Source organism: Platichthys flesus, chromosome 9 (genome assembly GCF_949316205.1).
Source record: "Platichthys flesus chromosome 9, fPlaFle2.1, whole genome shotgun sequence".
In the NCBI taxonomy this organism is placed as follows: domain Eukaryota; kingdom Metazoa; phylum Chordata; class Actinopteri; order Pleuronectiformes; family Pleuronectidae; genus Platichthys; species Platichthys flesus.
Window position 1 is genome coordinate 17396522 of NC_084953.1, and position 72089 is coordinate 17468610.

Sequence of the window (72089 nt, forward strand, 5' to 3'; positions counted from 1 at the left end):
ATATCAATCTTCTCATGTTCCTTTAACCAAAGAAACTAGTCTGTGAGTAAAACCTACAATTTGAGTGTAACTTTGCTGCTGGAAATATATTACATAGTTTGTCATTGTCTGTAACAAGTGATTCAGTTGATAGAATCACGCTGACCAACACCCTGTTGTATCAAAGTGTTAGCATACCAAGAAATGAGAAATGGCTTCTTATTACACACAAAGTACATGTCCTGAACTCGGCCTGCCACCTGGGACTGTGGTGACTAAGGACATAATGAGTACAATGTCCTAATGTGAAACAAAAGATGGACAGTACATTTTGAATCATCGCTGGGAACACACACAGTACACACTCAGCCATATGATGCATTCGTCATCCGTAGAGAATGAATACAGCTTGATTGTGAAATGTTTGGACTGTATCCAGTTTGCCTTTGAGCGTTCCTCAGTCTATAGTGTTTGTTGTGATGAGTCATCACTCACTCACTCTCTCACAGATGACATGCATGTGCATGCACTGTGTACCCTGTACAACACTCCGCTCCATATACTGGAACACTTACTCCACATCATATGTGATATATGTTAATATAAACCATATTGATACTATATATAATTTTATACAATAATACTTTCTTTTGAACACTGTCTACATATTCTTACACTCATAGTATGTTATATTATCTACTGTATAGTCAAATACTTATATTTATACCTCTACTTTAACTCATAACATATTATATCAAACTCTTTGTATATTCTTTGTATATATAAGTCTATATACACATATTTATACATGTGTAAATGTTATTATTATTAGTATATTTACTTTTATTATTATATATACTGTTGCTGCCCTTACTACTATATACTGCTATTATATTGGTATAATTACTATCATATATAAATATATATATTATGTTATATTATATTCTATACTATATATATATACTGTACTATTTGTATATACTGTCTAACAATAACATTACCATCATATCATCAGTACTATTACCATCATCTTGCCACTGCATCTTATCTACCTATTTATCTTGTGTTTCTGTTTTTATTCTTTCTACCTACCTCAATATTTTTTAAATTTTTTACAAATTTTTATTTTATTCTGTTCTATTGTATTGTATTTCATTGTTTTCAAATATACCGGCTGCTATGACGACTTAATTTCCCTTTGGGGATGAATAAAGTAATCTATCTATCTATCTATCTATGTACTTTACACAATGTACCCGGGAGGATGTTGCTGTAATTCACAGGCCGCTCGTTAAAACTACGCTTGGAATGTGCAACACGAACAGTCGGCTTCATGAAAACTTTTCCAGCAAAACTTTTCTGGATTGTAGTCCAGGGAATGTCGTGACTCACGAAACTAGAAATTGTTGGGGGGGGGGGGGGGGGGGGTCTGGTCGAAATGTTCCTGGCTTGGATGATCAGAAGTTACTGTAAGCTGTGACTGTGACTGAATAATAGTCTGAAGTGACACTTTCTTTTCTTGTCCCGACTTTGCACGTTTGGCACATTTTCTCTCTGAAGCCGGGGCTCAGACACTCTCCGCGGCACGTTCTCTGCTTTAGTGTGTAAAGCCGTAGAGCTGGAGATGAGTCAGCCGTCATCTGTGCTGTGAGGCCGAGTGGTCGAGCGGTCGAGCACTTCAAACGGAGGATCCTTCAGAGGACATGTCCAAACTGGAATCCATCCCACTACCATTCAACTCATCACCTCTCTACTATCTGACTCTTTTTACCTCATTTGGTGTTTGGTGCATTTGAACTCCATCCAAACATTTTACAATTATCCCACACCACATTTCCGGCTACTATGACCAGATTTCTTCAAGCATGGCGGTACATCATGTACGTTCAGAGCAAAATCACACAGAACTGCGTAATCCTGGGAAATGTGAATCCTGGAGTGTTTTTTCACTGTCTTTAATATGACAAAACATTTTCACCAATTTCCCAGGCAATAGTTAGAAATTGGATCTTGATGAAAAATCTTAAACTGGTTACTGGTTGATATGTATAGTGGCTGATGTGTATTATGTCAGCATAAATAAACATCTTAGCCAACAGCAGCTTCAAGGTTTCATCACTTCTGAACAGTATTTGTGCTTGGATTTGTATGTCTCCGCCCCAGGAAAGAAAATAAAAAGTTCACTTGGACTCAAAGAAGAATTTATTAGATTTTAATGGTTGAAGGTCAAACGTCAAGGTCACTGTGACCTTGTGTTCTTGTGGACATGATGAATCAAGAACACCCATGAGGGAGTTTAATGACATTTAGCACTTGGCCTGAAGGATGAGCTGACTAGAATCTGGAACCCACAAAACTTATGTTCTTTCAAATCTGGCACAAATTTCCATTTGGACTCAAAACTTAATTGATTCGATTTTCAAATGGTCAATGTCAAAGTGACCTCATGTTTGTGGATTGAAACTGCCCTGTTGGCAGAGACATACAACTGCTGTGTGGTAATGTGTGGTAATGTGTGTTTGTCAGATTGCACACAGGCATATGGGCAGATCTCATACACGTCTTCATGTGTTTCGTTGAATACATTAAATTCATGTAACTGACTGATGTTCGCCACATATCAAACCCCGAAATGTGTCATCACGTGTCAACGTATGAACGATCACATAATACGTGTATCTGTGTCATCCAGGCCGAAGTGACAGCCAAATACTGAACTGCCTCTGCCCTGATTGACAAATGCAAAACATTGTTGTGAAATATACACAGGCTTTAGAAAAGTAAAATTTAATATGTAGGATCAGCAATAAAGTGTCATTGGGAAATTCTGTGCTGAGTTTTCACAGTTTTTCATTTACACTTTTAGTCTGGATTAATTTAATTGTTTTATTTATTTTTGACATTGAACCCTTTTGCTCATAGTCTCATGTGTTTCTTATGTTCTCTAAATCTAGATTTTTTTAATGTGAACATGAGTCTATAGTCACAAGTCATACTCAGCTACCAATCAGATTAGAACACACAAATCTTTTAGGACCACATCAGTAACAACATGTTTGCATCGTTTTTTGTTTTATTTTACACCAAAATGTCAATGTGTGTAGGTTGTATTTTCCCATTTTATGTGATTTCCCCCCCAGGGCAACTGTATTTAGCAACAACTGACCCTCACACACTTTAAATGTATCTGCTGTATGTTTGTATGACTGAGTCCGGTGAGAACCTCCCTCACATCTCCCAGAGACCTGAAGACGTCCCAGGTATGACTCGTCTTCCCAGCGTTATTTCATATGCTTTGTATCATCATGTGAGGCATGCAGGTATTTTCATGTGTCAGCTTCCGGTGGTAACAGTTGTGGAGTGTGGCATTGCGATGGCGAGGCGTGTCTGGCCACTCTGGTGTGAATCAGGAGGAAACGGCGGCAGGGAGAACAACAGCCGCGGGATGAGCTGCGTCGGGCATGGTTCATTTTTCTCCTGAGGCAGAGGGCGGCCTGCTGGTGACTTTGATGGATAGGAATGCTGCTCACCCACCCACCCACCCACCCACACACACACGCCCACACATGTCCCCACACCCACTCAGGCTTCTCACACAGCAACACACGCGTCATTGCTTGTGCACGGACACACACATACCGAAAAGTTGTTGACACACACACAGGCTGCTCTGTCCCACCAAATCTGATATCCAGCGTGAACTGTTTACGACCCGCCCACACGGCCTTCCTCCCCTGTCAATAAACTCTTCCCAGAAGTGTGTGTGATGCATGATCATGTAGATGGCTGCGTACGGGGGTCGCTCTCATATCCTCCATCACAGGCTTATCCATGTGCATCCTACTGCACCGTGCAGCACATAGTGAAGAACATTTTACCGCTTTTAGAGCTTGATGATAAATTTGTGCATTAACACGATTCTTACACTTAATCACAATGTGATATGCCACATTAGCTGAGATAGAATGAGGGAACACACTGTTCCAGCTACTGGGGATTAATATAAATGACATCCTGAAAGAAGGTCTCAACCCCAAGTACTGAAAAAAAGAAACTGCCCATTACCAGACAATGTTAAGATCAAGACTTCATGTCCCTAGGGTCGCACTTGTGTCGCAAAACACAAGGATTTGTCGGCTCACTACAAAGTCTAATTCAGGCAAACAAGGTCAGAGTGTTCTGCGTGACCTGGACTGAGTTCACAGCCAAACCTGCTGACGAGCACAGCCAAGCCGTCTCGTGGCTGAAAGACGAACTTGACTCTCTGGCAGCTGCAGTGACGAACACCAATGCACATTAGCTTCCCCTCTGAACCAACGTGTTTCTCTCTCTCTCACACACACACACACACACATACACACACACACAGATCCCGTAATGTGCCCCTGCCAATCTTACAAGCCTCAAAACAGGCCATAGAGCGAGCTAATTCAAAAGCGTAGCGTTCCAGTGGAACAAAGGGCCGTGGTTGAAGGGGAGGAGGGAGTTTAACCAACTCCTTTCACTTTGTTCCGCTGAGTCAGCAAAGCTCCCAGAGAGAAGTGAAGAGATGGGGACAGATAAAGAGCCAGAGGGAGCTGTTTGGGCTGGGCAAAGACAGGCACCTTTGTCTGATCGTTGACTCTCACAAAGATAACGCCAGTGTTTCTTTTTGAACATACACTCTACTCTCTACCTCTGGCTCTCTCTCTATCTCTCTCTCTCACAAACACACACACACACACACAGACACACACACACAAACACACAAACACACACACAAGGATGATTCATTTCGCAGACAGTATGATAATATGCTGGTGGGGCACAACGTCCGCTGCACACCAGGGAGGAATGTGTGTCTGTAATCAGACTGTGCTGTTCCAGGCTGGGAGGAAGGACAGTTTTTGACTGGTGAATGTGAGCTGACTCCGAGGCAGCGTCAGGCCGATCTCTCGCCCTCTGAATCATTGCACAACATCTCTCTTTGTCCTTAGGCTTAACCTTATTGTGATGATTTTTGTCATGAATGTGTGCCTCATGGATTTAAATACAATAGCCTGCCCTAACTTAGCTGGTTTACATTCAGTGGTGCAGAGTAAATTTATTCAAGTACTATAGTTAAGTACAGTACATATTCAGGTTTTTGTCTTTGAACATAATTATTCCTAAGAGGCGGTGGTCTAGTGGCAGAAACTTGGACTATGGGCAGAGAAGGTCACTGGTTCGTCTCTGGTTCGACTCCACGGAGAGACAACAAAAGACGAACCTGGATTGATCGGTCCAAAAATCAAAGAGTCTCCCTACCCTGTCTAGTGCCCCTGAGCAAGGCACCTTACTCCCCCAACATCTGCTCCCCGAGCGCCGTACATGGCTGCTCAATGCTCTGTGTGTCCTGCACCAGATGGGTCAAAAGCAGAGGTTACATTTCCCTACCTGCATGAGTGTGCCTTTACATGTGTTTGGGACTAATACATGCATCTTAATCTTAATCTATATAACACCACAACATTTGCAGATAAGAATGTCACAATGTGATCAACTTTAATAAAGTTAAAATATGGTGCACTATATGTTTACATGTTACTGTTATAATAATGTTATTGCTAATGTTAGGATTATATTATATGATAATATATTTTATGATTAGTTGTTTTACCTTAATTCTCAGTAAATATTTGGATGCACACTTCAGGCATTAGCTACTTCTATATTATATATATTGTTATATTTCGTTAGTACTTAGTTTTAAGATTCTACATTTTACTGTCCACATTTAACCACTACAAAAATGTCTGTTGATATTTCATATACAGGTAAAGTGACTTTATTTATCTATTTGTTTAACAAATGTCCTTGTCATTCCCGGGCGCCTGTGCATTTCCTCGAAACGTGCCAGTGAAGTTTTTGTTTATCGCTGTGCGCGCCCTCGTATCCAGGCAGCATGTTTACCTGCTCTGTTGCCCGGTGACATTTTTCTCTACGTCGTCAAAAGGCTGTTAACACCCCTCATATCACCAAACCACGCGTTTCCCTGTTATCTTAAGGTGGTATGGAACTGGCTTACTGTTCTTTGTTTCTATTGAGGAGTTTGTCTCTATTAAAGTAAATGTTCCTTTGGCTCATAATGCCCCGGCAGTGACTCAGGTGTATTTATGTTCCGTCGCTTTACGCAGGCACATTCTGTCCCACAGGACCAGATCGCCGCGAGGACACTGGAGCAGGAACCACCTTAAATCACATGCTGACATAACGAGTGCACTACTCTCCACCCATATCCGAGGCGAGTCAGTAAAGAGGTGTCTCACCTTCCCGGCTCAGTATCAAGCCAGACACCGGTGAGCGCACATCTCACAGCGCGCAGGCACCTCCGGAAAGAACAGCAGCTTCTTATTGGTCAGAACAAGACTCGAGCTGTGGTGCGTAACGACGCACGGTGGACGCGCACGGCCCCTGGCAGAGAATACACTGAGAAACCTCCCGTGGACTTTTCAAGTGATTGGATTTACACGAGTTTTTTTTTGTATCACTGACTTGTTTTTACTTTATATGCCAAAGCTGGGGGAACACACTGGAAGACAACGCAGTCCAGCGCGAGCCTTCACAGTTTTCGCCACGATAATTGGTGAGTACACATCAACATCACAAACCCGGCTGAAAGTATTCATCACGAGATGCTCGGGAAAAAGTTTGACGTTCTCCATATTGTGTTGGTGCGTGAGAAAATTGATTTGGGACGAGTCGTCCATCGGGATCGATCAAAGCATGTCGTGGAGTGATTGGATGAGGCACCTTTCATGTAAACTCTGCAGCCATGATTAACTTAATGAGGCCAGTATTGACGACAGGAGTAATGGCCTTGTTACTGTAAATTATATTTATCTGAGGCTGATGCTGTCTGTTTAACAAACTCAATAACAGCATCATAATGTGATACGGGAGTGAAGTGACAGTCATGCTAATATAATTATAAACTTCTTTGTGAATCGTCCCAACGGATAAACGAGTGGATTAATATTTTCTGACCGTTACATGATCGTTAAGAACTGAAATATCTTACTACACGATGCAAGAATCCCATTGTAATTTTTGATTGGGAGAGTGTTACGCTTTACCCACTAGGTGGCGACCGAGTATCTTATTTTCAGAGTTTAAAGGCCCTGCTGGTGTTGGGAGAATCTCTTTCTTTGGTTAAAATGTTAGGAGCGTTTTGATCATCACCCTTTTCCTTATTTCCTCAAACTGGAAACTTGAGCAGCAACTTTTGCATGCAGGGAAAACCACCATGTCAAATACAAGAGTTTATCATCAGATACTGCGTCGTCTCTGTCTGTCACTGTCGCGTGTGTGTACTGTACACACTGTGATTTCTCAGGACAACCTAATCCCAGGGCATTTATTTGCATTTATTCTATTACTATAATGGTGAGTGCATTTTGCTGATGTCAGGGGTTGGAGGTGGAGGATGGCGTCAGCTCTAATAATGCCAGAGAAACCATCTGATAACTTGGATATGAGCATTGACGAGTGTAACCCCTGCTCTGTGTGCCAAGTCTTTAAAATAGCTGTGTCCACACCGGCGTGCTGTAACACAAGAGGCAGTGACGCCTGATCAAAACATGGAAACTCTCATTGATTTACAGTATCACATGAGTCAGATCAAAAAAAATACATCAGTCATAGATTCATTCAAGATTGAATCACATCGTTACTCCTGTATTTATTTATTTGTTAATTATAATGGATGTTAGTTTGGCCCTTAAAATACATTAGATTAAGACCTGGCACAGATGGAAACTGTTTGTGTGAGTCAGAAGATATCAACCTTGGCTCAAATGAAATAAACATGCGACATAGACATTTGGTTTTCTTCAAATCAAATCAAATAAATGTAATCAAATATCTTATTAACATACTTGGTAAATATATGCAATTACTGGCTAATAATAGGTGAGTTAGTTGCAGCGAAACTGGTAAACAGTGGGTTCTAATCGTGTCCTCCTCAACCCGTGCAGAGACCCTCTGTGCCATAAGGACACGTATTTTGTTCTATGCTGTAATTTATTATGAATGGCTTAAACTCTCCTGCCCTCCACGTGGGTGTTGCGCCGGCGCTCCCATTGGACGAGCGCAGCAGCGTCCTGATAGAGGCCTCCCGTGATTCGCCTTGCCGCTTCGGGGGCTGTGGGCGTGTCTTTATGGATGCTGGAAGTGGGGGGGGTACTTTGTGACAATGTTCATTGTCGATATTTCCAGCGGAGCCACCGTGCGTACTAGCGCGCAGCACAGGAGAGCCTTTCACCACCACAGCCGAGTGAGGCTCTGCTGAGAACGGAGCGCGTGTTCAATCCTCTGAAGCCGGTCGACAGAACACCGAGGAACTTCTGTAGTTTAGTATTTTTCCCGGCACGGGTTTAGTTTTTTTAAAGATAATCGCGTGCGTAACTGTGCGTACTCGGCGCTTTTAGCTGACGCGTTCCTGCCTGGCGTTTGCGCATCTATGTAGCATTCAGGAGGACTCTTGGCTTGGTGCGCTGGGGCAAAGGCAACAAAGAGAGAGAGAGAGAGAGATCAGACGAAGAGAAAAGCGAGTCCGTGCGTAGTTGACTTTCCTGAGGGGGATGTTCTCATGATATATCGACCGCAGAGGAGACGGAGCGGCTTGTATTCTGACTCTCGGAGAGCGAGAGGAAGACGGCACCGAGACCCACAGAGCCAGTCTCTCTGACCGCTGCCAGACAAGGGACCGAAGCCGAAGCGCCGGACCTTGCTCCACCACTACCCCCCACATCTGACTTCACACTCTTCCTCCCCGGCTCTGCTCGTCCCCCCCTACCCTCCTCTCTGACCACAGGTTATCGGATGGACCAGCATCCTAGCGCCCGGAGCTGCACCAGTCGCGGGGCTTCGTCCTGCGAGGCCGTCCCGACCGAGCCCTCCATGAATCTCTACATCCAGTCCACCACCGGCACACGCTTCGAGCTCTCCCTGCCCCTGGAGGAGACCGTGGATGGACTGAAGAGGAGGCTGTCGCAGAGGCTCAAAGTACCGAAAGAGAGACTCGCGCTGCTGCACAAAGAAACGTGAGTAAACCCCATAGCAGCATGACGGGGAGTGAGTAAACTGGAAGTGCGGTATCCGGTCTATTTATGGGAAATACTCGGCGGACTGTCCGGGTTATTACGCAGCCCCCCAAAAACGAGAAAAATCCCGAGTTAAGGTAACATATGTTCGAATCCCTACTTTGTATTTATGTATTCGTGCCCGAGCGCACGGCGGCTGCAGACACAACCTTGGCTGCGGTGGCCATCAATACATTCAAGGAAACCACTGACCACTGTATTGGAATTACGCATAGGGGACGCAGCGGTCACTGGAACAGTATTGACCAGGCGATCTGCAGACTCGCATCGATCCGGTCCCTCCTCTAATATAAATACCGAAGCCTGACTGATTTGCTAATGCTGTGCCAATCATACAACGTTAAACATTGATGAGGAAAGTAGCACGCAGACTTGGTACTGTAATTTATTTACTTTGATGCTGCAGGCATATGGCTCACCCCCGGCATGATACTGGAGTGTGGAAGCAGATATAACTCCTGACTGGTTTCTGGGTGGTGTGAGGTATTCGCTGACCTGTTTCCTTTAAGCACTCGGGGAAACGCTTCTGTAATGGCACAGAGATGCATGGGCAAGGGATGAGTTAAGACCCTTTTTATTATTTAAAACTACACCAAAACCTGCAGCATTCAGCGATTTCCCCCAATGAATAAGGCTCAGGTTAAATGGGCCAACAATGGTGCAGGTGGTGTTATGCAGGAGAGTGAAGGAGGGGTTCGTATATGCAAAGGGTCAGCATTGTTTTTCAGCTCCCCTCCCCTCCCACCCATCCACCCACTGTAATCACCCAATAAATCACATCATCCTTTAAAACCCGAAACCCCCTATTTAATCCCCCCCCCCCCCCCCCCCCCCCCCTATGCGCCTCAAACTGTAGACCTGCAGCACGTCGCGGCTCAAGGCCTTTGTTCATCCGCGTTCAGATTTGGGTCATGCCCGTGCAGCAGGCCGGCCCTAACACTCTCCAGTGACGCCGTCGGGGGTTGAAGAGTCGCCACACCTGGATGTGAGTGGTTTAAGTGCATCTTGACCTGCAATATTAAAGCGTTTCCTTGCTGCGGAACAGATACTCTGATGCTCTGCAGCAGACATTAACTAGTGAAGCCCTGTCAAGGTATAGCATATCACTTTCTTTAGAATAGAATTGTAGAAACAGCTGTCATAATGTTCCAAATGTCTATGGGCATCAGTGCGCCTGCGATGTCAGTAACAGCTCATTGCTGCGCAGCTTTATTACAACTAGTAAAAGGACGGTGGTCTGGGTTTCGGCATGGAGATTTTTGTGCAGCTCAAAGAAAACTCTTACCTCCACTTAGGCAAGTGGCAGCGGTGCCAACTATCCACTGCGAGCAATTGTCAAGCTCCACTATACTCGAAATTGAAATATGACAGCCAAATCAATACGTCTCTTTCATGGAGCTTTTCACCCACGGCCCTTTTTCAAACTAGTTTGGAAGTGTGTCTGCCCCCCCCCCTCCCCTCCCCCCGGCTGAAGGCTGTTTGTGTGTCTGAGGAGAGAAGATATTGTCAGCACAGTCTTATTATCTTGTTCTCTTGTTGAACCCTGCAGGCGCCTAAGTTCAGGCAAACTCCAGGATCTTGGCATATCTGATGGGAGCAAGTTAACGCTTGTACCAACTGTTGAAGCAGGATTAATGGTAAGGGCCTCCTGAGTGTGATCTCATTTGAGTCTATGTGGAATATTAAATAAAAACACTGATTATAAGCATTGCTAATCCTTTTTCTTTTGCATTCAAATTGCTTTTAATAATCGGTGTGTGCTCCATGGAGTCCATTAAAACTAATCATTCCAAATTGTCTTCTTCTTTCTGTGCAGTCGCAAGCATCAAGACCAGAACAGTCCGTAATGCAAGCCTTGGAGAGCTTAACAGAAACTCAGGTAAGAGTCTGAGGCCGTTTCTCTGTGTTGACCCTGAAATTATTGGATGCCACAAAGTCAGTATCCTGCCACAGCTGCAGTCCGAGCAGAGCCGTGGACTCTTTTCTCTGTGTTTGCATGTGGGGATATGGGAGGTTTCAGCTTTGGTCAAGTGCAGAGCAACAGCCAGCGATGACAGAGTGGGATGAGATGAGCCGGCTGCACAAGCACAAGCCTCTTTGCTTGTTTAATCTCGGCCTCTTAAACAAGCCAAGCCAAGCTCGACATCCAGTGTGAGCTGTTGGGGTATAATAAGCAGCAACACCCTCCCGTATCCTAGTAACATCTGTGATAGTGTGTTTGTGGGGGTGGGGGGGTGCACAACGCTTGCAGGAAGCCAGGGTGAACACCAGGGCTTATTCGTGAGAGGCTGAGAGGATGAGCACATAACACTCACTTCCACCTTTCTGTTTATATCTTTACCTGTAATCTCTCTGCACTCCTGTGTTTCAACATCTAATAGACATACACATATATGCACACACACACACACACACACACACGGACAGTCAAGTTTCCAGGAAGTGTGCTGTGGTTACATGGAGACTTGAGTGTGGTCTCACTAACTCATAAACAGAGTGCTGGATCATCAGATGACAGCCCTCTCGCTCTGTGCTAGCACTGGGTTCCTGGAAGCCTTGCGTGCACAGGCTGAGAAAGGCGTACACCCTGATTTACAGTGAAACAGCTCTTTAGGCCGAGTGAAACGCGGTATGCATTTGAGTCAATGTGACGTGACTCACCAAAATGATTAATAGTGAGAGTAAAGGCGAAAAAAGGCAGATCGCTCGTGCTGGGAGATTGGCCGCAGAGGAGAGAGACGATAAGGCTGGATGCACACAGACTAGAGAGTGACGTATGAACCACTGTGCAGCTGACTGAGTCAGATCCACTTCCTTTTGTAGTGTTTGGTAACACGGCCATGTACGTAACTGACTGATGTCAAAACAGTGTGTCAGCGGTCATTTTTGGTCTTTATCAGAGGAAGTTTTCTGTTTTGAGATAGTGGAGCGTGGTTTGGTACGGCTTCATTCCCTGCTGATAATCTAATGGTGGATATCCTGGCCTTCAGTGTGTCTGTGTGAGTGTGTGTGTGTGTGTGTGTGTGAACTCAGCATGCATCTTGTCGCACTGACAGCAGATGACTGCGTGTGTAGGTGGTGTGTGTGTGTGTGTATGTATGTCAGAGTGGTGGTGGGCTTGAAGGAAGCTGTGCCCATCATGTGGTACGCCTTTGCCGGGCAGCCATGAGTGACCATCATTTCACCCAGAGGTGGACTATAATTCAAGAGGAGATTTCTCACTCTGTCTTTCTTCCCATGTCTCCTCTTAGCCCCCCCCCCCCCCCAAAAAAAACTCCACATCTTTCTGGCTAGTGTTTGAGTTATACGCCTGCGTTTTTTCTCATGAATTGCCCAACCTACTTCACTGTGGCCTGCGTGTTTATTGTGATGTTAATGTTGAATGTTAAAGTCATGCAGCAGGGATGGAAAGAGTAAAGTGCACATGCATGGACTGATATCAGAGTATAAAAGGTTAAAATAAAGGCATAAATCTGCTTTAGTGTGTTTTTATCCAGCGAAATTGATTCCTCTTTATAATTCATGAAGTGGAATTGAAAGATATAGATTGTGGGGAGATTACGGATCTGAGTAAGATTAGAAAATAGGAACACAAAAGCTTTCCCTCATTTCCTCTCTACCCCACTCCTAACTCTGGGGCTATCAAGAATCAATCAATGCACTTAGCTCTTAAAAGTGTCTGACATGAAAACGGATATGCCCATACACCCCAAAATAGCCTCGGGGAGATTTGGGGTGGCTGTTAGTTGTGGTAGCCTGAGAAGAAGTGCATACAAGCAAGTGGAGCTTGTCTAACTCCCGGAGTCTCTGCATATTTCGGTCATGCGAGGTCTGAGTTCCAGATCGGGTGTACTCCCAGGAAGTGAGTTCTTGGAAGGCTGAGGAGGGGAGGGGGGGGGGGGTCGCCTCGTGTCTCCCTCTCCTTAACAGGGCTCTGGAGGAGTCTGCAGCTAGAGCAGCTTGCTAGCCAAGCAGCCAGGCAGCACACGACAGCTCCCAGTGACGTTTCAGACTTTAGTGGAACAAGTTAGAAAGAGAACGTTTTATGGAAATTGACGGTGCAACTCCTCTGCTCCGTCTCCCCCTTTTCCTCCGTCTCACCCTCTTGTTTCTGCTTAGCAGCTCTCCCAAGGCCCTATAATTTAAATGTGCTGCGGTTTGCAAAGTCCGGCTTTCTGCTTCCCCTTTTGCCATGATGGCTGGCTTCTTTAGCAAGGACAATCCTGACTTGCCTTAATTCTGCCTCTAGAATCTCACTTGACTCTTTTTATTCATGACATCTAAGCTGTATTAAGCCACTGCCTCCTGACAGCCCTTCAAAATACAGTTGCCTGCAATCTTCTCATTCTGTCTGCTAAATAGAGGTTGTGTGTACAGCTTACTCGTGCAGTCATGTGCGCGCACACACACAAACACACACCAGAATTGAAAGGATTTCTGATCCTGCTCAGAGAATGAGAAAATGTCTGATCCTAATAGTAAAATGAATGTACACTTACAAGACAAGCAGTGAAAGGGAAATTAAAGCAATATTCACAGTTTCTGGGCATATGTAGGCTGTGACATCAGCCCTTCATGTATTGATCTTGGCATTTGACTGAAAGAGAAGGATTATATTTCCCTCTCAGCACACAGGGACTATTTGCTCATTGATGCACATTGATGTTACAATAAAAGCCAACCAGGCAGGCAGGCATCACCCTCACCATCCCCCTCCATTGCCCTTCCCCCATGCAGCCACCTCTTTGTTCCTGTCTTAAAGCAAACCTGCCCAGCTGACAAACCCTCAAACACACAACAATGATGGAGGGTCACTCTTTAAGTTTTGCTCTCCCCCTACAATCCCCCTTTCATCTGCCATACGTCCATAGGCGTCACTATACCCGATTGAGTGCAGCTACAGCGGTGCACGCAGGGTTTTAAAATCAATGCACGGCCCAGCTGGAGCGAGGCTCAGTGAGCTGCAGATTGACAAATTTCGCCTTGAACACTAACACAGATTGCTTCGGGAGGAGCATGCATGTTGCCATTCCATATGTCCCTGCGGAATACGCCGCTACATATCTGCTCTACTTTTCTCGCTCCTGCCGACGAGCACCTCCTGTCCTCACCCACTCCACTCCTCCTCCTCCTCCTCCTCCTCATCTTCCTGGATCAAATATGCCAGTTTTGTCATTGTGTCTAGAAGCAGACAGATGCAAAGTAGTAGGATCTAACAATATGTGTGGGGAGTCACCCCTACTACCTGTCTGGCCAATAGCACCCTCACCTCGCTTCTTCTGCTTTGCCTCCCTCGGGGGGGGGGGGGGGGGGCTATTGGCCAGACAGGTAGTAGGGGGGAAAAGAAAGGGCAAAGCTTTGCACAAGTCATTCTGTAGCATGTCAGGGGGGAATGTGGAGGATGAGTGCAGATGCTTGGGTAACTCACGACTGCAGAAATACAGGGGGGGAATCTAATGGAAGACAAAAGAGGACCAAGTGTGCTGCTCATGACTAGAAAGGGACGATTTTGTGTAATTCTGTGCACATGGACCAAGCCCATGGTCATAAACAATGTACATCACACTGTCTAGATGATAATTACTCAGCAGGATTGGCGCTACACTGGAAATCACTGGAGAGTAATGTAACTGAGGATTGGGTAGTACGCAGAATTAAGAAATGACTGAGATACCTTGTAGGTCCCTGTCCTTCCCACTGCCATTGAGATTAAGTTTATTTTGTATGCATACAGCTTAAATGACGGAGACCTTGTTTTTAGTTTTTTAGAGTGCTCTTTTTAGATGCAGACCCTCCTATAATGCTGTGAAGGAGACCCTCTCATTATGGCAGGTTTGTTTCTTTACACTGAACCAAACAAGCCGGCTCACTGCTGCTCCAGCGTGTGATTTTTATATCACACACGCCGTCGTTCTGCAATCAGAAGTGTGACGTGTAACACAACCGCGTCTGCGTCTCTGTCCTGCCATGCCAGCTCTCCCTCTTGCACAGATCCAGCTCTGAGACTATACCCCTGCTGCCGGCATAATGGTAGAACAACAACAATACCACCCCCAATCACTCAGAACGGCGAGATGGAATAAGGCTGCACCCTTCCTGTCTTGAACAGGCTGGGGCTAATTCTGATCCAAATGTCTATTCAGCCCCCCCCCCTCCACACACTCATGCAAATACTGGCCTTGAAAATTGCATTAATAAGCTGATCAGGCGGTATTTTTGCACCTGTGTAATCCCCTTTGTGATGCTTAAACGCACAGTGGGATGGGGAGGTTGGGAATCAAGGTGTGTTCTGCAGCAATTAAGGGAGAGCTGGATTTTGCAGGGGATTTCATTGTCCTATTGTGCATATGCATCTGCTCGTATATGTGTGTCTTTGTGTGTTTCCCCCGTTCACCATGGCAGTCCTGTATCTCCACATTTGAGTCGTGACCGTCATTGTCTTCCATTCCCTGGTGACACTAAGCTTTTGTGATTTCAAGAAGCAGACATTGTGACTAGTGGGGCTTCTGTGTGGGAGGATGGAGGCCAGGATTATCGCGTGTGACAGCCACCACCAAGTATAATGAAAGTTCAATTAGGCATATGCTACTGTTGAAACGGAGAGACGGGGTCAAAATAGCCAGGTCGATCCACTAAGCCAATGGAAGGACACAGAGAATCAAGAGGAAGTTTTCTCAAGAAAAGCCAGCACTCTCTGTGCCTTCGCTGCAGCCAGGACTAACCGCCACTCTCCTTATCGTCTTTCCTGCGTCAGTCAAACTAGAGAACGACTCCTCTTTCACTCACTTTATCTCCAACCGATGCGGCGCCTTTTCCTCTGCCTTCTTTTTGCCGCTGCAGATAATATTTCCACACATTTTTACAGAAACTGTTCATTGCCAATTGACGCCTTCCTCAACCAACACACTGATTAAATAGTATTAATCAGCATTCAGTGGAGTGGGGGACGAGTAAAGAGTGAGGATTTCTTTGCTGTTGTACGCCTTGAATTAGATCTATTGCATTAAGGGCTGGTGGGGGGTGGGTGGGCTTGTATGTGCATGTGAACTGGATCAATGTAGCTGACCAGTTGTTGGCACAGTGGCGAGTGTGTTGAGCCGTTTTAGCAGGAACCTGATCATCCTGAACTTTGCCATTTGGATCTCTCATTTTACTCAGCCGATCAAATTTAGGGATGGCCAGCTGGTCCACACTGAACAGCCCCCTCTGTTTCCTGTCAGGCAGTATTACAGACGCCTATCTTTCGAATTGGTTCTTTGAAGAGCCCCCTGACTGCTTTTAGGATTTGGGCCATGATGCAAGTCATTGATTTTTTCCCCCGTCTCTTTTGAGGGCCTGTTATTGCATCTTTAGCTGGTGCGTGTTTGCACAGAGACTATCAATAGTGTCCTGGTGCGATCAAACATTTAGGTCGATAGGCGGGTTAATAAGCAGCTTTTTTAACCGTACCTTTCACCTATAGCTCTTGGACATTTGAGCAGCACTGGAACCAAAACATGGCCAGGGAAGATGTCTTCTTCATCTCATGGCCTCCCTCTCTCCACCCTCCTGTCCTGCCCTCCAGTCCTCTCCTCTCTCGACTGTCCTGCCCTCCAATCCTCTGACCTCCTTTCTCCGGCACAAAGCTGCTCAGTTGTTCATGAATGTCAGCTCAGTGCTGCCAGTGCCGCTCTATCTCTCCCCTCTCCGTCCCTCTCAACCCTCCCTCAGCCTCTCTCCTGCCTCCTCACTCCTTATCTCTCTCCTTTAGTTTGCTTAGTGTGCAAAGGAAGAATGACTGCAAATGAGTTCCTTGAACCACAGGGACCCCAATAAATAAAACTGTCAGCCAGAGATGTCGAGAGAGAAAAAAAGAAAAAAAAAAGAATGAAGGAGCCAGAGGCACACTCTCACTGAATATTTCATCACCCACCATCAGCACCACCAGTCTGACACCCTACCCCCATCGCCCGCATCCCCCATCACCCAACCCCCCCCTTACGATCCTTGCTCTCTCCCTTTCTCATGCCATCCGCCCCCCGTTTTCCTCCATATTTTTCAACTCCTCCGTATCATATTCTCTCCACTCACTGCATAGCAACCAAAGCCTTCTGCCGAACAAAATACCACATCCTGGACCTTGAGAACTAAAACAAAATGGTTGATGGCACTGACTGTGGACGTCAGTTGTTAAAGAAGAGTAATGTCTTCATCAACACCTGTGTGCCCCTGTGTAGACTGTGTTTTGACATCATGCCTGCATGGTTTCTGTTGAGAATATGTCGTTATAAGCAGACACACACCTTATTCTTCAGGCATGAGCTCCTCTTCTCTTTGCATACCACTGCTGCTGCATCAGAAAGAGAACAATGACGGGCTGGTTTCTCTCTGTCTGCCGTAACAGAACAAAAGTTGGGCCCTCCACTCTCCCCATCACCTCGTAGAAAAGCACTACAGACGACCGTACGTTTTATGAAGGACTGGAATTTGTGGAGGGCCTTTGCAAGGAACGAGGTGGAAACTCAGGAGGAAGAGGAAGGTGGCAGACTTAAAGACAAGCCTAGAAGCTATCCTTTGTTTGCCTCTGATGTTCCAGAAGGCTCTATCTGCTGTCTCCTGACGTCAGTGGTAGCCAGCCACATTGGCTGTCTTGGCTGTGCTCCTTAGAGCAGACAGACATGTTTGGACTGGAGCGGAGCTGCTAGCCGAGACCTCTGGGAATCATTTGCTTGCCAGCTCTCCAGCACTAGAGAACCCCTTCCCCCCCCTGCACACACATACGTACACACCCGTCTCTAACACACTCAGTTGCCTTGTTTCTCTCACAGTCTCTGTCCGTCTGGAAGAGGCTTGTTGTTACCTGATCACTCTCACCAATCTAGCCTCTGGCAGGCAGGCGGGTCGCGCTGTATCACCCTCCGCCTCCTCCCCTCCCTCAGGAAACAGGCCCTATTTCAGGTGTTCCACTCCACAGCTCACGGCTCCCAGCTACACAAGCTGTTCGCTCTCCTTTTCTCTGTGCCCAGGAGAATCAGGGAATGAGTTCGTCTGACGATAAAAATGAGGCAACTTCTATCTTGGAGGAGTGGACTTCCACACTCTTGTTTATGTTCTGAGGGAAGGGAAAGTGACCAATCAGATTATAGAAGTTGAGTGGTCCCCCTATAATTTTCCCTGCAAATTAGATGCCTGTGTTTATGTGGGTTTGCGGCCTTTTAATTTCTTGCCTAAAGATGAGGTTGCTTTGTGGGGTGTGTGAGTAAGTGTGGAGACCCCGAATGACTCATGTGCATACATTACAGAGGAGAAGATTTCCTCGAAATTTTTGCTCCCATTTATGTGAGAGCGAGGGCGGCCTGTGTGAGCAACCTCTAAATTGACTCATGAGTCAACGGTCGGGACTCCAGGAGGGACAAAGTTGACGATAGGAAAGAAAAGAAGAAGTGTGAGGCAGAAAGCTTTCCTCTGGTGCAGGCTAATTTAAAGCCTGCCTAGTGGTATTGGAAGCTCAGTAGGAGTCCATGAGTTTCATCTCGGTGGTTTTGAATAATCCACACTAGTCATTATAAGGATAATCAAGCCTCCCCTGTTTCTCCTGCTGTCACTCACTGTCGGCCTGTTTCTCTCACTTTCTCTCGCACGCTAAAGCAAAGGCCCTGCTCAGACTTTAAATGGTATTTCTGATGATCCCTTCACAGACAGGAGGTATAAACAGATCTTTCACTGCTGTCATCATCCCAAACTCAAACATAGGACGTGTCCCTCATGGCCACATTTAGAGATATCGATGTGCATCTATCAATCGACGATGACACAGTGGTTTCTTTGCAGATAAATGTGAGCAGAGAGAAGCTAATTCTGAATACAAGCAGCGACTCGAGTCAGATTCCGACTCCAGGTGTGAACTGCGAGTGGTCACAGCTTAATGACAAAGTCTGGGTATTTGTGGATGCAGGATAGAAGGTTTGAACTCTACCACAGACAAAAGAATACCCAGTTGGCTGATTTACCTCCCTCCCTCTAACCAAACACTGGGTCAATGATCTCCCTCGGGTACTCTGACTTTTGAATGCGTCGGTTTGTATGCGTGTGTTCACTGTGTTGTGGGTAATCAAACCGTCGACTCATTCTCTTGACAGCTGTCAGTCACAGGCTTAGTCAACGTGTCCTCCCCCTTCTTTTCTCTTATCTTTCTCTCTCCCTCTCTCACCCATCCACCCACCCACCCACCCACCCATCACCTCCCCAAAGCCTCACACACAGACACACAAACACACACACACACACACGCACACACATACATCTTGTCTATTGGGTGACCTTTTATACGTGGTGTTTCCTCCAGCAATTCCACTTCACACCCTGCCCAGTGCTTAGTTTATTGTCTTACCACTATGGAGTAATCGTGGCGGCTGTGTACTGTATCAACAAGCCATTAGTGACTGAGTTCACACTCTGAAAAGGCTGAGTTTCTGTTTATCCTGCAGCCCCCTGTATGCTAATCTCTCCTTTTTTGTGCTGCCTTAGCTGTTGATTATTTACATGTTGCAATGCGGCCATCGGATCACCCCAACCCCCCCGTCTGTTCACCTGCCTCTCTTCTCTCTCTATCCTCTTTTCCACACCATGTCAATACCAATGTGCAAAGGTCACCCTGGCAACAGAGAGCCAGTGGTCGATAGAGAAATAAATAAGCGGAATGGGAGAGAATTGATGGCGGGCAGAGCCTTGTGGTTCACAGGGTTAACTACAGGCCAACCTCTCAGAAGCACACTCCAAAGGCTGCAAGGTCTGCAGGGATTTAGGCCTCTGCTATTTTCTGTTGTCTTTGTATGTATGTTTCTATTACTTGTTTTCTCTGCCCTGCCATTAGTCCTTCTCTCATCCTCTTTGTGCTCCCTCTTCCTCTTCTGCAGCCTCTCAGTGCTCCTTCTCCATTCCTGTGTCCCCCCCCCCCCCCCCCCCTCTCCGTCTCCCTCCTTCTCTGCCTCTCTGGGGACTGAAAGCACACAGGCCGTCAGGGTTGTTGAAACCTTTTTGGACAGAAGTGTCACTTTGTATTTGCCAGTGCTGTTTATTTCTGTTTGCTTCTATTTCGAGAGAACCTGAGATGTCATTACTGCTGAGTCTTCATGGCCCAAAGAAACTTACTGACCCTCTGTTGGCTCTCACAAGAAAAGCGTACAAAAACAGACATACACTCACGCGCACATACTAATGCAATGAGTAGCAGTACACAGCTAGAGAGCAAGGCTTGCAGGAGTGGGGGGACAAGAGAACTTTTGTTGTTTAGCGTGAATCCTCCAGCCAAGTCGTGACAACTTCGCTATCCTGTGTGTATTTGTGTGTGTTCATCCGGGCCATGGGTGGATCAGTGGAGGCCTCCACACTTGGCCCCCTGTCACCCATTGCCAGAGCTCCAAAAATGGGCAGCTCTTCCAGTTCCGCTGCAGACCTCTGGACAATCGGCCATTCTGTGTTTGAGAGGCGGGCGGGGTGTATTTCCTGGACGTGGGACTGATTTTTCAGGCCCCGGGCCAGACAGAAGGGTGGCCTTTGTCTCTGCGCTAAATGACACTGCTGACTAAGATTGGACTGAGGGAGGCGAGAGAGAGTGGGTTCTATTTGTGCCTGTGTTTTCCAATGGGTCTCCTCATCAACCGCTCCCCGCAGCAGATGTAAATAGGCTAATGTAACAGAAAAGTGATTGATTGCATGACGGGCTAATGTGGTGTGTCCGAGTCTCCATGAGAGGGCAAGCTCAAAGCACTTTGGTGTATGTGAATTTTAGCTTCTGTCCATTGGTTCATTTACAGAGGAATCAATGTACTTTGGACAGTCTCTCTCTTTTTTGGCTTTCATTTCAGACTTGGCCTCAAGATGTTAGGGACAAATACCCAGCCTGTGGTGGACCTACCGCGACAAACGGTGTCTTGCGATTTTTCTGTTAAGTCCTATTAATAACTCAACCTTTCTTTTTTCTCTCCATGCAGGTCAGTGACTTCCTGTCCGGCCGCTCCCCCCTCACCCTTGCGTTGCGTGTAGGTGATCACATGATGTTCGTCCAGCTGCAGCTGGCGGCGCAGCAGTCTGGCGGTCCCCAACTCCAGCACAGACACCTCATCACCCGCGGCAGCACAGAGACGGCAGCGGGACAGCCCACAGGGCAGCCCCGTGTCCCCCACCCTCATCCGCATTCCCACAACCTTCCCCATCATCCACATAGCCAGCCCAGCCTCCACGTGTCCCAGCCTCACCCGGTACCTTCCTCCCCATCTTCCCCGGCCTCCGCTTCTTTCCCCCTGCCCTCCACGCACCACCAGCCGCTCCCTACCATGTACCACCAGTCGCCCTCCTCGGCCCATTGTAGCCCTCCTACTCCTCCTCCTCCGCCCCACTCCCCTCGCCCGATGCACAACCCTGGAGGTCTTTTCCGCTCACCAGCTCATAACCATCACCACCATCACCACTACCAACAGCCTACTCCAAGCCAACCCAGTCATGACATCGGCCAGGCCAGCCCTGTAGCCCCGGTCCTCTGCCCTGAGGTGAGCTCGGAAAATATGTATTCATATTATTTATGTTTTTGTTTGCTCCACTGTTACATGTTTGTCATAAGTAAGAGGTAACTTAATCAAAACTTACTGAGCTAACTAATATACAAAACCATCTTAACCCTCTGGTGAATGAAAAATAGAAAAACTAAATCTTCCTCCATTACATTGATTAGATGAGATGGATATCCCAACAGCATGAGGGTGAAGCGGTGGTTAAGTCAGATCTAGGGAAGATTTGCACGTGTTGTGTGTGTGTGTCTGTGTGGGTGGGTGTGTGCTTCCATAGTGCACAGTGTCATTAGTCATGCAGTCTGCTTCCCAAATACATACAAACAGGCAAACACATACGATGACATTCATATGACCTCATCCTTCTCAGTGAAATATATGGGATTACGGGAGGCGGAATACAGAGGATGAGAAAAAAAGGCAGAGGAAAGAAGTCTGAATGAATCAGTGAGCTGGCTTTTCACGTTGGGACTGATCATTAACCATGCCATTTTCAGTCATTTATCATTAACCTTTATAGCCATTTGTTTAACTTTGGTTAACACGAAGAGCAGCTGCACACACATGAACAAACACACTTACTCATCTCCACTGACCACATTCGCTCCTTATACTTGGTCTACCTCCCCAAGCTGCAGCCTATGGTAAAAGAATAAGAACCAGATGTCAGCGGACTATGTGGGAGAGATGGTTCACAACAAGGAAACCAGAGAGACGTGCCAGTGTAGTTTGCAGAACAAGAGAAATGGCTACTTCTCACCAGGCTTTTCACAACCATAATACTTACAAACTCAAAAGACGGTTGCATGGGTTTCCATTTCACTTTCAGATGTCAGTTATGTGATCCAAGTTAAGCTAAGGTGAAGTAGCAAGGCTGCCAAGTTTGGTCAGTTCTCAGATTTGGGGTAACACGATACCCAGGGGCTTCTGCGCCATTAGTTGCTAGAAAGCTCAGGTTTCCATCCTCCTGCAGTTTCTAATGACCCCAGCCTTTACTGCATTACTGCGTTACTACACCCTTAAGTGCAGGTAACTTACAGAACTCATAAAGGTGTCCTCAGGATAAACCTTACATGATTTCAACATGTCACAGCTGACATAGCTCACATGCTTCGTCTGCATGCCACATGTATATGCTGATACATTTTCCACATTCCACAAGATAGATTTAGAAACATCTTTTCTTGCCTACCCACCTCATCTGATCATTTCCCCCTCCAGGCTAACTGCAGCACCAACAGCCCTACAAGTGGCACCAGTCCCTCGACACGCTCCCGTAAACCTGGCGCCATAATTGAGAGCTTTGTCAACCACGCTCCAGGAGTCTTCTCAGGGACCTTTTCAGGTAAGGGTGACACTGAGCTGCCATTAAGATTTATCACTGCTCTCAGAAATAACCATTCGCAGGGTGAGATCCACCTGGAAGACGTCATTTATGAGGAACTGTGTGCCATTGTTACAATCTTTGTCACTCTCTCCATCAGGCACTTTGCACCCTAACTGCCAGGACAGCAATGGGCGTCCGAGACGAGATATTGGTACCATCCTGCAGATCCTCAACGACCTCTTGAGCGCAACACGCCACTACCAGGGCATGCCACCCTCCCTAACCCAGCTTCGGTACCAGACCCAGTGTGGCACACCCACGTCCCCGTCCCCGTCCCCGTCCCCCTCCCCACCTCCCTCACCTCCAGTTGCTAGCGTGACGGGCCTCTCTGCCAAAGCTACCTCTGTGCCTGCCGTCAGCCCCATCATCCCTCCGCCGACTCTTCATCCGCTGGTGCAGTGCCAGAGCCAGATCCGCATGTGCAAACCCCCTGGTGAGTGGCTCTCCTCCGCGCTCCCTCTGTTCATGCAAGCATGCCTGAACACAAACACACTCACATTAAGACATTGTGCGTCCCTTGGAAGCCTTGTGGCGCAGATGTTCTTCAGTTGCCGCAGCTTTGGAGAATTTTGTGTGTGTGAAATGACTACAGTCTGGAATTTGTTGTTTTATCAAGCTCTGCTCTTCCATTGCAATCTACTAAAGAATTCATAGTCATCTTTGTCTTTTAGTTTCTATTCTCACAGCACATCATGTTTAGCTATTCGGATCACTGTCTCACTGAAGCACTTATTTTCATCTTTAAAATTCGGACAAAGCAAGAATAGAAGAGTCAGATTATAGAACAAAAACAGTCGTGCTTACAGTTTTTCTCCCCTGGGTTTTAAGGCAGAGGAGAAGAGGAAGAGGAGGGGAAAGGGGAGGGGGGGTCTCCATAGTAATGCAATACAAGCTACTTTAGACCTGTTCAGTCAGGCTTCACTTGTCATGCAGTGGAGTTGTCTTTGTTTTTGTGCACCAAGGAGATAGGTTTACCCCTTCAAGCCTGGGCTGGGCCATGTTTAGATTAGATAAGGCCCCGGGTGGTTTAACCTACCTCTTAAAGAAGGACTGCAGCTGGGATGTGTATGGGCTGTGGCTCGTTGTGGCCGTACAAACCCTGACATTCCAGTGCCCAAGGGCTGGGCCGTGCAGGGCAGCGCTGGAGCTCAGATGATATCGTTTAGGGACTTAGGGCCTGGGTGTTTTGAAACCTCATTTTCCTTTGCAGATACACAGGATGTGGAGTGTCAGACAGATGTCCAGAAGTGATATCATTCAGTCCATGTTGTAAGGTTAGACTGGCGGTGCTGAGAGAAACAGCATTGTCCTCTGCTGTCTCCTTATCTCCAGTTGAGGAAATTGAGCCACTCTTTGGTGAGCTAGCTCGTACGTTTTGTTGAATAGTCTTGCAGGGAGGGTCCTGGAAAACAGAAATAGATGTTTAATGTTTGCTTTTGTTTGAGGAAAGCAAGAGCATACATTTCTATTGACATACGTGGGCTTTGTCAACTGCTTGATGACCCTGTTCAGACTTGGTCTTAACATCCGCCCTGAGTGATCCGATCAGCAGTTGTCAACGCTAAGTAAAGGGTGTCTGGGACGTATGTGGCCACGTCCCTTTCGCTCTCAAATCCAATCTTGGCCTCAAGGACCGCCCACTCCGCTGGCGTCTCTGACCTGCTACAGTTTCACAATCAATCTAACAGATACTTTCCTTAAATTGGTAAAAAATTAGTTAAAACTTTCTTCACAGCACAGCGTCATTCCACTCAACCACTCCTGACTCCTCTCTACCTCTGGCTCGCTAGCATCAAACACTGTCTTCGCAATAACAATGTCCATCAGACACAGCTGTTAACTCAGACTTTGTAAAGACAACATTATTCGGTCTTCAGGAACACAAGTGACTGTTTGATTATTTTCATACAGAGCAGGGTGACCCGATCATGTGTGGTCACAGGAGACGCATTCAGGAAGCATTTAATTACCAGGTGGGAGCTCACAAACCTGGAGCTGTGTTAATACCAGGGCTGAACAGGGCCTGTGACCTTCAGCTGTAGAAACTGAGCATAGATTGAACAGGCTTGTCCAGTGGTCCTCTGTGTCGCCCTTACAAGTGTTAAGTGAACAGTTGGAATAACACAGGGTTATTTTCCTTACTCAGGGAAGACCTTCTATTCCTTCACTCTCCCGCCCTCCATACAACCCCCCCTTCCCCTCTTCTCCCATAACTGTCATCCCTCTTCGTCTGCACTCAGCAGCCCACACTGCTGTTTCCCCCATTTGCTGTCCAAAAACAGCTTTGTCTGTAAAATCCATCTCTGTCTCTCTCTTCCACCTTTACCCCCCCCCCCCCCCACACACACTCCCCTCTCTCTTTCCACGTCTGTCTTGTGCATCAATACATTGTCTGTGCTCATTTGGCCTTTAAATAGATAGATTTATTTCGAAATGCAGCTCTCAAAAGAATTTGCTTTGTGAAGTAGAGGGCAGTAAGAGGAGGAGGAGGTGGAGGACGCGGAACAGGGAGGCGGTTAAAATCACAAACACCAAGCCTCCATTCATCATAGGAGTGTTTGTATCCTGTACATCCATCTACTAACTGCTGGCTGACTAACCAAGGACAGAGAAAAAAAGTATGGGTGAAAGAATAGCCTGTTTAATGCTTTTTTTTTCAACTTCACCGCTTCCAGAAAGTAATGTGAATGAGTAACCTTCCCAGCCAACCAGAGTTCAGCTCACTGAGACAATGAATGTGCCGCTGTGTTGGTGCCGACAGAGGCTTCGTGCCTATCGGTATCCTGTTCCACATGGTGTCCTAAGGAAGCCGATGACTAAGCGGTCTGAGGCAGACTTATCAGCCGGCACCTGATGGAAGACTTACTGGACTTAACACCGCAGCTTAACTCTGCTTCACACAAACCTGCCTTTATTCAGCTACAGGAATAACCCGGTCCCCCATTTGCCCGAACATGTGTGTGTGTGTGTGTGTGTGTGTGTGTGTGTGTGTGTGTGTGTGTGTGTGTGTGTGTGTGTGTGTGTGTGTGTGTGTGTGTGTGTGTGTGTGTGTGTGTGTGTGTGTGTGTGTGTGTGTGTGTGTGTGTGTGTGTGTGTGTGTGTGTGTGTGTGTGTGTGTGTGTGTGTGTGTGTGTGTGTGTGTGTGTGTGTGTGTGTACAGTTAAACTCAGGTTGAGGCAGCCTCTTGAAAATCACACATAGCTTGGCTGTCTCCGGAGAGCCTTTACCCTTTCCACTGCAAGTTCATGTGCGAGAGGGAGAAGACAAGCGTAAATAAAAAGCTTGAACACACACTCACAATGTCTCTACATAAAGGCCTTGTTAAAGGCTTGGGTGACTAGCTTGGTTTCATGGCTTTGCGGTATTGCTGAGTGTGAGGATTTGTCAGCTACTCGTGTTGGATTTTAACAGGAGGGCTTTAGGGCGCCTGGCAGGCTGATTGTTGGCTAAATTCCTTTACTGAGTAGGATGGACCTCCCCGGCACCCGCCCCCCCCCCCCTCCAGCCAACTTGCCCCCTGCCCAGTCAAACCCATTGTGCAGGGGCCAGGGACAGGGGCTACATGCAGGGCACCAGGCTGAGCCATTGTGGGGCAGATGAGGGGGGGGCTGTGGGATTATAGGGCTGCCTTTTTAGTTCCACTCCCACTGCAGCTGCCTTGGTTCAACACAGGCACGCACTGAGAGAGAGAGAGGGGCAAAGCAGGGGCAAAGTTAGTGCTGATAGCTTCTCCAGCACCCCCTTCCTTTCTTGTTTCCCTTCCGCATCCCTTCATTCACCCCTCCTGTCCCCTTTCGATTTGTCAGGTCATGTTAGCGTTGTGCTGGCTGGGACTGGGCAAAGCCATAGGAGGAGGGAAGGCGAGGGGAGACCGGGAGAGAGGGAGGCACAGAGCAGGATACCTCCCCGAGTCCTGCACTCTAAGCCCGCTTGACCACAGCAATGCACCTTATCGACAGGTATAGGCTTAGTTATAGGGTCTCGTTACGCACGTGCACCAGTAATTCGGCAAATACCCCTGTGACGCAGCTCAGCGCGTAGCTATCTAGCAAAGCCTGCAAAGCACATCAGATGCCCTTTCATTGTCGACAAGGAGAGCGAGAGAAGGAGGGAGAGAGAGAGAATGCAAATTAAATCTAAAAGTCATTGAGGAGCTTGTGTCCCTGCGGGGCAGTCAATGCCCTTTCACGGTGCTGTCAAATGCTCATATTAGCCAGGATTTGATTGGTTGCTTTAGTTTACGTCTGAGATGGTTTGTTTTTTGGGGGTTAGATGGGAAAGTTTCCCCCCCCCCCCCATAGTTCAGGTTTCTCATATTTTTAGACTACACTTCAGGGTGCTTCCTCACGATTTGTTTGTTGGTATATTTGTGAACAAGATTAGGCAAAAACCACTGGGTGCATACCACGAAACTTGATTTAAGGATGTGGTGTGTGTCGGGGAAGAACCCATTACAATTTGGCATGGATCTGGACCAGGTGGGGAATCCGGGAACTGGATAACTGTGTGTAAAGCTTCATTCAATGTGAGGGTCTTGGCAGAGGTATATGCACTTTACTGTGATATTTGTTAAACTGTACCAACACATTTTCTTGTGGTTTACTGACTCGATCTAAACTATTGACTCATGATAGCCAGGCATTTATATTTACTGTCATTATTTAATTTTGAATACTACAGTAATTATTATATTATTTAGACATTAAATGGTGACAGAGGCTTCAGAAAGAACAGATAGTGATCTTCTTTTCTCCTAATCTCCTCTCTTTCTATCTCTCCCTCTGTCACCCCTTCCTCCATCCCCCGGTTCCCCCTGATGCTGAGCAAACACAATGTTCTCTCTGCAAGATCACAAGACTTATCAAGGCAAACAAACAAACAACAGCAGTAAGACAACTGCAAATGAAGGCCAATCTTTATACAATCAATAAAAGGAGAAGCTCCTTTAATCTCCCCCTGCGTCCTACACGCTGCGGCCCTCCTCCCCTTTTCCTCTACCTCCATCCTCCGCTGCGCCCCCTCCGCCTCCATACACCCTGCCGCCTCCATACACCCACCCCGCTCCGACCCTTCCTCCCTGTTCACTCCCTATCTCAGTCCTTGTCACGTTGCTGGGCTGGGCGCAAAGGCAAGGAAAACTGACTGACGCATCAATAATTCATAGATCACCCCTTCTTTCTCCCTGCCTCATGTCTGTTTTTCCCCAGCTCTCGCTGCAGTGTGCAATGTATGTACAGAGCCTGTGTCAGGGTCTTCAGAGTAGGAGAGTGTGGAGTGCAGATCTGGATGGAGAGTTGGTGTGACTGGCAGGCAAAAGAGCGGTTGAAAGAGGAAAGAGGAGGAAGAGGAGATTGGCATTTCCTTCCCTCTCTGTGCCCTTGACCTGACTTCTTTTTGATATTCGCGCATTTCTAAGAAAAGATCTGCTGTTGCTTAATCAACCGTCTCTTTTCTGTGTCAAGCAGGATTGTACATGTGCATGGTCTCTCTCTATCTTCCCCCCTCTCTCCCCTCCTCCTACTCTCATTCATTCCCCAATGTCCCTTACCCAAGGAACCCATGGTTCTGGGTCCTCCAAGGTTATTTTGCTTACGTCAAACCTCACTGTTTGCAGCCAGGCTCTGGGCCAGCCAGTGTGTATCTCTGTGTGTGTTGGTATTGTGCATGCAGGCTGTGTGTATAGTCTGTCCTTTTTAGCCTGCCCTAATAATAGCCCTACTGTCATAAACATAGTCTGGAGATCCCTGCGGCCAGCTGTGTCCGGCCCAGTCGCCCAGGGCTCCGGTAGTGACGCTGATGAATGGCCCCCAACACACACACACACACACACACACACACACACATTTGGTTAAGCTCCAAGCACATTCCCTGAGCTCTTGCCAAGCCAAAGGCCAAGATCTCCTACAGCCCCGCCAAACTGCCCTTTATGGTGTGTGTGTTTGTTCTTACATATTTTCCTGTGTCGTCACAGTAAATGTGCCCATGAACTAAACAGGATCATGGCTGTTGTTGATAAGATAAAGACAGAATTTAAACTGGGACTTTCCAAAGACAAACTGTACCAAACCTAAAAGATTTTGTTTGTAGGCAAGTGTTGGCTGTGCTGTTTCATTGTGCACAGCCATGGCAGGGGAATGAGGGGGAGAAGGGAGGAACGGAGGGGGAACAAAGCCTCACGGCAGTGTATGTGGATGTCACATGGAGCTGAGGCAGTGGAACAATCGCCCTAATGTATGAGAACCCCCTCTCTGGTTAAACCCCTTGTTCTCTGAGATGACATGCTGCCCTAACACACAAACACATACACAAACACACACACACCCTTGTATCCGGACAGATCATTTAGCCAGGAAGTGGAATAACCCCAGTCCATCTATGTGTCTGAGAGTCACATTAAGAGCTTTTTAACACAAAAAGTTGTCGAGAATCTTCATGACTGCAGTTCAGTTCTTTAGTATGCACTGCCAAACAGTGGTGAATATTTATAGTGGGAGAGAAAGGCTCCGTGCTCCTTGATCCGATAAGCAAATGAGGGAAAGAAGTAAATTAAGCCCACACAGGTTCCGCAATTCATTCCGATGAGGTGGGGAGTGGATAGGGGGGCAGGATCGCCCCCCCCCCCCCCCCGTCACCCCTGGGGGAGGAATTCCTTCACCCACACCGCTGCCGGCCCCTCCTCTTCTATCCTGCTTCCCTTTCTTTTCATACTGCCCCACCTATAGCTGTCCATGGGGGTGGGGGCTAGCTTAGGGGAGGAGGAGGGTCCTCCGTGTGTGCGATTGGTGGAGGAGGTGAGGGAGAAGGAAAGAAGAGGGGGTGTTGGGTCAATGAGCTGCGAGTAGGAAGCTACAGCCATAATAAAGAAAAAAAAATGAAGGGGGAAAAACCCAATCTCTCCCTGTCTCTCTCCCCGCTTACAATTTCCATTCGCTTGCATTTTCTATCGAAAGCCAATAGCGTTGTCCTGGGCCCGAAATGGATGGCTGCACTAGAGCTAAGGTTTAATCAATAGGTCTTTTTAATTTGCCATCGATCCACGTTAAAAGCTACTGCGGTTGTTGCTGCTGTCGGTGTGTGTGTGTGCGCGCATGCACCTGTGAGTGCGTACGCGTGTATTTGTGTGTAAGTGTGCGTGAGTGTACACACTCTGCATGCATTTTTGTGTGAATACATGATGTACTCGTATTCAGGATTTGAGTGTGTGTGTGTGCGCGTTTTGCTGTGCAGCAGAGGCAGAGATGGCCGCCGTGCGTCAGTTTATTGACATTCTAGCCCATTATTTAATTATTTAATTCCCAGACAGATACTAATGGAGCTTGCTAATAGATTGCGGTTGCTTTCCCTTCCTTCCAAGCTCCCGAATATATACGTATAAATGGAATTAGGCTTGACTCAGTCGTTGTTGGAGAAGGATTCGCAGTGCGATGCAAGGCCTCTCCCACGAGACCTGATTCTCCTATAGGCACATCAACAGCTAGGAATGCACTTAGTAGCACACCCAGTCACTGAGGCATGTCATCTGCAATTATATGTGCACGTACCACGGGATTGCTATCGGAGAGTGTCGTCTCTGGCCTGTGGTTGTGTGTGTTTTGGCCTTGCTAGTGGTTCTTAAGGAGATTCGGGTTGACGAAGGTCTCCCCACTCAGTGATAAGGGGATGAAATGGCATTGAGGGGGGGTAATGATGCTCAGTGGGGGAGGTTAAGTACCAGATTCCAGTGTTGCATTGTGTGTGTGCGTGCATGTGAATGTGTCAAGGGAATGATCCCAGTGTTTCTTAGCCAAGCGTCAAGGCTGTGTTGCTTTTTCTGCTGCCTTCTAAACACACACACAGACACACACACACACACTCACACACACACACAAACACACACATTGACATCCTTCTCAAACCAATTAGTGTAAATTCTGTTAACTGTGAGCAACACAGTTACTCCTCGTGCAAACAAATGCCTGACTGTCTCGCTCTCCCCTCCCTCTCTCCAGGTGACCGTGTGCGTCAGACAGAGAACCGTGCAACCCGCTGCAAGGTGGAGCGCCTGCAAGTGCTGATGCAGCAGAAGCGTCTGCGCAGGAAGGCCAGGAGGGACCAGCGCGCCCCTTATCAGTGGATGCCCAACCGCAAGGCCGGGCGCAGCAACAGCAACAGCAGCATGTCCAGCGAGGGCTCCATGGACCTGGACTTTGACGACTCAGTGTGGAAACCAGACGTCAAGGCTGATTTGAAGTCTGAGTTCGTCATGGCCTGAACCGTCTGATCCCCTCACCCTGGAGGGGAGGGGCAGATTCAAAGATGTGCAAAGCCTTGCTTGGGATTTACTTAAAGATATATTTTGAGGGACTGGATTGGCGGGAGAATGACAGAGATCTGTGCAAAGCTAAAATCAAGGTTGACCATGTGACTGGCTTCTCTCACACGATTAAGAAAAGAGGCTCCCTGCAGACTTTAATCCCATCCTGTCCTTCACAGTTGACCTTGTGGAAAATACAGCAACAGCAGCAACAGTACTTTCTTGCCGTGCTTGGATTTGGACAGGCGACAACCGGACTCAATAGTGTATAAGACTTTTCTATGGTTTGATCACAGAGACCTTACCTGAACTTGAGCATAGCAGAATTCAGTGGGTGGTGGTGGTGGTGGTGGTATTTTCAGATTTTCTTGTTCAAAGTTTTTTTAAAGAACACTCTGGACAGTAATGAAGAGATCCACACTGGACTTATTAAGAGGACAGGAGCACCAGAGGCCTCAGTGTTTCCTAATCGAAAGAAAGGCAGAACTGCCAAACTATGGATTATTCCGACGGGCATTCTTATCGATTTCAAAAACTCACCAACCAGTGTCCAGTTTTTACCTGTTATGGGGTGGTTACACTTCTTTTTGTTTTCCTTTTCCATTTTGAAAACATACTATTATATTTTATAAACACAAAATATGTAGCATTGTTCACAAAGCATTCAGGTTTTCATATAACAGTTGAGAGTGGCTGTTGATTTCCTTGATTTTAAACAGCCGGTCAAAGTGTGCAAGGAGGGGAGGAGGTGGGGCCTGACATAGAATAAAAAAAAAGAAAAAAGAAAAGAATATGGAAGTATTGATATCAACCTCGGTGACATATGGTATCGATAGGAATGATTAATGAATAAATAAAATGAATTAAGATTAACAGAAAGTGCTTTAGAGGATTTTAAAATCTTTAAAATGTATATGGATAAAAAAATCTATTTTTATTTCACTTCCTATCTGCTGTTTTCAAAAAACAGCAGCCCTCTGTGGCTTTAGTCCAGTCGCTAGACTACCGACAAATAATCCATTCAATCATCCATTAGCGCATTCATGATTTATAGTCTTCTAGACGCAACAAAAAGATACGGAGAGACAACTTTCATCCAGCCCGCCTCATTTCTCACAGACCTGAATGAACCTGTTGAGGGTTTTGTATTAGTTTGTGTATATAAATGTGACAATTGGCAAAGGTTTATGAGGGTGTGTGTGTGTGTGTGTGTGTGTGTGCCTGTGTCTTTTTGACTGTAGTGTAATTTGATTTAGAAATACCCTATGTTTTTGTCTGGGTTGTCGTCGCCCAGGTGACCCCATAGTTTCTCAAAATGACAAAGAACAGCTGCAGTGAGTGCGGGCTCACAACTTGATATCATAACAGGATCAAACTCCAAACTCTGAGTCGTTTAGGCACGTTCGATTCGATAGTGGCTATTTTTTTATTGGCATAGAGCGAGAAGAGGTGGGATCTGTATCCAGCATCATTATCTAGTGCCTCCACCAGTACATCCATTGACATATCAGGTTAGGCCGTTCACAGTTTTGCTGCTACACACAGGGATTCGAAATTAAAAAAAAATAATGATAACAACAATAATACAAGCGGGAGGGAAACGTGACTTTTCTTTGCATGCAGAAGTGTGAAATTAACGCGGATGTTTTTTTCTATTGATGGCAGAAAAAAAAAAGAAACTGGTGCTGTGGGAATGAAGGTTAACAACATGCATGAGTTTGTGCAGAAAATAAACAATGCTGCTTTTGTTGGTTAGGTTTTTTGTAACTTTATATTTCTCAATGTTAGAGCGACAGTGCCCTGCTAAAGTATTAACGAAGAAAAAAACAAAACAGATGAAGGTGAAGTGTGGACTTCTTGCTCAGCACTGAACATTCCTGTTGTGTGACACTGAAGCTGATGAGCAAAGAGCAACAGACTCTCTCGCTCTCTCTCTACTCCCTGAACGCTGACTTTTACCCCCAGTGGCTCTCAAGGACCCAGGCTGCCCCACGAACCGTTGCGCCACCTCCCCTCCTCCTCCTCCCGGCCTGAACGTTTTCACAGGGAACCAACAGCCCGGCAGATTTACCTGTACTGTCCGTCGAACCTACTGGATAGAAGCATCCGTCTGGCATCTGTCTCTTTTGTCTGTCTGTCCGATCGAGCGACCACCCTATACCACAATTGCACTCCCACAGATTGCAGTGAGAGATTACCTTTTCGGTGAACCTCATCTTTTTTTTAAGTGGCCTTACCTTTCACTAAAAAAATGAGACATTTGGGGACAATGGGGGCGGGAATGTTTTTATTTTGTATCTTTCTCTGTTTATCATTGTCGGATCTTGTTGTCATCAAGGCGCGTTTTTTTTTTGTTGTCACTGAGGACACTGGGCATCTGTTGTTTAGTGCTTTTAGCTGGTGGAGTCTCTATTATGTCAAGGCTTCTGTGCCTTAAAATTGTTGCCCTTGCAGTGTCAGTGTCAGATTTAAGCTTGTTTTCATTGGTTGGTACACACGACTGTAGTATTCGCAGCCACGAGAGTCATAGATTTTTAGGGGTACAGCTTGTTTGCGTAAATCGAATGCTATTCCGAGAAAAAAGTTGGTGTTGTTGCTCAAATACTGTCCTTGTCCCACTTCTTCATTGTGTTGCCATGCTTGTTTTGCGTCGTCCAAACCTCACACCCCCTCTTGAGTCAGTCCTCCCACCAACAAGCTGCAGAAGTACACAAATCTCATACCAGCTGAGGAATTTTACGCCACAGTTCTCAGATTGCAGGAATTAGCCCTAATTCAGAATAAGACAAGTCCTGTGAGGACTCCAGACTTAAATGCACTTGCTGTTTCCTTGGATACAACACGATTTAAAAGGACTTATCCCCTGCCCTACCCAAATTTTATTTAATTCATTCTTTTTTTTGTATATGTATGAACTATACTCTGTGTGTGCCTCACTTCTGTGTGAAACTCAAAAAGACGAAACAAAACAAAAAGATGACAGAAGCATTACAGAGAGGGTAAAAAAACAGTACGTTGGTGGAAATCCTGATCACGTCATTTAAGTTGCCTGTTATTTCTTGTAGCCAACTATTGAAAATAACAGGATTCAAGAATACAATTTACAATGTTCTAGCTCTAGACCGGTGTAGCACATGTGTGACTGTATTAATTTATGAAACCAAAATGGTAACTGTGAATTATGTATTTCTTTGTGCATTTTTTTTAAAAAGTGGGGGAGAAGGTTTGTTGAGGACGAGGCAGCAGCTGATGTCCGTTAAAAAAACAACTTTTTTTGTTTTGGTGGAATATAATGGAATCAACAATACGTTTCCGAAAAAGAGAAAAAAAGAAGAAAAAAAATGAAAGCAAAAAAAAGAAAAAATATATGAATATATTTTTTTTTCTTAAGCAATACATTTCAGTGTGACTTGTGATAGAACATTTTTTCTTTTTTAGGTAATAAATAAAAAACAAAACGAGTACATCATGTTGTCTCTTGAGTATTTATTACTGACCCACTCGATCTAATAATTCATGTGAGAATCTATTTCATGAGGTAACATGAGAAGCTTATTAGATGGAATTGCATTGATAAATATATAACATTACCCTGTATTTAAATCTCATGTACTCGATGATTGGACTGAAGCATCTCGGCTGGCTGAAGGGTGGAAGTGGTAGGACTAGCACAGGTCAATGGCCACAACGGGTCAAGGGGCTCCAATGCCATGTTTCATTGAAAAGTCAGAGCTCAGTCTAAACATGTGGGTCATACATTTTCGCTTCTACTCTTAATAGAAGTTCATTAATAATCATCCAGTCCATCCATTATCTGTATCATTCTGTACGGGAGTATCTGGTGAGAGGTGGGGTATACCTTGGACATGTGACCAGCTCATCACAGGACTGACATCCAGGAGACAATCAACCATTTACACACACATTCACATCCACGGTCAATTTAGTGTCCCATTAATACTCTGTATCTGCCCAAATAAATCACATTAAATATGTATATTTCAGTACACACAGTATAATATATTGCTGAAGTTTAGGTGCAGTTTTAAACCGACTCTGACAGTTTAGACACTTGGTTAACTTGTGAAATGTTGCTGAAAAGACCCACAGACCGTGTCAGTGTGTCTGTGTGTGTGTGTGTTGGGTTCAATAAGGGCATGTGGTTCACAGAGAGCCAACAGAAATGTTCTCCACGTCTGCCGGAGCGCACCGCTGCTCAAGACGAGACAGAATATGGGAGAGGAGTGACAGTTTGGAGAAGGAGCAGGAGCCGTGCCTCGTGTGAAACCACGCTCCCTGACACACGTACTTTACAGTGAAAGGTGTTTTGAAGCAGCGGCACTTCTAGCTCGCTGCTCTTGTATCCATGGAGGCTGAGAACACAGCTCAACTCTCAGGGCATCAAGAAATAGCTGGAACATGAAAGGACAGAGCTACTGTACGTCAAAGCGTGGCTCAGACAGAGCGCTGGTAACAAGCTGAAAGAAGCTGCAACGGAACATGATGAAAGCTAACTTTGCAGTTCACTTTGAGTTGCTATAGTGATGCTATACCTGAAGTGATGCTACGTTTATAAATAATATCTAATTAAGTCTTATTTACACACAAACTGATATATCGTAATGCCTCGTGATCCAACTTAAGCCTGGGAGGGCTTGTATCTGTGGTATTTACCTAATCTCTATAAACTGAATCCACGTGTGAATGTGCAGATTGCAGATGCAGAATTTCCTTTTCTAGTCTGACCACTTAGATTTGAGCAGGTCGCGATGTAAACAATTTACGGCAAACAGAAGACAGAGTCTTGGCCAAAATATCATCTGTCTACACGGGTAGTTCCAAAATATTGGAAGTTGCCCTCAGTGGCAAATATTTGCCACACAAATTGTCAGTAGTTTCAGATTTAAAAAGCCATGTGGTACAGTCAGAGAAGTCAGGTGCCTCATGTTGTTTACACCTTCAGCCTGATAATGGCCAAGGACTAGAAATGTGTCCTTTTCCTATGCCTGTCCCCTCCTCCTCTTTCTGCAGAGACGACTGTGGTAATGAAAGCCTCCTACTCAGCGGCCTTCTGCACATACGCAAACACTCCTCCTCTCGGTCAGTGGCCTGCGGTGAACGCAGGGCCAGCAAAGTTTGATAAGGTGAGGCTGATGAAAGGAGAATATCGATGAGACCTCATCTATTGATTAGCTCATCAATAGTCAACGGTCAAGAATTTCCCTTAAACTAAAGGGACAGAGAGGAGGAAAGCCAAGTGATTTCTTTCATCAGCCATAAGGTATACCCTTAACTCCACATGATTCATTTAGTATCACTTTTTCTGTCCAAAATGATTAGCATTAGTCATTATTAGCATTGAAAACTTGTTCGAAACATGGAGCTAAAATATTAATAACATAAAATAATACATTAATAGTAATGCTCATTTGATTCTGAATCACATTCACTTCTTACTTTCGGATCATGATGGAAAATGATCAGCAAAACCCACGTTCATTCTGAAAGCTCACTTTCTTATAGAGATATAGTGTGGTCAAATTTTCATCTCCACGTGCACAAACAAATGGGCGCAGCCTCAGTCATATAAACACTTCGGGGAGGACTGAACAGTCTAGGAACAAGAGTTTGGTCACTGCCAGAGTCAAGGAGTGCTTTAAAACACACAGCCATTCACTTCCAGCATCCGGCATATACCTGGGTGCCGACTTCTTAAATGTGATGTTTTCAGTTGTATTGACCACTTAAACACCAGAGTTTAAATTGAGTGCACAGCTAAATTCAGTGGGGTAAAAATTGCTTTTTTATTTACCTTTCTGAGCTGCTGCAACATATCGGCTTGAGAAGAGGAGGCTGAATCATTGAACTGCTTTTGGGGCAGTAACCCAACACTTTGGATTCCAAATGCTGTAAAACCTCATGAAGATGAAGAAGAATTAGACTGTATCATTCTGCTGTAGACTAAAGGGGGGGGGGGGGTCTCAGCAGCCACCTTCAGCTATGCCTCAGTTGTTTAAAGAGGACTGTCTTTTCTTCACTGCGATGATCTATGGACTGACCAGCACAGACTATATAGTCCAGCAGTTAGGAGCTAAGACGGTGTCTCCTGGTCTCAGGAGCAGACTGTTGGGTTCTGTTTAGAAGATGAATGTTTAAGCTCTATAGGAGTTTTGTTCTTTTTAATGTAAATTTATTTGCACTTTTTTTTATCACTTTTGCTTGTTTTTGTTACCCATCCTAAATTATCTTAATACTTTGGGTGAATAAAACCCTTATTTTTCCCACTTATCACATGCTCTCCTAGTTTGTATGCACCCCCACCACTCATCTCCAGCTACACAATGCTGTTCTTCTTTTTTGATATTGTCAGTAAATGCAATCTAAGGACAAGAATCCACCGTGCATCAAAAGGGGTTAAATAGACATTTGATGAGTGACAGTGGGGTTGACTTAAAATATACCACTAACAAGTCTTGATTCTGAACCTGCACAGTATAGGAGTGTAAATGCATGTGTTTGTTACAGTTCTAAATGAATGATCCGCTGTGAAGCGTGTAGGCAAAGAAAGCAACACTCACCTTTAGCTGCAGAGCTCTGAGATGAGTCAATTCACACCACCACCGAAATAATTGCAATGACGACTGCGTCGACAGAGATAGCGTTTCATGTTTTGTGGGTCTTTTAGTTCCTGTGATCATGATAATAAAGGAACAGGTCAGGAAATGAGTGTGGTTCATTGATATGTTTTTAATCTTTTTTCGACAATAAAGCTCCAGGAGACAGAAAAATAAGAGAAATAATATATTTTGATCATGGTTTATCCATCCAGTATCTACATCGCTTATCCTTTTAGGGTCAGTGGGGGAGTTGGAGCCATCCCAGCTCCTTGGAGAAGGTCACCAGCGCATGGCAGGGCTGACACACAGAGGCAAACAACCAAAAACAACGATCACACCTATGCTCAACTTAGAGTCTCCAAACAACCTCTGCATGTCTTTGGACTGTGGGAGGAAGCTGGAGAACCTCGATAAAAAACCCCACACAGACACGAGGGGAGCACGCGAACGCTGCATGGAGAGGCCACAGTGTCAACCACTGAGACACTTACCACCATCCTGGAACGTAAAATGAAAAAAGTAAAAGCTTCATAATGATGAACGTTAACATGTTGAGACTGTTGACACATATTCATAATGAACATCGCAGGTGTACCACACAAGTGTTGTCTCGAGCGGATTCTGCTTGGGCTCTTTTTGACTGTTTTACATATGACCGGCTACAGCACGAGAACAAACTGCAGCGGCGCACTTATAAATTCTCACTGATTCCAGTCATACTGCGACTATCAAGAGCCTCTTCTCAGAAGTCACTGCCTCTTTCTGACTGTCAGCCTCCACACTTATCTGCTGCGCTCTGCAAAGCTCGCTTTCCATGGATGTAACTGACTTTAGAGACAGAGAAGAACCGAGGGAGGGGAGAGAGAGGCACAGAGAGAGAGAGAGGGGGGGGGGGAGCGAGCCTCAGCTGCCACCGCAAACTGAAACCCTGTGGCTATGGGATTGAGAGGAGTTTCGCAGAGTTTGGGTTTCACACGTCGCTGTGTGATCTGAGATAAGACGAACTCAGCTGTATCCTCCCTTCACTTAAAAACACACGCATCCAGACACACACCACACACACACACACACACACACACACACACACACACACACACACACACACAGACAAGCGTAACGGAAAATATTCCAGGATGTCATGCAAGTTTTGTGTACCCCCTGTCATAATGAAAGTTCATAGCGTACTCTATTTGTGTTGCATGCATCTGCGTGGCTGTGTGTGTGAATGTATTGGCTGCATGTTTCGCGTGTACGTTGTGAACCACTGAGATATTTGTTTAACAGATGTTTCACACAGACTGCAGAGAAACATTAGAAACCCCCCTATTGTTTTTTTTTTACCCTTAGCAGCTTTAAGAAAAAGTTAGACATTGTCGGAATTACCATGATTTACTTTCGTTCCGAGGAATTCATGAGCAGATTCATATCTTTCGCAAGGAGGTACAGTGAATAAAGGCCGGACGAGTGTCTGACACTACAGTTCACCAATTAACATCACATCTTGCTTGTTTAAATCAAACACAATCCTAAGTCTAAAACAGAGCTAACTGCCTGCTTCTGGCAGTAATCTCCATATTCGCTTTACCATTATCTACCTGCGTATTCCACAAATGTGTGTCAGTCTGTATGTGGAACATTCATGTTAAAAACCATTCATCTTACCAGTATCATACTTTACATATCTACTGATAAAGGGCCAAACAAGAGCAGAGTCGCATTTTATGTAATTTTTAAGAATGATGTGTTTAATATTTGTTATATTTTAATAAACAGGTGACTTGTCAACGTAAGGGATGCTGTCGGTCATGACATAGGGTTAGGGTTAAAAAAGTTAGGGTTGAAACTGATTCTCCAGTTGGAGGTTCTGTGTGAAGAGTCGAACTTCTTTGGACTTTAAATAAACAGAACAGAAAACAATGGCGCAGCTTCAGGGTTTTGTCTGAGTCCTGCAGCAGATCCATGACTTCAGGTCCATTTTACAGTTTCAGAAAGAAAGCTGCATCCAGCACCACCACAGGACAAGCAACCAGCCTAATCACACAGGCAGGTTCAGAACAGCCTCTGCACTTTGTGTACATTTTAAAGCCAGAAAAAATTCAATTAAGAATTTCTCTGTTCCTCCAAACCCTCCCATTCCACCAATTTAACATTTCGTTTTCCTGCATTTCGCTCTCTCGCTCGAGTGGACGCCTTAATGATTTTACATAAGGACAACAAACAACCTCTTTTCTCTGATGAAAGCCCCATCTGCACAAGAGAGTAATGAAGCGAGCACACTGAAGATGCATTCTCTTCAGGTCAGGGCATAAACACAAGAACTCGGCTTTACGTTCTCTTCCTCCTCTGTGTGACCCGGGGCTGTTCGCACGGTCAGCGGGGACCTTGTTGTCTTTTGTCTATTCTTGTTTGTTCCCTGCACAGTCAAAAGAGAAGAATCGCTTTCTGTTTGAAACACTACCTGATGGATATTTATGCAGCTGTGAAGAGAGGCTATAATCCCGCACACACACACACACACACACACACCATCACTGGGTCATTGCGGGACAATTGAGCACACAAGTACACATATTAGACTCAAAGGTGTTCAGCTGTCTATAACCATCAGGGTGGAGCCGACCTCGGAGCTTGACTCTGTGACCCCAGGGGTAACGACACCGGGGTCACGGTTAAAATAAACCCTGGAAACTGGATAAACAGGATGTGTACACCCACCCAGACTTATGGCACACACTAATCACAACAACCCACTGAGCTGGGAGGAAAACAAGTGGAAATCATCTCCATGGAAGCCAGAAGTATACAGCATTAGTTAAACAATTATGAAAACTTCTGTACTGTAATATAAATGGATCAAGCTGCTTAGCAACAGCAAAACCAGATCCTGGAGCTCAGGGGAAGTGTTCCCTTATCAAATGTAGTGTAATTTACTTTCGGACCGAGACTAATTGTTGTAAGAGGGAATTATAGACGTCACGGTTTCACACACGCAGAGTGGACTTCCCTGTCAACGCTCACAAACAACCACGATGCACGGATGATGCTTTTCTACTCTAATCAAGTACACAAGGTGCTTTACATTACACGCCATATTCACCCGTTTACATACACAGTCATACAGCGCTACTACAAGTTGCTGGGTTTCAAGGACACTTTGAGTTACAGACTGGAGGAGCTAGGGATCGAACCAACTATCAACCATCTGTTTGGCGGATGACCTGGTCTAGCTCCTGAAACCAAGCCAGTCATATGACCTTTGATTTTCCTTTGATTGTATCACCACTCAGTGCCGTAAATTGTATCACCTTGCAATAGAGGTAAAGGTTTCTTTACTGAATAGGTTTTTTGTTTCCATTCATTAATCCAGTCCTGACTTGCATTCGTGTTGGCTCATTTCCTGTCGGGAAGAGGTGGTATTTTGTTTTGCAAAACCAGTTTTTGTAGTACATAGTCATAATTCTGGCATGTCAATTTTCGCTAGCTAGCTAATTAGGCTACCTAAATGTTTGCAATTAGTATGGGCTTTGTGTTTTCTCTCTTTATTATCATTTTAAGCTTCAGCCTAAAACTTGATCATCTAAACAGCAGATGACAAAACTCTGTCACGTCTTGGTCCATTTAACAGCTTTTCTGGAGCTTTGATCATATCTCATGATATTCACCATCAAATGGAGATTTTCATTGAATAAGAGATGCTCAAAATTCCACTTTTCTCACAAATCACATTATCAGGTGAAATATAAGCATCTGTTTGCTTGCTCAATATACATGTTTTTTGTGTCATTTTCTTGGATACAATTACAGCAAGTAACTCTGATTCAAATTTTACTTTTTAGCATAAAAACTTGGATCACTTAATCTTTTGTTGTTTTGCAGTGATACCCCGCCAACATTTTACTCAAACGTTTCCTTTTGTGGCTGTCTGTGTGTGTGTGTGTGTGTGTGTCGAGATCCGCACATTGTGTGTCTGTGTGTGCAGGTTTCTATTTCTTACATATTTAGCACTTGGGAGGTTATGTGCAACTGTCATGTGTCAAACGCTCTTTTGGTTGGTGTCCTCCACCTGTCTGTCTTTCCTCTGTGAAGAAGATCAGGCACCTTGCAGCAGTTGCTCCAGTGACCTTTAGCAGCTGCGGGGGTGAAATTGGCTTCCCTTCCCTCACCTCATCCTGGTTTCTCTTGTTCTTTCTCTGTCTTTATCCTGTAAAAATATACAGCTCTGAATGAGAGAGCTTCCTAAGCACAAAGGGATAACCCTAACCCTAACCCTTTGCATGAGAAGGATAGCAGCTACAATGATAGACAGTGTGGTAAGAAGATCCCTTTGCTTAATACGGCAATAGCACATGCTACCTTCATGACACACAAGAGCATTATACAAAATATCACTGCAGAGAGACCTGCAAACATCAACCCTTTCTAATGATAGATAGATAGATAGATTACTTTATTCATCCCCGAAGGGAAATTAAGTCGTCATAGCAGCCGGTACATTTGAATACAATAAAATACAATACAATAGAATAAAATATAAAATATAAAATATAAAATATAAAATATAAAATATAAAATATAAAATATAAAATATAAAATATAAATATTGCGGTAGAAAGAACACTTACACACCTGAAAATGCATTTCAAGTGACTGCTCACATACACAGGGGAGTTGATCCCATTCTTCTCCATTTGCATGCTGTGTATAGATGAATGTATGAATGTTTGTGAATGGGTGAAAGAGCTTTGAGTGGTCATCAAGACTAGGAAAGTGCTACAATACAGACCATTTACCATTTACAACAGGGTCAACAATGCTTGTAATAGATTATCCTTAGCGCTCTACACTGGTAGCCGAGGCTAATGACGGGAGTCATGTGATAAGAGTCTAATGAATCAGTGGCTGTGAGTGTCTCCATTTCTGCCACCAGACTAAAACACAAGAGTGTTCAAAATAAAACTGGGCAAAGCAGCATTTCTAATCTTCTCCGTTTTAGTGGATCCCAAAAAAACGTAATTGTGTAAACGCCACGCATATGTAGCAGAGCTTGTGTTTTCCTATGAAAATTTAGCTGTGAGGATTTTGTCTCAGGCTTTTTGCCTAATCAGACCTGTGTCTAAGTTAATTCTAGAAGGTTTTCTGGAGCTGCTCCAGTGTGACCATGCTTCCTCTACAAATGATGAGCTGAGCACTTAGAGAAAAGCACAGGTCAATGGTTTTCATGCCACCCAACAAGTATTCACAGCAGCCACAGCTGGAGGGGCAGAGGGGAGGGAGAGTGTGGGCCAGATAGATGTGCAGTTTTGCGTCTTCCTCCCTGCCACCTCCCCTCACCTCCCCGATCCCTCTTGCTGCATTTATTCAGCCACCCCTGCATCCATCCACCCCTGGCCCCTATTAGCAAATGTGGCGCTATGAGTTATGGAATGGCTTTACAGTGTGCGGAAACAGCTGAGGTCATGGATACAGACAGAGTGCATGCAGCCCCCTGTGCAGAATGTAAATGAGTCGGCCTTTCTCCAGCCGGGAGCTGAGCTGAGCTGTGCGTGATCTTGTCTGCTGCTCCCTCTGTGACGCAAGGCAGGGATCCTGCTAATCATCCTCAACATAAGTGGGACAGCAGACAGTGAGGGACAGGGATCCTTGCCTCTTAAACACAGGATAGGGATGCTTTCCGACACCCATCTCTCAGTCATCCTCTTCCTCCCCCGGCTTTTTTTTTTTTTTGGCTCGCGCAGCATGTGGTGAGGAAACACCGTTTGTATGTGTGGGTTTCACATAGTTTCCACTGAGAAAAAGATACATGTCTCTCCTCCGAAGAGACAAAGTCAACTGCAGGAGGGAGAGAAGAAATGGCAAGAGAAGGAGAAGAGCTCTGAGAATGCGTGTTTGTCGGATGTGATCTTGTTAGCAGCAGAAAAATAGATTATTTATGCTGTGTAGCCTCAGCGTAATTAACATTAAGATCAAATAACAGTCTCCAACCTAACCTAAACTGCTTTATATGTAATGGTTTGTTCCACAGTTCCTTGAAATCCCTTTAGGAGCAGTGTACAGATTTACATTCCATTGAGCTGTGAGAGGAAATGATTGTGTGTTCGAAGGAGCACAGTTTTTTTTTTTTTTCTGGGGAGCTGTGTGTTTCTTGGATCAGCGTAAATACATGTGCGTACCAACTGTGTGAGTATGTGTGTGTAAATACAGTTAATGGTGCATTTGACTTTGGGGGAAGCCCTGCACCCATTTTTCATATAACCCCATATATGGTAGTGTAAACACAGCACTTCGTAACTCCTCTTTAGCGTGCACACAAAACTGAATGAACACAGGAAGACCCACTCTGGCAGGAAGTGGCAGCCGCTGCCATGGTGAAAAACCCAAAGCAGCGAGAGACTCGCCTTTCTCACTGTCTTGACGTCATTTCTAGTTTGCTACAGGTGAAAGGCAGCAGCACTCAGGGGCGAACAAAGAAACTAAATACAGGGATTTTTCAAATGCTTACAGAAAAAAAACGAGAGATCTGAAAAATATTTTGTCAGCACGGTTCTTTCGAGAGAATCAGTGGACCGGAAAATCCCCATATGCTCAACACTATGTTCAACACTATAGAGAACAATGATTTAAAAGCAGCATGGACGGCATTAACAGTAATAACAGCATATTATCAAAAGTGTTACGATGAATATGTAAATGCTCTGTGTAAATGCCAACTAAGCAAAATGGCCACAATGCTTTTTTAAACTCAAGCAGAATTTACGGTTTAGTAGTTCATGAAACAAGTTTAGATCCACACCTACCAAGTTTGCTCTGGACGTTCAGACTTCTAAATTCCGTCCGAATCAAAATAACAGATGTGAAAGCTGCCTCGGACCACAGTGCATATCAAAGGACCAAAACTAAGTCCGACCAGAGGAGGTGGTCTCTGCCTGGATTAGACTGAACTGTGCTTCGGTTTGTTTGCAGGGGGACAACACGTTTTTTTTTTTGTAAGTTATGACTTGCAGACCAGTTGCAAGAATTTAAGAAATAATTAAACATTAGAAGGAGGTTAAGAAGCACAATATTGCCCCAGAGAAAGAGAGTAACCCAGGCTCGCAGGTTTGTCTGAAGTTGTTGCTTGCAGTGATGTCAGGTCTGAACGACGGGGACTTTCAAGCCGAGTACCGCACCTCAAGTTTGTGAAGCTGGTAATGACAACATAATGATATTACTGTGACAATGAAATAAACAAAATCAACTGGTTCATTCATTGCCATTCAATTGGTAGACTGCCACTCGCTCAAGTGACAACACGCCAACATCAGATGCACGTCTGCTTACAAACCAGTCAATGTCAAGTATAGGTGGATGCAGCCACGTAGGTGATGACAACAGGACGCACGTGTATCACACAACATTCTTTAGTTCTTTACCTACATTACGATGAGAAACTGAAACTAACCAGATCCAGTGTTATGATGTAATGAATACAAAAACCTCTGGTGCGGTCTTTCACGTGAAAATGCCAGCAGGAATTTTCCGAATCAAAGTCAGAGCAATCGGGACATTTTGTGATATATTGTGTAGCTTCAATTCGACAGGACCAAACAATCATCACCACCAGCTTGATAAGTATGTCATAGCTGGTAAATCAATTCCTGAACTATCTCTGCAGGCGATTTATTGCAGTAACTACAGATGGTAGCCTTTCTAACCTGAACTAAATATGTGCTTCTTCTACTACTCAACTATGCTGACCCATTTCTACAAATAGAAATAAAATGTAATAAAGACATTCCACAAAATGGGGGCATTTGGAGCTAACTAAAAAGCCCACCCATGATCCAAGCAGGTGATTTGTTGCCAGTCAAAGAGTAAAGCATCCTAGACCAACAGAACTAGTCCCTCAAGGCCTGGCTCATCTTTCCCTCACATTTCTCCCCCTTGCCACCTAATTAAAACCTTTGCATCCATACAAATGTATCCAGCTCCCTCTCCACAACAGCCCCTCACTCATTAGTCGCAGCCTTATCCTTTGTAATTTGCTTCTTAATGCTGCTGCTTTGTATTAGAATCGAGGTTTAAAGAAAGGTGGGGGTTAGATCTCATTTTGGCCCCAAAGGCTAAATCCATAGACAGCAAGCCTCTTTTAAAGGGGCAAAGGGGAGTTATACGAGAGCGTGTATGTGGCCTCTTTTACTCAGCCACTCAAAGGCAGGAATATTACCTCTTTATTCTGCCTCTCCATTCTGTGTAAAAGGTACAAACACCAGATTGGGGGTGGGGGTGCATTGTTGTTCTCCCCCTTATGCCGGCAGCCGAGGCAAAATGCTGTCTGTGTGAGAGTTGGAGCGGCGGGACTGGACGCCGCTGCTGCTGTGTTACATGTCATGCCTCTGATTCTGCAAATATAATCACATACGGGGGCGGCAATATGACGGCTTGTTTGGTTTAGTGTAAACAAGCGAGGCAACATAAAGAGAGGTCTTAACGGCGATACAGTGGGATCTCTATATAAAAAGGGGCTTGTGTGTGTTGGTGTGGGGGGCTTACAGCAAACAAGAGACATGCGCAGGGAGAGGAGGGCTGAGAGAAGGCGCCACACTGATCCTGTGCCATGAGGTTTCAGCTTTAGGAACACGCTTACCTATACACAAACATCTGCCTTTTTTGGCCCTGTAATTATCCAGACAGACTCGTCCCCCACCTCCTTCACACCCATTGGCCCTATTTCTGTTGCAGTGCTCTGAAAGGCGAGGGACAGGTGCTGCTGGTGCCTCATGGGTTTTAAGCTGCTCCGAAATTGTCTTCCACTCATTAGCCCCCTTGCACACCCCACGTACACACACAGAGTGATGGAAATGCAGGATTGTTATTCTGTGTCTGTCAGTGGTTATGATTTATGGTGGTAAGTCTCTCAAAAGAGCCATACGCTTGAAACATCTGTGCGTATGGCAGTGTGCAGGATTCGGAGGTGTCAGCGGTGGTGTTGCCAAATCGTGCTTTTGTGGGAACCGTTTCATCCAATATGTTGGTTTGCCAGTGACGTCAAAAGGCAGTACTTTGTAAGTTTGGAACATTTGTTTAAATGTCAGGGTCAGTGAAGCACACTCAAGAGAAAACCAGGCCTGTAGCTATCACTGACAAAACTGATGTCACATCCTCTGAGGGATCTGGGGGATTTTAACTACCTCCAAAGAACAGTATAATATCCTCAAACCAGATTGTTACGACAGACTAAATAAAAGTAATTATTATCACCGATAAGAGTGGCATATATGGAGCCAACTGAAGGGGTAGAGTCATAAACATAACATTTGCTGACTTTTCTTGCAAGAGTGTTGTTGAGAGGCGCAGAGAACAGCTCGATAAGAGTTTCAAGGAAAGCATCCATATTCAGATATATGATGCAGTGTGTCAGCAATCATGTCTCTACAAAATATGATTACGTGTTGCTCATTTCCTTTACCAGTACGCTTTTGAGGAAATGTAATTGTTATCTTGATTATGTTCAATGGTAACCCACCCCAGGAAGTGCTTTAAGATATCTCAGACTGCATAGAGATGGAGAGATTGGCATGGATAGATTTAAAAAAAACGTCAAAATACCTTGAAGTGACCTATGTCACTGAATTAAAATCCAGTGCTTTGTAAGTGGAATATCAATTTTTTAAACTTATCTGCTCCTTAGAAAACAGGAGCAGATAAGTAAAACATAGTCTGATAGTTTGCAGATGTCCACACTAATTTGTATATATTTGTAAAATAAAAATCTTTTCCTCTGTCTTTACACCACTAAAACAGTGTTTTTTTCAAATAAAGTGCAGATTTTCCAAAACTCAGGTTTCTGTGTATCTGTGTACAGGATGTGTGGAGGGGAAATATCCTTGATGCTGTTGTGATAAATGCACATGTAAATAGAAAACTAAATATTATCTTGGTTTTATAGGTCTGTATTTTTATAGATTATAGGGTGGACAGGGCTATTTTGTGAGGTTCAGTTAAAATACCGTCCTGTCATTTTTGTTTCTCTATTAATGAAGCAGTTTGTCTGTCTAGTGACAATAGAGAGGTGAGTGACACATCGTCCGCCCTGTAATAGATACCACTGAGCGTGATCCAATTGTCCATGGTGGGATCCGTGGATCATCCAGGACCCTCCTGCTATGCGGCCCTCCCTCCCCCTTCCCCCAAAACAGTGTGGGGCCTCTGGTACAACAGGGGGGCAATGATCAATAGGGATTTTGTGTGTTTGATTGTCTGTGTGTGTGTGTGTGTTTGGGTCTGCAGTGTTTGCTTGGTGTCTGTTTCCAGTCTGTGTGTGTGTGTGTGTGTGTGTGTGTGTGTGTGTGTGTTTCCATCTGTGTATGTGTTTAAGAGACGTGGGGAGGGTCGGGAGGGGGAGACGTGTCTTTAAGTTCAGTGCTATGGTTGTGACTGATAGGGTAGCGGGCCCCAGTGTGTGAGGGCCCCAGGGACTGACTCTGTATTGGCGGATTCTGAAGAGAGGCTTTCTGTTCCCCCATCGATCCCCACATGTCAATTAGACAGACTCAAATAAATGTGTCCTCAACCTCAGCAGGCCGGACGTATGCAGAGCCTCCCATGTAAACGACACCCACACATCAGGCCCCGTGTCACCGGAGCCGGCGCGATACCAAAGGGCCTTCTGGGTTAGAATTGACCGAGAGCTTTTTTCCGCTGCACAGATTGTTTTTCATTTTGACCCTGGCCTTTGCTCGTGGAGTAGTCGAGACAATGTGTGTATAACTGCACCTGCAGGTGAATTACCTTTTATGGTTCAGACTTTCACTTTGGTTTCTTCAGAAAACCAAGTGCGGCCGACAAAAATGAAAACAGAGGAAACGTTTGCCTCAAGCTTGTTTTTAATTTGATGAATAATAGTGTGAAAGTCAGGCTTGTTTGTTCTTTCGATAGGGTTTCATGTGAATAGTGCACAGAGGTGTTTTGCTGTAAAGGGTAAAGTGCTTTTCTTTTAGTTGATTTTCACACTTGATTAGATTAACGTGTTCCATTGACGGATGCTTTTATCAAAAGTGACTAGAGACAACACTAAAGCTTTGGAAACAAAGCTGATGGAAGTAATAAAACCAATAAACAACATTTAATATCATTATAGAGCCAAATTTATCAGACACGTTTACATTCATATCTAGATATGTCATATCTGTATATGGTTAGCACCAAAGCTTTGTTTGGCAAAAAGACTGGAAACACTACGAAACAGCAACAAAATCCACCGAACCAGCACTTATGAAACTCCCGAGTTGGCCTCTACACATTTTATCTTGGTTGTTCCACATGTCCAAACACCAACTAGGAACTAGCAACTAGGTGGATTTTGTGTTCATTGAAGCCAGACAGGCTTTTTCCAGTCAGTGTCCACTCTTTATGCTAAGCTAAGCTAATTAGACCCTGCCACAAGTCAATGGATTTCGTGAGCCTACCATTCGACTGAGCCAGGCAGGCTGTTTCACTGAGCTCTTTGTGCAAAGCTAAGCTATATAGCTACATCTGCTGATAGGTGGATTTCATTATCTTTAGACAGAGCCAGCCAGGTGATTGCAGTCTATCTGCTAAGCTAAGCTAACTAGCTAATGGATACATATTCATCAAACAGATATGACACGTATCGACAAAAAAGTGAATGTTTCAAGGTTTTGAAGATTGTGTGAAATACATGATTATCATGCTGCTCAATTTCAACACACTTGCATGAAGACACACAGACACATATTGACACAAATAGACTTTTAAAGAACCTGGATGAGACCATAAAATTGACTGTGTCCAAACAAGCCCACCATTATAGAGACAGATTGGGGTAGAAGCCTCTTGAAGATAATGACAGGGAGAAGTGAGCGACCCCCTGACAGAGGGTGATAAACGATACTAGCTCTGTCTCTTCCCCTTACTCCGCCAACCCATTCTGCTCCGTATTCACTCCTCTTTCCACAACCCAACTAAACCCAACTCCGCACGCCTCCTTCCTTCGAGCAGACACCCCTGTGAGAGGTCGCCCCACCCTCCATCCAACCCCTTACTCCCCACCTCTCCGTACTGATCAGTAGGATTTACTGTGCACTCGTCCACAGTTCTCAGCAGGTCACACACGCCCTTTGGATCGATCCAGGTCGAATTCAATTTGTAAGATATTATGTATTGATCCACGCTCTCTGTCCTGCCCCCCACCCACACCCTCTGCAAAGCCCTGGCAGGTGCTTATTGACCCAAATGCACGATTCCTTGGATCATCATCATCACACAAGTGTGGCAGTCTGAGCTCGTATTAGGGTCGCTGGCCTTAGGTCTATACAGGGTGACCCTCCATTACATCTGCTGCCCGAGATCTTCTGCAATGCCTAATACTGTAAAATAGGCACCAGCCTCTGCTGAAGGTGCTGCTTGCGTTGAAAGCCATACATCCCACAATCTGTTGTGACAGCTTTGTCAATGCTCGAGAGCCCTCTGTTATGAAAATGTGTCGGCGTGAAATGTTTGGCTGAATTGAAGCAATTTTCTGTGGTAAAATCATATTTCATGAATGACATAAATGGGAAACATATTAATTTGACCTCTTTTTAGTTTACATGTTCTTATACAGTAAAGCAGATCCGCCCAGTGCTTCCACGAAAAACCATGCTGCCGTTTAGCTTAGCCAACAGGCTCTAAATCTTTCAGATCAATAGCTGTTCCCTAGTCCCCCCATCAAACTCACTAGTAAATAATTCAAATGAGATAGTTAAGCCCTTTAGAATATAAATGATGGAGAAAAAAAATCCTCATTGTGATTTGAACTTGCGATTTACGGGCATAAAAGTCACTGTGGTGAACCGGGGGGGAAACAGAAATCAATGGTTAAATCAACGCAGGTTAAATCAATAACCGCTTCGACTGGATAAATCTAGATCTGAAAAGCTTTTATGACGTCCAGATTACATTAACAGGAAATATTCAAGAGGCACCAGATCACCTTCCTATTTGCAGATCGGCGTATTCAATGTTGTCACAACAAAATGGGAACCGAACATTAAAGTCATGTGCCTAAACCCACACACAGGTCAGCGTAGTAAGAGACTCAGACCCAGATTTTACCAAATGGACGATGTTGTACCACAAATGACTGACACTCAAACGAAAGAGCTCAGGTCCTGCATGGCTGCCACTGATAAGAGAAATAAGGTCACATGCTAACAGGGGAGAAAGCGCTACGCCAAGGTGAGCAATGGCTGTGACATTTCACAAACTAGGCTAATTCCCCAGAAAATTTGGAAAGGGCACGTTGCACATTATTGCGTCACGATTGTGATCATGTTCAAAGCGTATCCGAGTCACCCTTTTTTCCTGTGCAGCTCTGTGGTTTTCTTTTCCGTGCCCAGAAATGTTCTTTGTCAAAGAGACATAATCCGTCTCAACAAGCACATACCTTAATTACTACGCTTCATGCTGTGCATTTTAAAACAAAGTGATATATCTTCCGAAGTTACTGAATGGAAGAAAGCAAAAAATCTTTGGAGAACAAATGCAATTCAAATTCTTATCTCTGCCAGACACTGCGCAGACATCCTTTGTTTAAAACGGAGGACATGAGGGACCCTGTGCACGCACACGTGTGCTTAAGTGGGCAGCAATGCCTCCATGTGTGTCCTGTATGTGTTTGTATATCGGGCTGGAGAGGGAGAGAGAGGAAGAGAAAGACAGAGGCAGCCACAGTAGTCCCTTCGGGGTGAGTGTAGGACGGCACTGCAGAGTTTCCTCATCAGCATGTGGGATTCCCTCTGTTTACCCCTCCACTTCCTGTCCCCGCAAGGAAGCTTGAAACACACTCCGACTCCCCTGGCAGGAAACACGAGTCCGCTCTGCTTTGTGACTCATCATGACCTTCAGCCAAACCCTCATCACATGACAGTTTGAGAAGAGCCCAGGGGGAAATTTAAATGCTTGAAGAAAGCAAACGTGCGTGCCGACAGTGGATTTGCATGCGTCTTTCTGTCTTTTGCCAAAAGCACATTGCTGTGGGGTAAATCCAGCTGCTGCTGCAGAAATATTACCGGCACCGATCTCACATAGTCACTTGCTCATTTCAGAAACGAAAACTTTCAGGGGTTGAATCGCAATGGTTGGAAAAAGTTTCCACTATGACACAACGCTCTCCTGAAAGTGCAGCATTTAGCACAGAGCTGGTGTTTCTGCAACTCTCCAATAAAGCTTTGGTTTTCTGTGTCTTGGTGAAACCCTGCCAACTTCTCTATTATGGCCGTTAGTTAGTTTTCTATCCTCTTCTGATTTTAATGAGTAATATGCAAGACACATCTCAGCTTGTTACTTAAGATTCAATTAATCTATGAGCATATTAACAAATGACCTATTCACAGCTAATTTGCAATAATGCACCATGTGTCTTCATGATTCCTTTCACATTGATTATTTGTCAAGATGTTTGATTTGACTGTAGTCTTACTTGGAAAATTCTCAGTAGCCCGTATGATGTGGGGTTATTATAGAGCCCTGTGTTCATACAAGCCTTTGTTATTGGTCTTGAGTTCCCTCAAGTTCCTCTCCCTCAACTGGTGCCACCAGCTGCATTGCCCAATATATGTCAGACCTCCTCCCCACTTCAGAAATGTATTTGTTAGAATACAACGGATGATAAACTTTACTGCAGCCATATTTGGATCCACCTCAAACTTCATCCCCTCCACTTTGGAAAATGTGGAAACCCTGAAATTAATCTTTTTATTAGCAAGCAAAACATTTCCAGAAGCAATTTAATTGTGAGGAAAGTTCACTTGTACCACGCTGAACAGAGTGATAGCAGGAGCACTGACTTACTTACAAAGGTTACTGCCGCAGGCAACAAGGACGTATGCAGCTCATAAAGAAACTAATGAAAAACTGACTGTCCAACATCAGCATTTGTAGTTTCCTAAGCCCCTGGCAAGCATTCAAGTATAATTTATTTCTAATTTCTTATATTCGATTCCCAATAATATTACTCCTAGGGAGTAGGAATTCATAAACCATATTTCATTGTAATTCTTCATAGTGTTTGAGACAGTTCACTGAAAGAAACAAATGTTAACACTGGTGCTAGAGAAAAGGATCACCAAAGTCATCACAGCCGTTTTAAGACATGATCTCTTAAAACAACAGGAAAATGTTCGGGACACACAAGGTGGCTCCTTGGTAGAGCGTGAACAGGAGGCAATTCTGCTGCAGAAAACGTCAACAAAATCACTAATTGTCTTTTCAAGTTATCATTGTCGTCAACATCTTCTACGTGTACTTGTGTTATTTTTCCTTATATATATTTTCTTATCTTGCATGTTATGTTATGTAATCAACATGCCCAAGTGCTTTATTTTTTATAGTAATTCACCTGACATATTTTTGCAGTATCGTCATAAGGGTTCACTCCATATATTTCATTTGGGAGCCGGCAGGAACACAAACATGTTTTCATTTTCTGGGGACCATGAATGTCTTTACCAAAACTCGTGGTTATAAAGATACTCCATGCTGTGGGCAGGACTTAAAGGAAAGGGTTTATAAAAGTGTTTTCTTTCAAGAGGAGGAATCATTTCTATTTTGGAAATCAAGCATCAAATTTATTTATATTTCATCTTAGTTCCGCCTTCCATCTATAGTATGTAATGAAAACAACTCAGCAAAACCCCTTGAACTATGTCACAATGTGTTGGCCCGGACTGAGTGATGAGTGGCTGTTGTTTTTCTTTGAGTTGGCTGTCTTGGAAGTGCGCTTCCTTCCTTCCTCCCCTTCAGTTTTCTGCTCTGTGTTGAGGTTTGGTGTCATGCGCCAACAGTCAGAGACAGGGCCTGGCTGTGAGACTGGACTACATCAAACACAGACCAGACGCTGCAGCCGGAAGACAGGCAGGAACCGTGAAGCTCTGCTCGACTCTGTCACTGTCTAACATCAACAACCCCAAAAAAGAAAGAAAGACCTAAAATGAGTGGTGCTGCGTAGATGGGGGTGGTGCGGAGCGGAGGAGGGGTGTCAGGCAGGTGGGGAGGGATGTAAGCCGACGTTCTGCCAGCCTGCTTTTTGTCAGCTTGTTATTCTGTTCAGCCTCATCTGAACTTTATGTTCAAGGGGAGAGAAAATGAGGATATCAGAGTTTATGTCAAGTGGCAACTATATCCTCATTCATCTGGGATCCTTTGTCTTGGTGCGGGGCAATTACACAACACGGTGCAGGCCAATTTTGTGATGGAAAACGTTATTTTCATGGGATGAAGATAGACTTTCCACTTGACCTGTGTATAATCAGAGAGCACAACAATGAAACCGGGCTCTCTCTGTGGTTCCCCCCCCCTGCAGCTTTCTGACATTTAGCGGAGGGGTCTTTCTGCCTTAATGACTTGTGAATGAAGAGAAGCGAGCGGTAATGTGTATGATTGCTGGAGTATTTATGAGATTTACGGAGAAATCATGAAGAATCAATACAAAAAAAAAATTGTTTGCACAAAAATAAAATGTATTGCAAAAACCAAAAGCAGGTAGTGAAACATATTTGCTCTCAAAGTGGATATTTAAAGGACGGTCAGTTATTTTTGAGAAAATTGATTGATGAATTGGAAAATGCATTTGCTCACAAGCTGTAAAACATTTCACGCTGAAATCCAAACACGTCCGAGTTGAGCAATAACAGACAAGATTTAAACCAAACCAAGCTCAACTAAGCCGATCCCAGACCTGAGAAAATCTCGTGCAGACTGGACTGAATCAGATCTGCCGTCAGACGTCCGTCAGTCAGATTGTCTGAGCCAGTCTGGGAAGTATTGATCTCTGTGATTGATCTATGGCTCTGTCCATCTGCCTGATCCAGACCTTAATGCCGCGGAGCGTGCGGGAGGCAGAGGTGGGGAGGGTCGAGGAAAGAATAGCGGAGGGAAGATAGAACAGATAAGAGCACGGATAGGATGCTGAACCAGGAAGTGCAGAGGCAGCGTAGGAGGGGATAGAGAGAGTCTAGCCAGTCTGGTCTGGACAGCTGGTGTTGATAACTAATCTGCACATTGCCGGTGCTTTTTGTCGAACATGGAACCCAGCAACCTGATAGCATGAATTAATAAATGAACAATTTCTCCTACAATGGGGGCCCCCTGTCCCATTGGGGTTTCTTTACACAGACACAATAGACACTTTAGAGGGGCCCGTAGGGGTGTTCAGTCCCTCAAGTACTAACTACCCAGACCACTGGATGAATGAGAACCACATGATCATATAATGACACGAGAGCTGATGTCCTCGCTCATATACTCATCGGAGAAATGCACAGTGTGGGAACTGTGAATAGCGCTTAGGAGGGAACCGACTGCCGCTTCTTCGTTTCGGTTTCTTCTCTCGGTTATTTAGAGCAGGCCTAATAAGCAGTGTGGGTGGTGAATGAGGAACCATTAGCTCAATAGCTGAATGAAGCAGCCTCCACTTGCTTTCTTTTCCTTTTTCAGCCACCGGCAATGGGAACACCTGCACAGAGAGACAGGCACGGTGAGAGGGAGGAAGGGAGGGGCAGTGGAAAAAGAGTGTGAGGGTTCAAGAAGGTAGAAAGACTTCTTGAGGAGAGGGGAGGGGGAGGCGAGGTGAGGAAAGAAAGACAGAAAGAAAGAAAGAAAGAAAGAAAGAAAGAAAGAAAGAAGGAAGAATGTGTTTTTTCAAGACGAAGATGTGTTCGAGGCAGACAATAGTGGTAATAAAATCAGACTAAATCAACACCTCTGAATCTCATTAATTAACAAGTTACATCTTGTTTATTCATTATATTCTGAAACCTTAAGTGTAAGAATAACTCATAGAATTCATAATCCCCTGAAAAATTGTAACCACACATTGCACATTGTTTATTGTATTGATTGAGTACATAAGTTATATTGAGTTCATCAGGCTCGGTTCACATCTGGTACTAACTTCCATTTCAGGTGATTTAATCACAAGTGGACATTTAGGATTCCCTTTGAAATCCCTGTATGCACCTGCTATTAACATCCCTCCTGAGATCTCGGATCACAAGTGGCCAGCGCTTAGTACGTGTGTTCACATCTGGCATTCAAATGCGTCCTGAATGTGTCTCCTGTGACCACTTGTGATCACATCTCACTTCCCTGCTCTACATGCATGTGCGTCACCTGTATAAGCTAAGACCAGGTGATGTTGTTTTGACAGAGTCTGAGTTTACAGTCGTGTCCGGTGTCCATGCCGATCCACTCCCTGATCCAGATCGGCACCAAAACCACGTTTTGGGGAAATCTGTCGTTTTGGGTCATTTTCGTACCAAAACATTCCCCTCATTGTTCGAGGTAATTGATTTTCTGCATAAAGGCACTTTATTAACTCCTTTATTAACATGTTATTATGCCCAAAAAAATTTGTATTCTGGTGATTATGTGTGGCATCCTTTTTTAGCTGGGTGCAGTCTTTTCATTCCCAGGGTTCTAGTAAACCAATACAGATTCCAAGAACTCTTCGGGCTCCACAGTGATTAAACAAAGAAGATACAATCTATCCATTGATCTTAAATGGTGCTGGCAAGTGGACTCTTATTGTAGAACAGAGCAAGTTTAACCGTCTCCTCCTGTTTACACTAGTCAGCCTGCTACGCTAAGCAAACTAGCTAGGGGCTGCAGTTTTAAGGCGTATTCACTATTCCTGCTTGCATAGCACCGGCTTGTTCTCACCTCCTGGAAACAAGGCGGGATGTTATGCAGTTGACAGCTGCAAACCGATGAAATTGATGACGAAAGGTGAAAAGAAGGAGGCCGAGGTACCGAGGTGCTGAGTGAGGCTGCGTCAGAGGGCTGATGTATGGCAGGGCAGATGCCATGAGGGGGAGTGGGGTGTCGGTGGGGGCAGGCCTCGCTTAGGTATAAGCTGGCAGAACACAGAGAGAGAGAGAGAGAGAGAGAGAGAGAGAGAGAGAGACAGCGAGAGAGAGAGAGAGAGAGAGAGAGAGAGAGAAGAGGCGCAGGCAGGCATGCAAGCTATGTGATGATTATCTGGAAACACAGGGGCCGTCTGTTCCCTAGCCTGCCCAGGCTCGGAGGCACAGGGCTGGGTCCCTGAGCAGGTGTGCAGGGTGGGGAGAGAGGGAGGAGGGGCAGAGACACATTGAGGGGAATGGAAACTAGCTGGAAGGAAAAGGAGAAGAAAAGACAAATTACAGACAGAGATGAGTGGCCTGGTGGCAAAGACTGAAAGACAGACATAAGCTCTTGATGACATCATAGCCACAAGCGATGTTACGCCACAGAGATCAGAGCGCAGGTCAGCGCCGGTGGAGGAGAGCAGGGTGAAGGCTCGCTGCAAGCTATCCTGATCATTAGCGTCTCTCGCATGGCTTAATAAAGAGCTCAGACAGGGAGAGTCTGTATGCCTCCCAGCATTTATCTGTACGGTTAGATGTCAATATAGAAGTAGCTGCGTATCAGAGGAGTGGTGGGGATCAATGGAGAGGAGAGGTGAGCATAACTGGATCACTGTGACCCACAGCTGACCCTTCATCACCGGGAAACACACGATATGTCACCTGTCCCCCAGACGCCCACTCGCTCCGCTCTCAAATACACACATGCACGCACACAATTGACCTCTCACCTCATCAGTTTATTGTGACACTCAGTTTTGCTCATGTTTCTTTTGCTCTTGCTTATTTCCTTCAACTGATACATATATATATATATACATATATAGAGAGAGCAGAAGATGATGTTACTTTACACTATCCAATCCAAAGCTGGATCCACTCTGTGACACAATTGAACATAACAGTCACTCGGATTGATTTGCAGCCTATGAGTCATACTCCACAACCATGAGTGAGAAAGGTACACGTGTGCTCTCATAATGTCCAAAAAATGTACCTGTGACAACACCACTGTGTGGGGAGCTAAGAATATGCCTCTCTTGTAGTTCTCTTAATATGTAATTGGCTTGTGACTTTGCAGAGCAACATAATTAAGCAAAGACAAACCAGCAGAGACCGGTGCAGCCACTCTGTGTACATTCACACACACACACACACACAGTCACTGTTGCCTTGTCAGCTGCTGCTGCTTCTGCTGCTGCTTCTGCTTCTGGTAGAGCGTGCAGGCTGTGAGAGTGCAGGGACATTTCTCGCAAAGGGAAGTGGTGGGCTGTTTGTGGCCTCGTTTTTAGCCCCGCGCTTATGAGAGATGGCCGAGCGCAGCTTTCATTTCGAGCTGAGAGGCGAGCAATTACACGGTGCGGCTCACGTGACGCGGAGATGCACGTTTTTTACTGCACCTCCGAGGCCCTCCAAGGCTGATATGCCAAGAATGAAAAATAAAGAGTCGGCCCCTCCCCCGGCACCACTTTGACCCTCCCCTCCCCTCTCTCAAATGAACAGACGCACACACACACATGCACGCACACACGCACACAGCCGGTGTCTTGCCCTCTGAATGGCTTCCAGGCCCATATGTGCATGTGGCTCATCTTTGCATTTATCAGTCTCACAGAATAAAGAATACCCCGCGCTGGGATGAATGGATTCGCCAATAACACTCCAAACGTTCTTGGGCTAACATGGCCCCAGCCTGTAGCGCTCTTATTGTTCTCTGTTGTATTTGCTCCATTGAAATAAAGATCAATATCCAGAGACAATAGATGACCAGCAGCATCAGATGAAAAAAAAACAACCCCCGTTTAATTGGTGGAGAGTTGTCATTAATCTGCAACAGTGTGTGTGTATCTTTTGCATGTGTGTGCGTATTCCATTGTCTGTGCGTCCTCTCACTTTGTTTCAAGGTGCTCGCCTTTTTTTCCCTCTCTCCCTCTCCCGGCGACAGGCAGCGCATCTTCTTCTGGTCAAGGAGGACATTGATGAATGGCTGTGGGGCGAGCCGGAGAGGCACAATTAAGATTCCATCAGGATAAAGGTAAAGGTAAATTATTTACATTAACAAGAAAGCTCGGCTCTCCCAAACATTCCTCTGCAAATGGAGAAGAAAATACCCCGGCCTCTGAAAGCTGTAAGGGCCAGCTTCTATAAATTGTTTGTGCTTTAGATAAATGGGCCAGGCAAACATTATTGTGTGTTTTGTGTGTGTGTGTGTGTGTGTCAGGGCATCACACCCATGGGTGTTAAAGGTGTTAGGACACCCACACATTCGCGGAAATATGACTCTACCCTCAATTTTTTTCCGGGTTGGTCCCTGATGAAACAAGTTACCTACACATGAAAAACTATTGGTCGAGTTAGATTTACTGAACAGCCATTCAGCCAATCACAGCCCGTTGACCAACCCATAACCCAGAGTGGAGTAACTCCTTGAGTCAACTACAAAGAAACAGCAGACTAGGAAATAACAGCTCAGCTATGAAGGAGCCATTTCACTGGTAAGTAATGTAGAATAGTTTGTTACACAATATGTCAGCTAACATTAGCTAATGAACATAAAATGAAATGTGTTATCCCATAGACATATATACATGCACATTTATTGTACATATTCTGACACATAATATATTTCTTTGCACTATATATACCGGTTTAATTACACTTATTTGCCTTTTAGCTCAATCCATGCTGGATGCACCATGTGTGGCAAAAAAGTTGGTAGGGGGCGTGGCCATGACGCACTGGTCCCAAAGTGAGCCTCTTCACTTCTGCCCACAGTCCCTATCCAAAACAATGAGATGAGAATGGGTGAGAACAGTGAGAGTGAATAGATTCCAGTTTATCTTCCATAGTTCATCTAAAATTGTATCCGCTTCCAGTTAGTTCGGTGGCTGCAGGTCATTGGAAATGTTAAGTAAAGAGTTTGGTTTAGTTTTCCAACTTACAAAGCCACAGAAATAATACAAGTCTCCACACTTCGGACAGGAGAGAAACAAGAGAGAAATCTATTATGGAAGGAACCAGAAACATAAACACATCCCTGTAGAAAATAGTCACGGTGGAAAACTACCCGGCCATGATACATTGATTTTCTGCTGCATTTGTTTGACAAGTTTCCAGAACAAACTTCTCCCTCTTGTGACATCCAGATAACACAATTAAATTGACAACCCACGTTACAATTAGGTTTGTTTGGAATGTACAAACACAAACATTGATGTGCTTCCTCTGATTTCTGGTACTGGCCTGTCTCCGTTTTATTTGTATTAGCCAATGGTTGAGTGTGTTTTGGCAGCGGGCAGGTTTACAAAGAACAAATCTGCCGGAGGACAATGCAAGAAATTCAGTTTGATATCATGTGGTAGCTGAGTCAGCTCAGTTATCTCATTGTTCCACTAATGTTGTGGAACAAGCACATTAAATGTTTGTCTCTAAACTGCGGCAGTGACACAAAGAACACATGAGCTATATGTCTGTATCCCCATTACACACTTTAAAACTAAAAACATGTTTAATTCTTTCCTTGAGTATTTCCAATTGATGCTACTTGAAAAGTATGTTTGGATACAACGTCATTCACTACAGCTACTTTGCACTTTAAGATATTGCTTAAAATGATATACTCAACCAGCTGTTCCCATCTTCTTTGACCTGAACCTTTTTAATTAGGATCCTTGTCACATGCTACAGTAGTTGAATCAGTTAAGCAGTTCTACTTAAGAGAGATTTCCCCTTAAAACATCTCAGCTTTCGATTGCTCTAGGTACAAAGAGGTGAAATTATTCAAAAAGCCCCAAACACAAATATTAGAGAAAAGCAAAATGAACATATTTACTCTGTTTTATTGTTTCTATTCCGGTTATTTGCAATTGGTTTTATGTAATGCTTTCTTCGTTATTTTTTATTTGCTCCAGAGTAACCTGTGTCTGCTTTTTATATATTTTTCCCCAAAGAAAAACAATAATTCAAACTGTTACAAATTCACAAACTATAATCATAATCATACAAATAGCTGATCTTATAGCTGTTTATACAATAGTCAGGTACATCAGAACCCAAGCACCAAAATAATGGGAATTTGGATCAAGCAGCATTCTAATAATATGTTGTTATCATGGAGTATTTCCCACAGACGTCTGTTATGCATAGGATCACAGTACTTTTCCCAGCATCAAACACTATAATCTGCTGCAGGTAGAGCTATGCCACATTTTTCACTCTCTATAATGTCTTTTAGATGTAAAGAGAGGTTTTACCCTCTTATCCGTCATCACTGATATGTGATTTACTGGCAGAATGATGGCAAATGCCACATGAGTCTTCACAGTCAGAGTCGCCCTCGGCGGGATCGACTTAATCAAGCAACATGCCTCAGAGTTTCGGTAGCATGTGTGTGTGTGTGTGTGTGTGTGTGTGTGTGTCTGTGTGTGTCTGTGTGTGTGTGTGTGTGTGTTTGCATATTTGCACAGCTTGTGTATGTTTATACTCACCAATGTATATGTGTGCCCACGCATGCTCAGCATTAAAATGTCTGCATGTGTGCATGTGTGTAAGTGTGTGAGAACCAGCGAAAGAGAAAGAGAGACAGTGTGTGGGTGGGATACGTTTTTGACAAAGTTCCCCATTTTTCAGAAATAATCACTTGTTCCCGTTACAGAGAGTCGTGTGACTCCGGGGCTGGTGAGAAGGCAGAGCCAGAAAAAAAACCTCTCTTTCTCTCCTTCTGTCTCCGTCTGCCTCTCTCGCTCCAGGAGCATCTGACCCTTGTCCTTGTGGCTGCTAACAAGGGGGTGTGGCTGTCACTGGAGGCGTTGGGGCTAAATTACCATATTAATTAGCTCATCCTTTGACCGACAAACACAGATCTGAAATGTCACCACACTCACATTGGCCACAGGAAACACAATTAGTGGAAGTCATTATTGTTTTAGCGATGCCCTGTGTTTCTCTCTCCATTTCCCGCATCCTCCAGTCCTCCCACTCCTCGCCTCCTTCTATTCGCTCAGTCCCTGTCTTTGTTATTTGACCCCTACAATCAGTCCTGCTTCAGCAATGGCTGCTTGCAACCCTGAAACTAACAGGAGAAAGTCTTCACTCAAAGAAACATGTCTAATCCGTCTTAAATAAATGCAGGGATCTCAGTATTTCTCTTTGTATCGTCCATTTGACTTCATACTTGGTGGAGTTGTATTGCCGAGGACCCAAGGAAGTGCACTGTTGGGGACTGGGACATCTTTTGGATGAGTGGTTCTTGAGAGAGCTTCATGAAACACTTTTCTACATGTAACTTGATGTGATGAAAAAGGCAGAACTACAGTTTTACACTGTCAGACAGGCGTTGAACTCCGAATGTCTATCAAATCTTCTGAGTGTTTCCGGATGGGCAGTCTGTGAGAGCACAGCAAGCAAGAGGGCGTGTTGATGAAAAATAATTAAGAATACAAATATAAAAGGCAAAGAACCACGGCAACATCAGTGTCGATGTGCTGTAAACAAATACATGTTACTTCCTCACTGGCATTTATATGTTATGTTCTACCTCCGGCATGGTCTACCCCAACGCTATCCACCATCTGAACCCTCAGGAGATTTCCTGTTGTTGTGAAGGCTTCCGACCTGGAGAGTCTTCTGTTGTGTTCTTCAAATGTGAAAATCAGTAACAGGTTCATGTTTAAAAGTTGCCTAATTGATCAGTGCTAAACCGGGACAATTAAGACTGTGACAGAAGGTGCAGGGTCGAGAGTGAAGTTTTTACGATTGGGGAGAGCGTGGCCTAGGGGATAGAGCGGGTGTTCTGCAACAAGATGGTTGCCGGTTTGAATCCCACTCTGTCCCATCTGCATCCTTAAGTGTCTTTGGCAAGATACTGAACTCCTAAAATGCCCCCTCATAAATGCTGAGTGTTCTAAAAATGTAAGTCGCTTTGGACAAAAGCGTCAGCTAAATGACATGTAATGTAATGATGCCCTAAAGAAAGCAGCAAACTGGATTCAACCAATCAGCCCCTACCAACAGCCACATTTTAGCTGGCCACTGGTTTTATTCAATAGGCACATTTCCCTTCTGTGTTTAATACATATATGTGTGTTTCTAACAATTCACTAGTTTAAAAAGCAATCTGAAGGTGAGTTCAGACTGAATCTGAAGATTTGTGTTCACTGGATAATGAATGTGCTGTTGTCGTGCTCGTGAGTATCGTTATCATCACTAGATTGATTGGTTGGAAAGACGTCAATTGAGAAGAGAAGATCAATATTTAACCATCCAGATTACAACCAATGATTTGTGTCACAAAATTACCACATTATCGTGCACCATGGACATTTCAGCATTATCCATCTTACATCGCAGAAAGGGAAACTTTATTGAGCAAATGCGTTAATTGTCCTACATTTGGCAACACTGACTCTGAGTTGTAAGTAGGCTTTGTTTGAATTCAAGTGCTGGTGCAATCAGGGTCCTGGGGGCAAAAAATATTTCACAATAAAGGCACTGTCTACTTATCTCCACTTAATTCAGGAGATGGATTTATGTTTGAGGTTTTTGCATCGATTTCAATATAGCTTAAAAATATATATCAAACAAAAGAGGGGAATCTGATCCCATCTGTGTGGTGGTGAGCCAGAAGAGTTTGCAGCAGACACGACCATGTGTACGCCGTATGTATATTTCTTTTGATCAAAAAATCCACATTGCTCAGCAGTGCACACCCTCCCAGCCCCATCCCTCCTTTGAATCATGCCTGTGTGTGTATTCTTGGTGAAAGCATCAGATAAATAAGTAAAAACAGAGGGGACTGTAAGGCTCAGATATCCTCCTGTGTAGATCTAACACTGGACCGCTGCCTTTGTGTTCTTGTATGCTCTCAGAGTGCTCTCATCACTTTGACATCAAAGATGCATTCCAGATATCCGTCCCTTCACATGCATGATAGCTGGAGGTAACATTGGAGCTTCCCACGTACTGTATGTCTGCAGGTCAGGGTACACGTGCACATGCATTTGAGTTGTTTGCCGTCATGGCTTCGCTGCTTGTGTAGGAGCAAGGCCCTTGAGGGCAGATGAATACTGCAGTCTGATGCCGGACAGGAAGTAGTTTGTCTCCTATTCTTTCCTAATCTCACACAGCCAGACCCCCGTCTCATTAAGGTAATGGATGTATGGAGTAATTCAAGCACAAAAGGTGGTTGGGGAGAGGTGGAGACACAGTGGGCCTTCCTTATAATTTGAACAAATTCAACAACACTGTAGAAAATATGTGAGTGTTGCTTTCGTCCATCAGTATCTCAGAAACTGAAAATGAAACAAAAATGGCATTCAGAGAACCTTTACCTCTGCCCGGGCCCAACAGTCCCTGAAATTCACTAGATCATTAATGTCAGTCCTCTAAATATATCTATGTCTATTATTTATTCTCTAAGAAATCCACAAACATTTTGAAAAAATGTCTCGCTCTGTGAAAGTGAAAAGATAGTCATAGATACTGCTCACTCGGAGTGCCCTCTAGTTTCCACTCGAGTCTTTCTTCTTTGCATTTTATGAGATGAAGAAATATAATTAATTTGAAATTTGATTACTAATGTTCACATTTTGAAACATGAAAATGAAATTTTCCATATGAGAAGTTGTGCTCAACTGAATGATACCAAGCAAAATTTGAATATATGTGGATTTTAAACATATTGGGAATAAAATCATTGATAAATTACTTGACTGTTTCTCAGCCCAAACTATGAAACTAGACAAAGGTCACACTAAACTAGATATCAGCCATCCGACTCCTTACTTTTCCCTGTGTATTAATCCTGTTAAGTGCATTTTCTTTCAGTATGATACGGCCCAGAGGAGCTGTGGATGTAATGGTTTGTTTATGGAATCATTTGGTAACGGAACTGAGTGCATGGGATCATATGTATGCAGTCAACTATAATATGATGTGTTTAAGCCAGCTATTATGCATCTGTGTGTGTGTGTGTGTGTGTGTGTGTGTGTGTGTGTGTGTGTGTGTGTGTGTGTTCTGGCTCTCCTGGGGGCCTTCACTTGGGCCCACTATTGTAAGAAGTGGGTCAATCCTATCGTGCTGAGTAGTGAGACTCTTGCAGTGACAGGCCTATGAGAAGAGGGAGGAGCAGCAAAAGTCCCCTGATAATCAGACGCTGTGTCACATGTACTCCAGGTATCTGCTGGAAACGTACGCGTGAACAGCATTTACATACACTGAAACGCTGCATATGTGGGTGGCTGCATTTCCAGATGTGGTATTCGTATAGGGTGAGTGTGAGGCTTCTCACGTAATACTTGAGAAATCCGTCTTTGACCTTAGATCTCACTTTCATGCAGCTGCACTTGACAACTTGTCACATTTGATTTAGACGTTTTTTTGAAGGACAAGCCAGGGGACTGAGGGTGGACGGATCCTTCCCAACAACAGACAGGGTTGTGTCAAAGTGAGAAATATTTTATGGAGCAGGGCTTTACCAGTTCATACTGAATTTGTCATACGGAATCCACACGCTGGCAATCAAAGGGCCAATGTTTTAAGAATTTCACATACAGTAAATACTAAGCAAATCTGACACCCCAGTGCTGTTTTGTTCTGAGTTATGGCTCCTGCTTTGATTTGGTTTGCTCGGTGGGGGGGTGTTCCTCTTTTCTTCTCGTCTTTCTTCTCCATCCCGAATAGCAAATGCTGTTAGAAGTCCTCTCCCATGGGAAGAATGTGACAGATCCTACATTGTTCATTGTTGTTAGTCTCTCCTTGAGAAAAAAAATGGTTGAAAAAAAAGGAACGTCACAATGCTGTAGGCTGGGACGGGACAGAGGGGGAAATGGAATTAAAAAGATCATATTTTTTATCCTCTTTCATCTAATGCATTAAACAAGGGGTTTTGGTGAGTTGGTGTGTGACGATGTTTGCATGAGCGTGGCATGACAGAGAGTGAACGAGGGTGGAAGAGAAATAAGTAAATGAGAGAAGGGGGCAGTGAAGGGGGATGTGGGAAGGGGGGGGGGGTTGCTGTGATGTGAAGCTGTCCTTGAGGGGTTGTGATGTATACGGGGAGGGGATGCTCCATGCAGGGAGAGTGGGTTGTTTATTTACTGCAAAGACGCTGTCTCCCTCCAGGGCTTTCCAGGGGAGCTTGTCCCCATCACTACCTCAGCTCCTGCACCTACCCCCCGGCTAATCGCCCCAGTTAAGCTCCACCCAGCTGGGGAAGACGACTCTCCTTCTGTAGCCCTCGGCCACATTCTCTCTTGCCCCCGTCTGAAGCTGAAAAATGGGGGGAAACCATGCAGCGCTTCTGCCTCAGCACCAAGGAAAACAAGAAAACTCCTATTGCCAAATAAATGCTTATTAAATCCCAGGCAGCCTTGCAATTGTGCTGCACAGCCAGTCAAAATAAGAAATTGTTTGTTGTTGGTTTATTCACCCTGCCTCCCTCTTATTCCACATGCTTTCTTAACCTCCTCTGAATCAGCCCAGACTGTTTTCTCAGTTTCGTTCTTCCCCCTCCCCGCTTTCATCTCGCTGTTTGTCGAGAAGTGATGTGTGGCTGAGGCAAAAAAAACAACAACACACACACACACACAGGACATGACAGCCAGGCACCAAAAATCCTGCAGATGTGACAGTATGAGAGGGCCACTGGAGGGCAAAAAGAAGGAGGGAATATTATGGAGAGAAAATGACAGGCACAAACAGAGAATCTGATAGAACTGAGATGAGACATTGCGAAAAAGAAGGGAGGGAGCCTGAGGGAGGAAATATTTGAAATAGTGAAGGAGATTGTTAGTGTGGAGAGAGTGAGGGGGGGAGGCTGGTTAGGGTACACTGTGAACAGCAGACTGTGGGGGCGCATGTTGTCGAGGTGGCCCAGGTCCCTGGTGCCCTCCTGTTTCATGGCTCTCACAGCCTGTCAGTGAAAACAGCCGAGCCATGTAGACAGCTGTGCTCAGGAGGCTGCGGGGGCGAGAGGAGAGAGCAGAGGAGGAGAGAGGAGAGGACCTTTGTTTTTCCATTCTGCTCCTCATCTCCGTCGATGTCCTCATTTTTCTCCCCGGGCTCGCTGTGTATCCTTTCCAACCCAAATTTCTGACCTCTGCCCTGTTTGTTCTACTCATCTGCAAAACGCAGCACGAAAGAAACAAAAGCCGTAGAATTCAACAGCCTGTTTATTTAGCACGTGTTTGTTTTTCGCTGTTGTCTGTCAAGTCAAACTATGTAAACTGAACTGTCCTCCTCCTTCATCTGTGCCCCAAATTAACCCAACTCCCTGAGGCTGCTGTACACTGGGGAGAAATTAATGCGTGAGTATGAGAGGGTGTGCATGTGTGTGTGTGTGGGTGTGTGTTTATGTTGATATTGGACAAGAAGAAATCAGAGTTGGAAGTAATACACTGAGCGATAGATGGACAGAACTACGGGCCTGTCATTTCCACTCACTTGAAATCCGTCCCAGGTTTGCTCCACCGATTTATATTGGCCCTGAAAAGTCGTAGCCACAGGCTAATGGGATGGATTCATCTTCACTCCCACAAACAATACATCCTCCAATGTGGGGACTTAAAAGAATATGACAGCCTGTCATCCCGAGCGCCTCTACGTGTTATTCCCCTTTTTTGTGCTCATGTGCTCTACATCAGAGGGAGCACGCAGATCAATGCCTTTTCCTCTTTCCTTTGAAGGGACAAGTGTTGTCCTCTTGGTGCCCCCCTGCCCCCCTGCCCCCGATCCAATCCCGCTTTCCGTCCCTCAAGAAGGCCTCCACTTACACCCCCCGTTTCCTCTCCATCTCCTCCCCGGCACCCTCAGCTCTTCCTGCCATCACAGCCTTGTTTACGAGCCTCTCCCATGGAAGGACAGGTTAATAGAGGACCTGGCTCGGCTCAGGCCCGCCTGGTTCCCATTCGCTCCCTAATAAGACATTTCATCTCCTGCCTTACTGCCTGCTCGCCAGGGGCAAAGCTCTCCCGGAAAGACCAGTAGGTTTATGTGTGTGTGTGTGTGTGTGTGTGTGTGTGCGTGCGTGTGGGTGTGAGAGAGTGTATTGGGTCTCAGCTTATGGTGGCCTTGAGGTGCAAAACTCAACCATACTCCAGAAACAACAGTTTCAGAAAAAATAATGACATTTCAGACACTGCATGAAGTAATAAAGTATAGCCTAATACATATGTGTATGGTCATTCTACTGGACCAATGGGAGTTCTTCTGGGTATCATGAAAAAAGTATAATAAAATCCAGCCAACAGCGACCATATAAAACAAAGATGGATATTTTCTTGTTTTCCGGCCAGGGTGAGCTTTCTTGTTCTCTACAATACATTACATACTATGTTCACAAATACTTTGCAGTCTCAGACACAGGATGATGAAATCCTGGTGCTGCCTATGCTTGAAGATCCAGTGGTGCAATGTTTGGAAGTTGAGAAAGTTTCTACCTGGAGGCAACAAACCATTCTGATGCCTCGTTTTTTTTTTACAATAAATTAAAAATAATACATTGAGTGAAAGTTGAGGTTTGTCTACATTATATGGAAGTGTGCCCAAGAGAGAACCCATTAAATTATAGACTAAATCTGGATAACAGGCAGAACCAGGAATTTAGTTTAACTGTCTTCAACGTAGTGAGATAATTTGTGAAATTTTCAAAAGTTTCTCAAGAAATAAATTTGCTAATCAACCAAGGTGGTATTATAAAACCTTAAAGTTTTACTTATTTTTTTCAATATGATATATTTAAAAGTTAATGTTTGTTCAATATCTATGCATCCCAACAACAGTATAACACTTTTTAGGGGGCAGGTCAATGGTTAAAGTGCCACATTTGATATAAAGGCAAACATTAATCGCAGGATGCAAACTCTTCCACACATCCAGACTTTCACAGTCTTCATACCTCTACAATCAAATTGAATGTTGGCAGTGGATGTAAACTCCAATCAAACCACTTCATATGTTTTCTGATATGATTTACTTGTCTTTATTGTTCATGTTGGTTTAGAAAATGCGTGTTCAGAGCTGCCATGCTACAGCCCACAATTAAAGACAGAGGAAGAAAAACCAATGAAAATAGCTCCCAGCGCACAAGGTTACCCTGTAAATCAGTTCCCAAAGACACAATAACAACCTCCTGAAAACACTGAAACACAAGGACTGTGATCTTTTTACTGGGGGACGAATGAAAGACAGGAACTGGTGGAATGGGGAGCCAGGCCTGGTCCGTAATGCTGCGGCTTTAGGTGGTTTAAATCACCTTGACTGGCTGAGCTCTAAAAGCGAGCCAACTCCCTCCTGTCCAGAGGGAGACCAAGGAGACTCCGTGTCCAGTAAACAATGTCCGCCTCGCCCTCTGGAACCCAGGAGGAAACGGCATGTCCTTGGGGCTTCAACTTTGACCCCCCCCCCCTGATGAAATATGGGCCCTGCCCTGTGGTGTAGACTTGTTTGAACTTGGGTCCCTAATGGGCAAGGGTGTGTGTATGTTTTCATTGGGCCTTTGTGAGTGTTTCTGTGCATTTTGCTGCACTGGGGAGTCGTGGGTAAAGTTATGTGGTCGCAAATAACTCACCGGATTACTGGAAAGCATGTTTGGAGGGAGAAATATGGGTTGAGTGTCGTTCTGCACCATTTGAATTGACAACACCACGGTTTAGGTTACACACTCTTTCTGTGAATGGGAATAAATTGTGAACTACAGAGTGAATTGATCGTGCAACAAAAGAAAAGGGAACTGAAAATGTCTCAAACAATGGTATTGTTCTTAGTAAATTGTACGTTTATATATAATCTTCCATCTGTGTGTTTTTGCAGAACGAGTGACCGAGCATTAGAGGGAGTGAGGCGTTACGAGAAGTGTTTACACAGGCGTCACCCATACTTTAATAAATGTGGTGGGAAATGACCTATGTGTTATACCAGCTACTCTGTTCATTTATATTCGATGCGATACAGGAAGGCTGATGGATGGTGTGTATGGAAAATGACCTTTACCATACAGATGAGCAGCTTTTCACTATGTGTGTCAGATAAGGAAGGATTTATGTCCCCTGAAGCAGCTGTGTATGGAGCCGGACTGTGACATTTTGTAAGGATGTAATGGGAAATCTTAACCCAAGGAAGTGAGAATAAGCCAGTCTTCTATTCCCCTCATTGCAGATGAGGAGTTTCAAAGAGATACTATATAATCGGGTGCTGCTTTGTGTTAAAGGTTAGATACGTGGATTTTTACGTTGTTGCCTTGAGGAAAGTTTATTTTGTAAGGGTGTTTCCTCATTTAAAGCTGGGGTTGGTAATCCTGGAAGAGCTAACAAGAGCAGGCTAACCAGTTCCTCCCTGTGTTTTCTTCTCTGTGGACTTTATGCATCTGGCTTCCTCGTATAATGTGTGTGTATAAATCCAGGAGAATTCGATGTTTGAACACAGCAGGGGATCCCCGATGGACTCACCATCGAGTGAGTGTGTGTGTGTGTGTGTGTGGGGGGGGGGGGGTAGATGACGCTTCTAACATGCCACAGACCCAAAGATGAAAAAAACTAAAAGAAAACCAAGATGTCAAGAGAGTTTGTGGTGATAAGAGCCAACGACAGTGTCGGTGGCTGTAATCACGTGATCTCTGCAGCAGGGTTATTAAGTCACTTCCTGCCTCCGCCTGCTGCCTCTGTCTGCTCCACCTCTCGGCTGAATAACGTGGAGGATCTGATGCTGTCGTGAAACCTTCCATGCAGAAATCCGCCCGCAAAATCATGGGTTAACTCCATGGCCAATTCTCTGGATACCTCACGTTGGTCATGTCTGAAAACGGCTTAAGAGAGTCGGAGTCTCGCCTATTTTCTCTGTCTATCAAAATAAACAGTGAAAATGATGCAGTCTTTATCCGTCAAATGTCTGAGAAACATAAATAATTGTGACACCCCGTGTACACATTTCAAGATAAAACCACTGTCTCATTTATGTTAACAGAATTATTCATTAGTCACGCACTGCACACACGTCTAGTGTGGTCCAGGCTTCACAGTCAGGACCACAAACACTGGCTTTGTCTCTTATGGTCATTTTCATTTAATAATGGCTATCGGGATGTGAGGAGGTTTTCCACAAATAAGATAAAAAAGAAAGAAAGGAACACCTACCAAGCCTACCTTGGATAAAAAAGTAAACTATACGTATATACATACACATACTCAATTGGTAATAAGGTATTTTTAAATGTGGTGTTGCCTCAGTGATGAACAGCCGATCTGAAATGTCTTTGGTGTTTAGTATTAATAACAGAAAAACATGAAAACATAAGCAGGATTGGATTTTTTTTCCTCCTTCCTGCGGTTCCTCCTGCTGTGGCTGTTAGCCGAGATAATTTACAATCGTCTCTGCTGCCGCGGTACATCTGAGACACAAGCTGCCTTTGTACAAATTGATCTGTAGGACGTCCCCCACACTCTTCCATGGTGTTTCCGTTTTTGACAATGCTTGTGTATCCATTTCGGCTCTTTTAAATTTAAAACAACGGATGTGAAATAGGGCAGCCTTTTTTGAGGATGCAGAAAGCACCTTCAGACTGTGTGGATGGCGGCCACAAGTGTCGTAACCTAGCAACCAGGGAGTCGCTGTGTGAGAGAGCACACATACACAGAGAGAGAGAGAGATAGGGAGAGAGTGAGAGAGAGAGGGGCTTCCTCTTGAAAAAAAAAAAACCTCATATACTCATTCTAGTTTATTCATGCAATTGTTTGAGTGGCTATTTTAGGACCTTTGAGCATTTCGCTCTCACCCAAGGATTCAATTAATTTTATCTCGAGTTTCCTGCCTTTTCTTTCTGCCTGCTTCATGGGTGAACACTGCGTAACCCTTTTTCTTTTGCTGCTGTTTCTGCCTGCATCTGCTCCTCAGTACCGCATGGGAGGATGGATTTGTGGGGAGTAGAAGGTGTGTATGTGTGAGTGTGTGTGTTAATGTTTGTGAGGGCTTAGCAAGAGGGGAGGAGAAACGGGAGCAAAGAGGATGAGGGAGGAGGAGAAGAGACATGAGGGAGTGTTTTCCATCTGTTTTTTTGGCTGAATGTGTTCTTTTTGTTTGAGGCCATCATGCCGGGCAACATGTTTTGTTTTGAATCCTGGTTGTCTCACCATCTGGACTTTTACCTATTACAGAACATTGCCTTTGTCCTTGTTTTAACTACGTTTGTGGTAGCTCTGCAAACACCCTCATGTTCGACTCGACAACCACTCTAATGCCTCGCACAGGCTGGTCTTCAGTGTCTGTGCATTAATGT

General features: G+C 44.8%; 1 protein-coding gene across 1 annotated transcript; it reads left to right on the plus strand.

The window, feature by feature from the left end:
• The first annotated feature begins 6225 nt into the window (after positions 1 to 6225).
• Positions 6226 to 34793, plus strand: midn (midnolin). Its single transcript, XM_062394821.1, has 8 exons — positions 6226 to 6583; positions 8813 to 9041; positions 10651 to 10738; positions 10918 to 10980; positions 21074 to 21628; positions 22868 to 22991; positions 23131 to 23466; positions 31022 to 34793. Exons 1-8 carry the CDS (start codon positions 6508 to 6510, stop codon positions 31282 to 31284), a joined length of 1734 nt encoding a protein of 577 aa, XP_062250805.1. The 5' UTR covers positions 6226 to 6507; the 3' UTR covers positions 31285 to 34793.
• Positions 34794 to 72089: the final 37296 nt, after the last annotated feature.

Bases quoted from the DNA above. Each gene is read 5' to 3' on its own strand.
- midn (XM_062394821.1), top strand. From the start codon at position 6,508: ATGCCAAAGCTGGGGGAACACACTGGAAGACAACGCAGTCCAGCGCGA. The intron at 10,739-10,917 runs GTAAGGGCCTCC...CTTTCTGTGCAG, and splicing joins CTGTTGAAGCAGGATTAATG to TCGCAAGCATCAAGACCAGA. The intron at 22,992-23,130 runs GTAAGGGTGACA...TCTCTCCATCAG, and splicing joins CTTCTCAGGGACCTTTTCAG to GCACTTTGCACCCTAACTGC.